The following is a 72,089-nucleotide window of genomic DNA, read 5'->3' as shown; positions in this document are numbered from 1 at the left end:
TAATGATGAAAGAAAGCATAAGTCTTAATTAAAAGATGTAAACACAGATTCCATATATGAGAGTTTCACAAGACTACATTGATTCCCCAACAAACATAAAGAGGTTAGTTCACCATATTCATGGTGAACCTAAATGAATTACAATGAAAGAATGAAAGAATAAACCCTAAAAAGGTGAAGCGGAAGCCTCAGCATCCAAGATCCTCCTTCAAAGGGGTGGTAGAGAGAGTGTTTGCCTCGTTCCAGCCAGAGATACCTAACCCTAGGAAACCCTAAAGCTTATGTATCATTCGTAAATTACAAAAAGTCAAGTCCAAGCCCATTAAAGTGCCGCTCAGCGGTAAACTACCGCTCAGCGGTGATTGCGTGACTTGTTTTCTCCCCTCAGCGGCCATTTTGCCCCTCAGCGGATCTCCCGTGACTTCCAGAGTACCGCTCAGCGGTAAAATACCGCTCAGCGGTGAGTGCGTGACTTGTTTTCTCCCCTCAGCGGCCAATTTGCCCCTCAGCGGACCTCCCGCAAACTCCTGAGTGCCGCTCAGCGGTAAACTGCCGCTGAGCGGTGACTTCGGCTTCTCCTTTTGCACTTTTTGTTGTCTTTTCTGATTTCATCTCTCTCCTTCTTCACTTCTTTTACCAAATTCACCTTAAAACCTGCACAAAAACACTGAAATCAAGCATAAACCTGTCCAACTCTCTTATTTCTAAAAATATACAGAAAAACATGATTTCAAGCTAATTTCTAAGTGTGAAGGTTGCTTTTAGTGTCAATTTTAATCATGAAAATAACAGTTTTTCAACTGTTATCAGTCTCCAAGAGAGCAAACTAGAGATTCCAAGGGTAGGGAGACTAGATGTTTTAAATGTGGGGCTAGAGGACACTATTCAACTGAGTGTCACTTCAAAAAGTTAACCTATATCCTTGAGCATGAAAATCATAGTGAAGTATCAACCTCCAGTGCGTCTGAGTTGTCCTCATCTGAAGAGGAACATGAAGCTCCACCTTGTGATGGAGATCTTCTTATGGTTAGGAGACTCCTTGAAGCAAAGCATGTGGAGTTACAACAATCTCAACGAGAAAACCTATTCCACACACGCTGCAAAGTTTTTGATAAAACTTGTTCTATGATTGTGGATAGTGGTTCTTATTGTAATTGTTGTAACTTTAGAATGGTGGAAAAGCTAGGCTTAACTCCTACTCCTCATCCTAACCCTTACAAACTTCAATGGATAAAAGAGGATGAAGGAATAGTTGTTAAGGAACAAGTAAGTGTACCAATTTCCATAGGCAAATATGAAGATCAAATCATTTGTGATATTGTTCCAATGGAAGCAGGTCACATCTTACTTGGGCGACCTTGGCAATATGACAAACAAGCTTTGCATGATGGGGTCACCAACAAGATCACCATCCAACACAAAGGCAAAAAGATTATCTTGAGCCCTCTTACACCATCACAAGTACGAGAGGATCAAATAATACTTAAAAAAAATTGGATGGTGAGAAAAAACTCAAAAATAAAACAGTTTCAAAAGAGAAGAATTTGAGTTTGTTAGAAAGTGCCTCAACCAATGTAGTTGTCCCAACAAAACAATCTAAAAATCTTTTTCTTGGACAACCTCACTTTCTTCTCTATTGCAAAGAGGCACTTGTTTCCATAAATCATCCACTTGATTCTCTTCCCAAAGGGTTACAAAAGCTTTTGAAAGAATTTGATGATTTATTTCCTAAAGAGGTTCCAAGTGGTTTACCACCTCTTAGAGGAATTGAACATCAGATTGATTTGATCCCTGGAGCTAGTCTTCCCAATAGACCAGCTTATAGGACTAACCCTACAGAAACCAAAGAGATAGAGAGTCAAGTCCATGATTTATTGGAAAAAGGGTGGATACAAAAAAGTCTTAGCCCTTGTGCCGTGCCAGTGTTGTTAGTCCCAAAGAAAGATGGTTCTTGGCAAATGTGTACAGATTGTAGGGCTATCAACAACATTACAGTCAAGTATAGGCACCCTATTCCTCGGTTGGACGATATGTTAGATGAGTTACATGGAGCAAACATGTTCACCAAGATTGATCTTAAAAGTGGATATCATCAAATAAGAATCAAAGACGGAGATGAATGGAAAACCACTTTTAAGACCAAATTTGGCCTCTATGAATGGTTAGTCATGCCTTTTGGCTTAACCAATGCTCCTAGTACATTCATGCGACTAATGAATCATGTCCTTCAGGAATACATCGGCAGCTTTGTTGTAGTCTACTTTGATGACATTCTAATCTATAGGAAAGGTCTTAAAGAACATCTTCACCATGTGAGGAAAGTTTTGATTTTACTTAGACAACATCACTTATTTGCCAACTTTGACAAATGTACCTTTTGTCAAGAAAGTGTCATTTTTCTGGGATTCAAAGTTGGGAAAGAAGGTGTACATGTTGATCCTAGCAAAATCAATGCTATCCAAGAGTGGCCTGTCTTGGAAACAGTGGGAGAAGTAAGAAGTTTTCTAGGTCTAGCAGGTTTCTATAGACGATTTGTAGAAAATTTCTCTACTATTGCTGCTCCCCTCAATGAACTTTTAAAGAAAGATGTGTCATTCAAGTGGGATGAAAAGCAAAGTCTAGCCTTTGAGACCTTGAAGCATAAGTTAACACATGCACCCATTCTACATTTACCTGATTTTTCTAAAGCTTTTCAAGTCGAATGTGATGCATCTGGGGTAGGAATAGGAGCTGTCCTTATATAAGAAGGTCACCCCATAGCTTATTTTAGTGAAAAACTCAGGGGACCTACATTGAATTATCCTACCTATGACAAAGAACTATATGCCCTTATTCGAGCATTGCAAACTTGGGAGCATTACTTGGTGTCTAGAGAATTTATTATCAATACTGACCATGAATCTCTCAAGTATATTAAAGGGCAAGGAAAGCTGAACAAAAGACATGCCAAGTGGATAGAATATCTCGAGCAGTTTCAATATGTCATCAAACACAAAAAGGGAAGTACTAATGTTGTTGTGGATGCTCTATCTAGACGTCATGCATTATTAGTTACTTTAGGATCACAAATACTAGGTTTTGATGACATTAAGCAACTTTATGAAACTGATCCTACATTTGCATCCACATATGCATCTTGTCTTAAGAAGCCATTCGACGGATTCTATATTTCTGAGGGGTATCTTTTTAATAAAGGAAAATTATGCATACCCCAAGGATCCATTCGAAAGCTTCTTATCAAGGAAATTCATGGAGGAGGACTCATGGGCCATCATGGAGTTGATAAAACTCTTCATACTTTAAAAAGCAAATTTTATTGGCCAAACATGAGAATAGATGTCCAAAAGCATTGTTCTAGTTGCATAGCTTGTTTACAAGCTAAATCTAAAGTCATGCCTCATGGACTCTATCTTCCTCTTCCAATAGCTAGCACCCCTTGGGAGGACATTAGTATGGATTTTGTCCTAGGTCTACCGAGAACTCAAAAGGGGTTTGATTCAATCTTTGTGGTAGTTGATAGATTTAGTAAAATGGCTCATTTCATACCCTGCCACAAAGTAGATGATGCTAGCTATATAGCAAGACTTTTCTTCAAAGAAGTAGTCAAATTACATGGCTTACCCAAAACTATAGTTTCTGATAGAGATGTTAAGTTCCTTAGCTACTTTTGGAAAACACTTTGGGCCAAGCTAGGAACTAAACTACTATTTTCTACTACATGTCACCCACAAACTGATGGGCAAACAGAAGTAGTAAATAGATCTCTATCAATTCTATTAAGGGTAATGTTAAAGGGCAATATTAAAAATTGGGATGATCATCTACCTCATATAGAGTTTGCTTATAATAGAGTAGTTCACAAGACTACTAAACTTTCTCCTTTTGAGGTTGTTTATGGTTTTAACCCTATCACACCGCTTGATTTACTTCCTCTTCCAAATTCATCTTCTTTTCTTCATAAAGAAGGTATTTCTAAAGCGGAGTTTATCAAAAAGTTACATGAAAAGGTTAAAACCCATATTGAAAAACAAACTCAAAAATATTCTAACTACAACAACAAAGGGAGAAAACAAGTAATCTTTAAAGAGGGAGACTTAGTTTGGCTTCACTTGAGAAAGGAAAGATTTCCTTCTCAACGTAAATCCAAATTAAGCCCAAGAGGTGATGGTCCTTTCAAAGTGGTCAAGAAAATAAATGATAATGCATATCAATTAGACCTTCCTGAAAGTTATGGCGTCAGTCCTACTTTTAACATTTATGATTTAATTCCTTTCACAGGAGATGCCCAACAGGATTCCCAAGATCTGAGGATAGATCTTTTTCAAGAGGGAGGGACTGATGGAGGACCATCTAAGCTTCACATAGGACCTTTAACAAGAGTTATGTCCAAGAGAATCCAAGAGGAAGAGGGAGCACTCACTACCTTACTCTTATGGAGTATTACTTACTAGGTTTAATAGGTTCGGAAGTCCCTATATTTGCGGGTTAGTTTCAATTGGGTCCTTCAATTTTGGAAGTGATCAATTGAGTCCTTGTTTTGGTAAAATTGAATCAATAACGTCCTTGCCGTTAATCTTAGTAAACGGTGTTAACTTTCTAGCGATGTGGCATGCTGAGATGGCTTTTAATTAGCACGTGGCAAACCTTCTCCTTCCCCTTCCCCTTCCCCTTCCCCTTCCCCTTTCTCGAAACCTTCTCCCCTTCCCCTTTTCATCTGAAATCTGAGCTTGATCATCCTTATTACTTCCGTCGTTTGGATCAACCGCACTACCCTCCTGAATAGGCAATGTCTCCTTAGTTGAGGGAATTTTCAAAGAGGATGAGATTTCATCTTCGGCATCACCATTTCTATTTCCATAAAAAAAATCATCATCTCCAGACACTCCAGAATCAACACCATCCAGATGAACAGTATCATTTCCCGGCTCATCCCATTTCGAATCCTGATTAGCAATTAAATCAGTTTCACCCAGGTTCCCATACTCAAAATCAGCCCCAATGGCCTCCTTAGAGGAATCAGGCTCCTGAACGACATCTGAACTTTGTTCATCCACCAATGCTGAAGTCAATGAACTACCAGCGTTGGTATCATCCAGTTTATCAACTACCGCCTCCTCCGGACGGAGTTCCGATCCTTGATCACGAACCTGCTCCCGTGGCTCCATTGCCTCCTGAAAATCCTCCTCTACATCTAAACTCTTCAAACTATCGGACCCCACCACAATCTCCTCAGAAACACCTTCACCCACTCTCTTGCTCTCTCCCTCGCCATTGGCACCATAACCATCAGCCTCATAATCCATTACAAATTCTCAACGTCACTCGAAAACCCTAATTCATCAAAAAATGGGGAATCAGAAAGCCACATAACCGACATAACCGGTACGAAAATATACAGGCGGCACAGACGAATGTACGCACCGAATCGTTAACATTTGTAATTCGTGTTAGAATTTACAGGTTTCAACAACAATAAAAAGGAATTAAAAGTAAAACCTTTAGAATAAAAAAAGAAGAATGTGGAGAATGGAGAGTGATAAGATAAGGGATCGAATGAAGAGAAGCATTGGATTAGGGAAGGGGAAGAGGAGGGGGAAGGGGAAGGGGAGAAGGTTTCGGGAAGGGGAAAGGGAGAAGGTTTTGGGAACGGGGAAGGGGGAGAAGGTTTCGGGAAAGGGGAAGGGGAAGAGGAAGGTTTGCCACGTGTTAATTAAAAACCACCTCAGCATGCCACATCGCTAAAAAGTTAACACCGTTTACTAAGATTAACGGCAAGGACGTTGTTGATTCAATTTTACCAAAATAGGGACTCAATTGATCACTTCCAAAATTGAAGGATCCAATTGAAATTAACCTGCAAATATAGGGACTTCCGAACCTATTAAACCTACTTACTAAGTCCTCTTTCTCTTTGCTAAATACTTTTACATTGCTTTTGTAGAATATTAATAAAAGGGAGGAACCATGTCTGTGCAACTTAAAAGAGCTGCCACGTAAGTAAAGCAAAGAAGCACAAATGGATGGTTGGTGCCTATGGCTTTTGCATTATGTTCAACACCAAAGACAACAACTCCATCTTCTTCAATTGCTTTGCTGAGTTGGCAATTATAGCTTGTTGCCCAAGCTTCCTCTATCTGCTTTATAGCATGTGCACATTTAAATAACTTGCACAATACGTTTTAGAAGCTCTCCTTCTTCTATAAATAGAGAGCTTCATCACTTGTAAATGTAACTTGATTTGTAGTAAAGAAATGCTGCCAATCTTCATCTTTCACTCTCAAGTTCAACCTTGTGCTTTGTTATCTTGCACCTCCTCTAGCTTCTTTCCCCTTTGGAAAGCTTGCTGAGCTAGAATTCTACCAAACACAACCACTCAAACACTTCCAGCATCTTATCAAACACCTTCCGTGCATCCAGAAATTCCACTGCATTCTCTCAATCCGCTGCCACTTCTCTGAGTTTTGGAGCTTCTTCTGCATATCCTGGAGTAGCTTCCATCAACAATGGTCGGACCCAATTTTTCTTCCATTGGTATTTCGGCCCTCTGTAAGACAATGGTCAAACCCAATAATCAAAATCATATCATTCATCCATAGGGTTTGTACACTCTCCACGAGGTTAGTACACCTCATATCATTCGTCCATAGGGTTTGTACACCCTCCACGAAGTTAGTACACCTCATATCATTTGTCCATAGGGTTTGTACACCCTCCACGAGGTTAGTACACCTCATATCATTCCTCCACAGGGTTTGTACACCCTCCACGAGGTTAGTACACCTCACATCATTCATCCACAGGGTTTGTACACCCTCCACGAGGTTAGTACACCTCACATCGTTCATCCATAGGGTTTGTACACCCTCCACGAGGTTAGTACACCTCACATTGTTCATCCATAGGGTTTGTACACCCTCCACGAGGTTAGTACACCTCACATCGTTCATCCACAGGGTTTGTACACCCTCCACAAGGTTAGTACACCTCACATCGTTCATCCATAGGGTTTGAACACCCTCCACGAGGTTAGTACACCTCACATCATTCATCCGCAGGGTTGGTACACCCTCCACGAGGTTAGTACACCTATCATTCATCCACAGGGTTAGTACACCCTCTACGAGGTTATTAGACCTCATTCACTTCCATAGGGTTGGTACACCCTCCACAATGTCTACACACCCCAATTCTCTTAGCCTTGTTCATCTTGTTTAGATTTCCCTGTTTGTTTCTCGCTCATTTTGAAATCCGGACGAAATTAGTGTCTTTTTTTTTACTTAGCTGTTACTATAATAATACGAAAATGTCAAATTTTCATATTATCTAGTAATATCTAAGTAAAGAGGGGCAGCTGTTGTAACATCCCAAAATTATACAGTCAGCAAACTATATAATAGAATATTAACATGTATTAATATGACAAAACAGTCTTACCATAAAATTAAAAGGGAAAAGATTCGCAAATGGCCGAACGTTCTACATCTATATACATAAGCGTACGAGCGTTCAAAAATAACAATTAGGACGAACGGTTTACAAAATAAATACCGAACGTCCCAATATTCAAAAATCAGCAAAAGGCGTTCGCTCTAAAGCGGCCGACTAACTTAACTAAACTACAAATATAACCGAACAACCTACTGTTCGGCCTTCACTTCAATTTCTACTAAGTTCTCTTCAGCCAGGATTCCCTCTGCAAGCGTTTCCTCCAAAGATGTATCTCCCTCTGTTCACATCCACACGGATGATCATTGCATTGACAAGACGGACATACATAAACAGACAACACAAAGGAAAGTGCAAGGGTAAGCTTATTGAATTTAATTCAAGTCAAAAATACATTTCATACATATCAATTACATCAAATAATTCACAACACATACATTCAATTCATCCATTAACTCAATCAAATTCCTGGTACTAGACCGACCGTCCGGCTGTATGAATCCTGTGTAGTTAAGGCGTCCGTGCACCCAGGTGGGATAACTGGAATGCTCATCAGTCTCCACCTGAGGTTAGTCTGTTCTGTCCAAGTTACAGTTATGGACTAGACCTCCTGCCATTCCCACACATGACATATTCCTCTGTACTTGAGAACGAGCACTCACGGAATATCAGGATGAACCACCATCTAAGCTTACCACGTTCATACTTTACAAATCTCAATTTCCATTCAAGAGTCATTCCTCCCTGGAACGCTCGTTCAAAAACCACAATCACAATTTCAGTTCTTATAATGTTCGCACATCTTAATTCTTCCTCTTAAATACATTTTCATTCTTTGTTTCACTTGCATAAAAAGACGAACGTTCAATCCTCTTCATAACGAGGACGAACGTCAAGAGCGAGACCGAAGGAACTTCTTTTCCGAAGGAATAAAGCTGAATCATCTTTCATGACGAACGTTATTAAAATTTGAATCAGTTAAATGAATTGATTCTAGAACAATTCAAATTATACTTAGAATAATTCACTTGACAAGATTTCAGATTCAATTCAACTGAATGAAGATAAAATGCGAGTACTAAGTACTAAGTACAATTTAGTTGGAATAACCGACTGCCAGTAAATGACCGAACGCGGTACGAGAATTTACTGAAATTTAGGACGAACGCTATTTAAACTTTCGGACGAACGCTTATTTAAGTTTTCGGACGAACGCTATGAGAATTCAGGACGAACGCTATTTCGGTTCGTTGGTAATTACGGGAAGAACGAACGTTCGGTATAGGACCGAGCGTTCCCTTATAACATACTCATTGGGATGAGCATTCGGTATAAGACCGAGCGCCACTTAGGACGTACGCTTTTGGGTCGAGACTCATTCGCTGATTCAAAAATCATAGAAATTTGTGATTTATATAAGATGAGATACTTAAAGTTTATGTTTTAACAATTGGACTAAGTGTCCAAAGGTAGATTTTCAAGCTTCTCAATTTCTCACACAACACTCATGATGTCTACGTTTGGCCGAACGCTCAAACGTAAAGTTATGTATAAAAGGGCGTTCGTCCTCACATAGAATCCTTTCCAAATGAAAGGGTTCAGCTATTTCAAAGATTTTACTGAGAATACCGAACGGTCAAAGACCGTTTCGATAACGAACGTTCATTTTCATAGACTTACATATTCAAACTCAACTTACAATATACACATTTTTCAGTATAAACTTTCATACATCAATTTACTCATATCATAGTACAAATCCATACATTTTCATTGTATCATCTCATCATACAGCTCATTTTCAATTTAAATCAAACCATAGAACATTTCATCATTTACATACATCATTTCAGGATCATATTTATATACCAAAAATCCAGTATCATAAATCATACTTTAAACAACCACATAAACGCACATGCAGTACAGTAAAATCATATGAATTAAATATAATAAGCTTCCCTTACCCGGATTAAGTAGTGTGCGTTCGTTCTTCAGAAAGAAAACCAGTTTCCAATAAAATCTCTTCTACCCTTAACGCTCAACCCAAAACTCCCTAAGTTAAAAATTACAGAAAACCAAGTTGGGTTCAGAGTTATGCATGAACGCTGATAAGGACGAACAACTAAGGACGAAGTACTTACCCGTTCAGAATCTAGAAACGTTTGGTTCAACTTGGAGCTTATAACGCCGGGACTACTTCCACGGTGCCTGATTGTTGATCGGAGAAGAAAGAAGTGAACTAAGGTAGAGAGAAGATGGAGGTTCTAGAGAGAAGGAGGAGAAGTGAAAATCTGAGATTTGGAAGGGGAGAAGGTGCACGCAGGAGAGTGGGAGATTTTCCAAAAAATCACTTTTGTTCAAAATCCCACTTTCAGACGAACGGACGTCCCCCTCGTGGACACCTGCACCTCACCATTCACTTCAGAAACTTCCACTTTGACAAGTGGCGTGCATGCAGGGCTCTGTGGGTGGATTTTAAATGCTCAGAACGCGTGGCACGGTGTATTTATGGAAGCAAAGAGGTGACTCAGCAGGGAAATTAATGAGATGTGACAATCCCCCTAACTACAAAAATTTTCGTCCTCGAAAATTAAATCTTACCAGGAAATAGATGAGGGTATAAGTCCTTCATGGCATCTTCCACTTCCCAGGTAGAGTCGCCCGTCTTTTCGTCCCACACCACTTTCACTAATCGAACGTCTTTTCCTTTGTATAACTTGGTACGGACGTCTCCCACACGGACTGGCTTCATCTCGAGCGTTCGGTCTTGACGAAGACGAACGTCCTCTAGCTCCAATATGTGCGAGGGATCCGCTATGTATTTCTGGAGTTGAGAAACGTGAAACACCGGGTGAAGGTTGGACAATTGTGGAGGCAATGCTAGCTCGTATGCAACTGGTCCAATCTTCCTTAGTATTTGATAAGGCCCCACGAACTTTGGAGATAACTTCTTCGATCGCATAGCTCTGCCTACTCCAGTGGTTGGATTTAATCTAAGAAAAACATGGTCGCCAGCTTTGAACTCTAAGGGTCGTCTCCTCTTATCTGCATATGACTTCTGTCTGCTTCTAGACGTCTTCAACCTCTCTTGAATTAACTTCACCTTTTCAGTCGTTTGTTGAATGAGCTCCGGTCCCATCAGTACGTTTTCTCCTTCTTGAAACCAGCAAAGTGGTGTGCGGCATTTACGTCCGTATAAAGCTTCAAAGGGGGCCATTCCAATACTGGACTGGAAGCTGTTGTTGTAGGTGAACTCCACTAACGGCAAGACTTCATCCCAAACGCCCATATGATCTAGCACGCACGTCCTTAATAAGTCTTCGAGCGTCTGGATGGTTCTCTCGGATTGATCGTCCGTCTGAGGATGGTACGCTGAACTCATTTGGAGTTTGCTGCCCAATTCACTTTGCAACGACTGCCAAAACCGAGAGGTGAATCTTGTGTCTCAGTCAGAGATGATGCTGGACGGCACTTCATGCAGACGAACGATCTCCTTGATGTAGAGCTTTGCCAAGTTGGTCATGGACATCTTCAGGTTGACCGCTAGGAAGTGAGCACTCTTAGTTAGACGATCCACTATCACCCAAATGGAATCGTGATTCTTGACCGTGCGAGGCAAATGAGTCACGAAGTCCATTGAAATGCTTTCCCACTTCCATTCGGGAATTTCCAGAGGTTGTAGTAGGCCGCCCGGTCTTTGATACTCAGATTTGGCACGTTGACAAGTTAGACATGATGCCACAAAACGTGCGACATCATTCTTCATCCCTGGCCACCAAAACGATTGCTTGAGGTCGTGATACATCTTAGTCATGCCAGGATGCATGCTAAGACGGCTGTGATGCCCTTCTTCTAATATTATTCGCTTCAGATCTCCATCATTGGGAATGCACGTCCTACCCATGTAACGTAGTAGGCCGTCCATCCCAGTGTTGAATTCCTTTGCTTGATTTGGCCTAGGGCCTCTACCTTTAAATTATTCCCGAAATATTCACGAGCGTCAGTTCCTTAAACTGATTCTCAAGGTAAATAACGTTCGTCCTATGAACAGTATATCACTCGGCTATTCCCGTACGTAATTGAAGTTCTGACGTTCGTTTTCTGATTCTTAACGAACGTTCCTTTTGTCCCAGTTTGCATGGTTCGTCCTTGTTCTCTCTGTAACTCTACCGTTCGTCCTTGACCCTGATTCGAACGAACGTCTTTGGGTCTCGTTCACAGCGTTCATCCTCGGCCTTTATGGGGACAGAACGTTCGGTTTTTTATGATTTCCTATTAATGATGAAAACGGTTATGAAATGATGAAAAATAAATGATGACTGTTATTTGAGGATGAAATGAAATTTTGAATGTTGAACTAGCATTCCGGGGAGGAACGACTCATGGATGATTATGAGAAGTTGTAAAGTATGACTGTGGATAGTTAATGCTGGCTGTTCGATCCTGATGTTCCGTGAGTGCTCATCCTTACATAGAGGGGGTACGTCATGCGTGGGAACGGCAGGAGGTCCTCATCACATAAACGTAATTTGGACGGAACGGACTAACCTCGGGTGGCAGCTGATGAGGATGCCAGTTACCACACCACCCGGGTGCGTGAACGCCTGTAACTACGCAAAATTCATACAGTCCGGACGGTCAGTCGTGGATTGAGTTTTATGTTAAGCGTGCGTTGAAATGAGCATGTATGTTGAATTGTTTACTTGAATTTGGTATGTTGATGCATGAGTTAAATTACATAAGCTTACCCTTTCGTTTTTCCTTGTGTTGTCTCGTTTTGTACGTCCGTTCTGTCGTTGCAATGATCATCCGTGTGGATGTGAGCAGGGGGAGACGAGCGTTTGGAAGAGGCATTAAACGAAGAGAATCTGGTTGAAGTTGAAGTGAAGACCGAGCAGTGAGACGCTCGACTAGTAGTGTAGGTTTGTGGCAGAGTGGTCGTTCGACCAACCTATGCTTTTATTTTGGTTAAGTTCGACCGTTCGGTCAGTTTCCGCTTATGTTCGACCTTAATTTGTAACTCTTATTTAAGGACGTGCGGCTTTGCGCGTTCGTTTCTTTAAAGTTGTAATACTGTACTCAAGGACGTTCGTCTTTGAGCGTTCGTTCGATTTTAAATTTTTAGTTAGAAAACTGTTTTGAATCATTATTAAAAGTGATTTTCTAATTATATGGTTTATGACTGTATTTTTGGGATGTCACATCGAGTAACTCTTAGGCGTTCGATCCTGTTTTGTTTTGGTAACTCTTAAGCGTTCGACCTGGATCAGAACTTTTACCTTGTGAACGTTCGGTCTGAACGTTCGTTCATTTTATGTGAACGGTCGTTCACTTTCGCTTGCGTTTCCCGTATCGACCGAGCGTCCAAAAGCAGTGGTGGTTGCGTTTTTTAATTTGGTCTGAGCATTACACCAAGGATTCCCACCTTGACCACTAACGAGAATTTGCAGCATGGGTTTCTGCAAGAGAATATTTTTGGCAGGCTTTCACTTTTGGATTTTAATTTGGAGAAAGGTGGATGCATGCTTGGAAATAGACACACGAGCAACACGTTGGCAGCATGGGCAGCTCCATATTCAAGGCCTGGCTGGAAGAGGAGCACACCACATCACAGTAATTGCTGGGAGCACATGATCAAGCACACCACGCGGCCAAAGTGAAAGCCACTCGCAGTATGGGTTTCACAAATTAAAAAGGGAAGAAGGGAATCATTTTTCTGACACTTTCACGTTGTCTTCCACGAAGCCCATCTTTGCAACTCTGTAAAGTTGCCTTTTACACCGTTAAGACTGGGGTTTCTCATGAGACAGAGGTTGACGAAAAAAGGGGAGAGGGGCTACGAGAAAGAAGTAGAGGAGAGGACATTTTACTGGAAGAAAGAAGAATTAGTAGAGACTCATTGGGGACACGAGGTCAGCAATAGCAAACGAAGCTTCAAAAGGTAAGTAATGCCTTGCACTCCCTGTCTTACTGAATTGGTTACTTGTCCTTGAATATGTCTCTGTTACGTTGCCCTTAAGCATGTCTCTGTTAAGTTGCCTTTGAACATGCCTCTGTAATGTTGTTGCTAAGTTTGCATGTGTTAAGCTTACGTGTATTAAGTTTGCATGTGTTGTTGTTTAATAAATGGCTAATGTTGTAAATATTTGTACATGTCTGTTGTTACCGAACATCAATCTTCATCCCTTCATGACACTGAACGTCCAACACCAATCATCCATATTCACCCACTGCCACAAGCCATATTGACACCCGCGGCCTGCACCTATCATTTTCATCACATTCTCTTTCTCCATTATCTCCTATACCCAAACCACGACCAACTTCATCATCTTCATCCTTACCGTTCGGCCAATATCATCATTTTCATCTACTACACTGTTCCAATACTGGACCTCTAATCCTTACACATATCGACGTCATCACCTCCAACCTACCGCACGGCCAATTCCCATCTCGTCTTCCCCACGAACGTTCGTCTTCTCCATGAGCGTTCGTCTCCAACACTGCACCTCCAACCTACCGCACGGCCAATACCTATCTCATCTTCCAAACGAGCGTTCGTCTTCCTCACGAGCGTTCGTATCCAACAACTCACGGCCCGCGCCTAACATCTTCATCTTCTTCAATCATCTCCAATACCCGTGATTTCCCTTCCATCGTTCCCATCCAAATATCACCTCCAGTATCATCTCTTCATCCTTATCCCTTATGCACAGCCAACATCACAATCATCAACCAGCATCCAGTTCAGCCTCATCCATCAACCAAATTTCCCTATCACTCCCAGCTCCTCACCTCCAGCAACAATCATTATCCATCCGCCAACCACCAAGAATTCCAGGGAACCAAACCATATACTAGGACTAGGCCATCAAGCTTCTTTTCATCTCCAATCACCACCAAAGGAGTTGAATCTTTGAACAGGAAACACACGCACACTACAGAAACCTACCATTTCCAACAACCCAAGCACAAAAACAGAAAATAGATGAAGACGAATGGGAGAGCCCATCGGCGGCGGCTTCCAAGGCTGACGGCATCGCGGTTGGGAACGGATCCGGTGGTATTTGGGGTTAGCTGGCGACGCAAGAGGTGGTGGCACGGGTGGCTGGGTCGCGATGGTGAGCGGCGGCCAGTTTGGCAAACGCGACGCAAAGGCAGATTGACGGTGGCCGGTCTGACGGAGGTGGCAGTGTGCGGAGATGACACCCCTCGTCGGGTTTTCTTAGCTGGGAGAAGAAAGATTTGATTGTGTTTGTGTGAGATGGAAGAATGAAGAGAAGGGAAATGAACCCTAATGCGCTGAAGAGATTTTGGGCCAAGTAAAAATGAAACCAAAAAGATAAAAAAATAAAAATAAAAAATAAAAATAAAATAAAAACATTTTTCTCCTTCGCGCACCCCGATTTTCATTCGTGCACCTCCTTTTCGTTTGTGCTTAAGTTTTTCTACTAGTAAAAAGAAAAGAATTGGACCCCACACACATTTCAGATTGCACCTCCATTTTCATTCTTATACCCCTGACAGATCCAGAGGGTTTCGGCCAAAACTAAAGGAGCCCCAATCTTACTCCGCACGCACCCCTGGTTTTTATCTATGTACCCCTACTCCTATTGGGCTTTTCTCTTATTTTCATTCTTTTGTTTTTATTAGTTGGTTTTTATTGCATGTAACCCCTTGTATGATAACCCCCACCCCTTTTGCTTTATTTATATCTATTAGACTTGTTTTTTTTTTGTTTTTACATAAAAATTACAAAAAATAAGAAAAAGATAAAACTTTAAAAATTATAAATATTTTATAATAAAAATATACAAAATTACAAAAAATGTGTTTTAAAGGTTTAGGCACATGTGTGATCGCACGCATCGTCCTTGTACTAAAACCTTTTCCCTTTCTTAAGTAAAATTACAAAAAATATGTTTTAAAGGTTTAGGCACATGTGTGATCGCACGCATCGTCCTTGTGCTAAAAACCTTTTCTCTTTCTTAAAAAAAAATTATTACAAAATATGTTTTAAAGGTTTAGGCACATGTGTGATCGCACACATCGTCCTTGTGCTAAAACCTTTTCCCTTTCTTAAGTAAAATTACAAAAAATATGTTTTAAAGGTTTAGGCACATGTGTGATCGCACGCATCGTCCTTGTGCTGAAAACCTTTTCTCTTTCTTAAATAAAATTACAAAATATGTTTTAAAGGTTTAGGCACATGTGTGATCGCACGCATCGTCCTTGTGCTAAAAACCTTTTCTCTTTCTTAAATAAAATTACAAAATATGTTTTAAAGGTTTAGGCACATGTGTGATCACACGCATCGTCCTTATGCTAAAAACCTTTTCTCTTTCTTAAATAAAATTACAAAAATATATTTTAAAGGTTTAGGCACATGTGTGATCGCATGCATCGTCCTTGTGCTAAAAAACTTTTTTCTCTTTCTATTATCAAAAAATACCAAAAATTATAAGAATCTTCAAAAACCAAAACCATCAACATTTTCAAAACAACAAACAATATGGCTAGCCAGAACTACGTGATCCTTGATTCTCCATCAAAAGTGGAGATATGTAGGAGCAAGGCCAATCCTTGTCAGGTTCACTTTCTCAAAAATCCAAATTTATCCATAATCATTTTCTAAACAAATTTTCTCAACAATTTTCAAACAAATTTTCAAGCAGTTTTCTAAAAGAACTACGGAACCCTGATTTCTCATTCTTAATGAGAATACGTAGGAGCAAGGTCAATCCTTGTTGGGCCCAAAAAACTAAAAAATATATTTTGTTTATTTTAAGGGATAGTTAAACATTTTGAAAACCATATTCATATTTGCGTATTTAGTTAAAGGTACTGCCTTAGGGCGGGCGTTGTAGGGTGTTAATACCTTCCCTACACATAACCGACTCCCGAACCAAGAATCTCAGTTTCGCAGACCATGCCTTATCATTTTATGGTTTTTCCGTAGTTTTCCAGAATAAACTATGGTGGCGACTCCAAATCTCTTTTTCAAAACGGTTTTATTTTTCAGATCGTCGTCCTGTCGCGATCCCGGTTGCGACAAGAAGTATAATGGAAGTTTGTGATTACTAGAAAGTGAACTTGATTGCGGACATAAGATAAAACAACCAAAAGGAATAATAATAGTTTCAATTCTTGTGGTCGTTTTGTAACATTAGATTTTAATGCAAATTATATATTAAATTAATTAAGGAATTAATGGTTTAACATATATATTCAGAACTTACTTTAAGAAAATTAAACCAAGTATATATTAATGAGAATGTTTGAAAACATGATATATTGTCTAGAATTTTACTTTAACATACCAGTTCTGTAACATCCCAAAATACAGTAATTACCATAATTCAGAATTAATTACGATTAAGAGTAAAACGATGCAGTCTTTTCATTAATAAAACGAAATTTAAAAGCTGAACGGCTTAAGTACAGGATTACAAGAGTTTAGGACGAATGGTTTTACAAAAAGAAATAACCGAACGTCTAATTCAAAAACGAACGACTAAAACTAAAAGAAAAGACGGACGTCCTACTGCTCCGCCTTCACCTCGACTTCCACTAAATTTTCTTCCTCGATCACGTCCTCTAAGGTTGCCTCGCCTTCTGCTCACATCCACACGGATGATCATTGCAAGACAGGACGAACGTACAGATACAATGGACAACACAAGGAAAACGAAAGGGTAAGCTTAGGTAATTTAATTTATACAACAACACATATAATAAACATTTCATTCCACACAAGCACATAATTTAACATTTATAACATCATCCAAAATCTATATATATATATATATATATATATATATTAGACCGACCGTCCGGACTGTATGAATCTGTGTAGTTACAAGCGTCCTTGTACCCGAGTGATGTAGTAACTGGGATACACTCAACAGCTGCCACTCGAGGTTAATCCGTTCTTACGTCGCCCATGTTAACTTATGGACTAAGGACCTCCTGCCGTTCTCACACATGACATACTCCCTCTACATGAGGATGAGTACTCACGGAATATCAGGATGGACAGCAAGTCTTAACTTATCCACAGTCATACTTTACCAAATTTAATACTCAATATATGTAAGAGTCGTTCCTCCCTGGAACGCTCGTTCAAATTCCACAATCATAAATTCAGTTCTTATAGTGTTCGCACATCATAATACTTCCTCTTAAATACATTTTCATTCTTTGTTCCACTCTCATAAAAAGACGAGCGTTCAACCCTCTGAAGGACGAGGACGAACGTGAACAGCGAGATCGAGTAGAACTGGTCACTAATTAGAATAAAACGACACATGATTATTTGTACGAACGCTATTTACGTCCGTTAAGAAATCAAAGGTAAGGACGAGCGTTCGGTATAAGACCGAACACTACATTAAAGCGAACGCTAGGTAGATGATCGAGCACCAATCATGACGAACGCTTGGTATAAACCCGAGCGCTATTTAGAACGAACGCTTGGTATAAGACCGAGCGCTATTTAGGACGAACGCTTGGTATAAGACCGAGCGTTACTTGTTTTGAAGTTTTAAAGGTTTAATTTAATATTAAGGTATACAACATCACTATTTTGAGCCGAACGCTCGTTCTCAAATCGAATCTTTCCAAATGAAAGAATTCCATTCTAAGTCTTTTTCAGGAAAACCGAACGGTATAAGACCGTACGATAACGAGCGTAATTCATCATAGGGAGTAATTCACGTTTCAGATTTTTCTTCTATCTTAACTCAATATTTCTCATACAATTCATACTTTAGAATTTCATATCAATATAAATTTCCAAACTTTATACGATTCACATTAATCATTCATATTCATACGTATCAAACATAATCATACATCACAGCCAACATATACTCCATTCATTCAGTTCAACAGTGCTCGTTCATGCATACTCAATCAGCATACTTCTCATACATACAGTTCATATCATGCGTTCATACATCATACAAGTATAAATTAAATTAATAAGCTTCCCTTACCTGGATAGCAGTGTACGTTTAACAGTATAACTTGGACTTGCCCAACTATGGCTTTCTACCCTTCACGATCTTTCTTACGCTCTTCAACTAAATTTAACCAAAGAAAACTCAGAGAACTCAGTTTATACCCTTGCATGCAACTGAATTTCAGTTTGCATGTAACACAGAAACGAACGTCCAGAGTCGAGTGACTTACCGGTTACAGAACTTGGATCTGTTCGGTTCAGATTGAAGCTCATGGCACGGGGAACGTTCCTACGGTTCTGAACGTTGAACGGAGAAGAAACGGGTGAGTAATAGTATAGAGAAGTTGCAGGATTTCTAGAGAGAAGTTGGAGAAGAAGAAGGCCAGAGTTTCGTGAGGAAGAAGGTGAATGCAGAGAGTGAGAAGAAGTGTTTTTTCAGAGAAATCATTTTTCTTCCCCACGTCAAACGGACGTGCACTCTCATACTGACACCTGTTTTCCACTACAGATTTCCGAAGGTTCTAAAATGACACTTGGCAGACGTGCGTCAGTGTGTGTGGGTGCGTTTTTAATGAGACTGAATGTGTGTCGCAATGCATTAATGAGAGCAGGCAGGTGACTCAGCAGTGCATTTAATTGGATTAGACAGATGACTTACGGTTAATTTTCCAAGGCCTCACAAGTTCCAACGAAACTTCTTTTAACTTTAAATTTTAATCTTTAAATTCTTGTTATTTCAATTCAATTTCATCAATGTGACTTCAATTATTATCATTTCTAAATTGATTTTGGTAAATGCTTCCAATGAAGCAACAAAACACAAGTTACTTGGAAAAACAATACTTTGAACTTACATTTATTTATTATATGAAGTAATTTGATTCACTTGCCAAAAAGTTATCGTCAACCTTGGCTAATAAGAGCATTGTCCCAAATGGGTTAGACTAAAAAAAAGCCTATTTATATTTAGGTCACTATTTTCGATGTTTGGCTTGACTTTTGCTAATTCTTATTTCTTTAATCTACTATTCCAATTTATTTTATTTATTCCGCCTGGTCGTAATAAGCTCCTGTAAATGACAACTGCACGTTCCCCATATCATTGTGGCTTGGTAATGTAATACGCAATATGCGCCTCCAATACTCTTTCTCCAATATTTTCTCATCTCGAACTTCAGTTTCCATCTTCTGTCTAGCATTTCAATATAATCCTGATAACTGGTGATATGCCACGATAATCTTTGTCTTATTATGCACTTTTTGTAGTGTTTAGCAATTAAATTTCTACACTATACAAAGATTATCAATTAAATTTATAATCTGTCCCGCCCACTCAAGCTATTTTCATTGGAATTTGGTTAGGATACCATCAATCCTCGTAAATAAAAGGGAAAACAAATTCTCTCCGTTTATTCAATTACTATGCTTTGAAAAATAAATGATGTTCTCATCAATATAAATAGCGTCCCCCATCTTATTTATATCTGTATGGTCTAAAGAACAAAACTCGGGATACAACCAACTTCGAAAAACCTTCTATCTAAAATCATAAAACATGAAAGAATTACTCACCCATATACAGATGATAAATTAAATGTGGCTAAAACAATTTAAATGAAGAATGTAACATGCAAAATAAATGTGGAAATCAAGCCGGTCTGATCTTCCAGGTGGAGTTGCCACAGACTAAGTTTGTGAGAAATTCTAACAAAAGTTAAGCATTCAATTTGAATAACATTTTGTAGTGCTCAACAAGGGGCCACCAAAAATATTCTGCAAGGATAGTTTAGCACCAATGGTGACTATACTATATGTTGGTATCAACCACGTAGTTTTAAGGAGCTCTGTCAAAGGGTAGTGTATCATTGTAACAAACATCCCATACAGCTTCCAAGGAATCCTCGGCGGCAAAACCAGAGCAATTAGGGTTTGCAGACAAAGATTTCAAAACTTTTCTTCTCACACAATCCTTCAAGTACCATTACATTGATTCAGTATTGAACAAATAAAAGCCAACAAAATAGTCTAAAATATCAAATTAAATATACTAAAGAAAAGAGAGAAATGCATGACAGCGGCAACAAAATACCAACAGATGTAATTTGAAGGAGAATAGAAAGTTGTACTTGACACAAGTTAAATGGATTTATAAACATATAAACTCTTTTTCGTCCCTTTAGACGCCAATCATGTTAAAGTCTTTTAATATGCTTGTGAAGAGGACAGCCTGTCCCCAACCAAAGAATGAGATGCGGGTACTAACAAGTAAAAGGGAGAAGCAGTAGAATTCAGGCGACTGTTGGCACTAATCCATTTCTAATTAGCCAATAACTAAGAAACCCTCTTCAACTATATGTCATTGTGTGAATTACCCTTGTTCTGGATCAGGCTCGTCGTCCAATTCATATAACAAGGCATCTTGGCCCAAATGAAGGATTATCCCACTTGTTGGGTGTCGGCCGAAGTTAATGTCATTATTTGGGAGCAACATTACTATAATACACTTAAGCGCATTATATAGTATGTCGACCTAGAATAAAGTAACAGTACCTCATGTTAATTTTAAAATTATTTATAGTTCAAAAATCACAATGGTTTTGAACCCAATGTTGAGATATAGCAAGCTTGTTATAGGGTCCTTTTTGAACAAACTACTCCTTAATGACTTCTATAACAGAAAAATAAGAAAAAAATGAAAGGAGCTCGTAGGTAAGTTAAAACTAGCTTATGGCCAAGTTAAAAATTAAAAATTTAGAAAAACCATATGAATGCTTCCACAAATCAGCTTATGCTTATGCAAAAACTTATTATGACTTATGGAGAAGTTCATTTTAATTTTTCCACTTATTTGTTTCTTCTAGAAGTACTTACGAACAAAATTGTCCAAATAGACCCATAGAATAAAGCAGCATATAAACAAAGTGATTATTTGATGTAATATTCACATAATCATAGTAGATGAAAACATTAAAAAAGAACAAAAAAAAAGAGAGTAGACCAATCCACAATTCAACTTTAATCCTGAATTTGACTTACTACACAATAATATGGACAACAGAAAATTATGCATCAGTTTGTACTGAGGAATGTAATACAAAACGTCTGACGTTTGATTTTCTACATATGAATGAAAACTCAGGAGGATGGGAATTAGAGATTTAGTAACATGCTGGAATCCAACAAAATTGGAAATACCACCACATCATTATGTGGCATGGAAAAGAGAAAAAGTCGTAAGTTTTTCTTCACCAATGCTTAATGTACGCCATTAGACAATATAAGAACAATTAAACTATGATAAAGCACAGTAACAACATAAACCACCATCTCATAATTTTACAACTCTGAATCGTCAAACTTATCTTTGATCCAAATTGAAGTAAAATCCATCTTTCAAGTACCTAAGGCTACTACTAGAAACTATATGTTCTTTCTCAAGTTTAATGTTAAACCAGGCCCCCTAGTGATTAACACCCTCTACCTTAAATGACTGTGGTTATGCTAATGCTGGCAGTCCATCCTGATGTTCCGTGAGTACTCATCCTCACGTAGAGGGGGTAGGTCATGTGTGGGAACGGCAGGAGGTCCTAGTCCTTAGGGGTACTTTGGATAGGGCTAACCTCGAGTGGCAGCTGTTGAGTGTATCCCAGTTACTACATCACTCGGGTGCAAGGACGCCTGTAGCTACACAGATTCATACAGTCCGGACGGTCTGTCTAGTACTATATATTTCTTATGATGTTATATGCTAAGTTACATGTTGTGTGAATTGAAATGTTAATTGTATATGTTGAGGTATGAATTAAATTACATAAGCTTACCCTTTTGTTTTCCTTGTGTTGTCTATTGTCTATGTACGTTCGTCCTGTCTTTGCAATGATCATCCGTGTGGATGTGAGCAGAAGGCGAGGCCACTTTGGAGGACGTGATTGAAGAAGAAAACCTGATTGAAGTGGAAGTTAAAGCCGAGCCTTAGAACGCTCGTTAGCGCTTAGATGTTAGTTTTATATTCTGATGTTCGGTTATTTAATTTTGTAAAAACTGTTCGTCCTAACTTCTTGTAGTTCTGACTTTCGATACTGCTGTAATTGCATTTAGCTCTGTACTTTAAGCCGTTCGGTTTTTGAACCTCGTTATCTTAGTGTAAAGACTGCATTGTTTTACTGTTAAATGTAATTAAATTCTGATTTATGGTTATTACTGTATTTTGGAATGTTACAGATACTATGCATAAACGAATATGGGAATGTAACTTTAGAATCAACTATTCTATTAAAAGATATTTTATGTCCCACAATTGACCAATAGCCTTGTTTCTATACAAAAACCTACAAAATATTTGAACTGTTTAGTAAATTCTTTCTCTTCTTATTGTGTATTTCAGGACTTCGCCACTGGTTAGACAATTTGAATTGCTAAGGAGCAAGGTGGGTTGCATCTATTGAAATTGACTGACACTTCGTTAAAGATAATCTTGATAGGGACATAGTGGCTACAACTCATGTCCCTACAAGATTTTCATACAGCAGATTTATCAGGACAGATTCTAGAATCTTGTAGGTAAGTTGGAAAGTGTTGATATTCATTTACTAATTTGAGGCAAAGTGTTGTGAATAACAAATTATTTGGATAAAAAATATTCTCAATATCTCAACAATATTAGGAAAAAACATCTTCAAAATCTTCTTATTCATTTCAACATGTTTTTAATTCGTTTTTTAAAGAATTTTATTATTACTAATAGAGATGATGGGAATGTAATTGCTGTGATTGTTACAAATAAAATAATTCTTTATTTTTTTATATAGTTCAACTGATACTTGCTAACATTAATCTAGGAAAAGATTCAACTAAAATAAATGGGCTGTCTTATTGAATGAGGGAAATTGAAAGTTTACCTGTTCATGCCCTCGTAGTTTCAAGAAACCTCGTAGTAGTTCTCGCTTATAATGACAATCGCCACTTAGATGACTAGTTCGTATCTGTTTTACAATGCCATAAAAAATATCAATTAAAGGGGTTTGACAAACCAACATAATCCTGGTAGGGAAAGAATGTAAGATACGAACCTCAGTACAAGCATGGTGAGCACAATCCGACCAATCCAAGTTAGCAGCACGACAATCATCAAATGCATGAATTAATTCACGAACTACCACCTGGTTGACATCATCTTGAATTCGTACATAATTACTGCACACTTTTATCTGGGAGAATGGAAAACATTACCATTCAGCCAAAGTAAAAGCATTGATCACAACACTAATTCAACCAACAAAACCATGATAGTCAAAATTGAGCTTTTACCCTAGATTGGAAAGGAAAATATGAAGCATAAATTAGAAGATAATCACACTTTAAGGAATATAAATTCATACACACAAAATCATCATTTCTCACTCTGCTTTTAAAGAAATAAATGGTCTTCGAAAGAAAAAATGAGCTTTGAAAAGAAAAAAAATAGGCATCTTTCATCCTGCACCCCAAAAATGTTGTAATTTCCAAACTACCATAAAAAGAAGGAAGGTCAAGCTTGGGTTTCATATGATGTTCTCTATGATTGTGGTGTCTCCTAGGAGGGGGTTGATAGTAGGAAGGTCTATGTAATTTCCATGCTAGAAAAGCTCCAAGTCGCAAAATGAGGCAACGGAATGAAATGATACACGAAAAATTGGTGCATGCCAGGTGTTTGATGGATGGTTCAGTGAGTGTATGATGAGTGTTTGAGGTCTCTAAGCTCAAAAGGCCTTCCAACAGGGAAAGAAGCTAAAGGAGAGTGTGATGAATTGTCACACAAGTTATCCAAGAGTATAAAAGTCTGGAGTAAACTCAACAACAATTCATTTATACTTCAAAGATGATTTTACAAAAGAGAGGTCCTTCTATTTATAGGTGAAGAAGGCCCTCCATTTCTGACTTGCAATGCATCTAAAAATAAAAAATGAAGTGTGTTGGAGAAGCTAAGAAGCTTGGAGCGCACGTTTCTTTAAGTGCATATTCAAAACATGCCAATTTAAAATTCTAATTCGCAATGGTTGGGCGTCTGAAGGTCTTGGCTTAGGGCGGTAGTTGGTCCGGAAAGCAACTCTCCTTGTATTTTGAATCCGGACGCTATGCTGCCAATTCTGGAAATAACACATTTTCCTCCTTTTGATTCCTTTGCTTCCTTTAGCTTACCAAGCTTCCTATGTTGATTATGCATGGTCTCCAACCTTTATTTAGGTCCTACAAAATAGTACAAATGTATTTAGCAAAGAGAAGAAGGATTTTAATAAGTGATTCTCCATAGGAGTAATGTGTTGGGTGATCCTTCTTCTTGAATCTTCTTTGACATGGCTCTTGTGAGAGGACCTATGTGAATGAAGCTTAGATGGTCCACCATCATACCTGATAGGTTTCCGAACAAGAAACCTGATCAAGAACTCCCTCTCAACCTCTCACAACAAAGATACAGAGAAGAATGGAAAGAATCTGGTATTATTCACAAAGGAATAGTTTGTACAGTCAAGATACAGGGGCATAATCCCCTTCACAGGTCTAAGGCCTGTCAACAATCAAAGTCTCAAAAAGTCCCTTCTAACTATACAATCAATATATTATACAATTCCTCTGCCTTCTATCCTAATCCCATTTCCCATTATATCCAAATACCCTATATCCTAACATTACACCCCGCTGCAGAACAACCTTGTCCTCAAGGTTGGAATCGGGAAGCTTGATTTCATGGCTCCTCTTCCTCGTCAGGTTACCATATGAAGGTTGCGTGTTCGTTTCACGTCGGGTTCACCATATGAAGGGAATCCACTGGCTATAACCTCCAATTCAAGTTAGGAGGCTTGGGTGGTGACAAATCCTCCTCTTCTTCTTCGGCCAATGTCAACATTCACAATCCCTTCTCTGGGCATTGATGGCCTGGACTAAACGGCCCTCCGCACCTAAAACACCTTCCCTCCTCCCTTCTCTTCACGAACTCCGAGTAAGGTAAGTTTCGGATATTTCTCCCCATACCATCGAAACTGGGTTTCGCTATTCCGCTTCCCTGGGTCGCCTCCTTATCCATTGATCCTACACTCTCCGCTACCCCTCCTCGGCCCTGCGCATCGCGACTGTGTTCGACTCGCGCTACCACCCCGGTCGTCCTCCCCCACGAACTCTGATTCTTGGTCGTCAGTCCGCCTCCGATCTTCGAAAGGTTACACATCTTCTCCACATCACGCGCGATTTGCATGGCTGTCATCAAATCTTGTGTATCATGCGGTCTCACGTGATCGCACACCTCTTCTTGGAGACCCGCCATGAAGTAATCCAGAAGTTGTTCTTCAGGAATCTTGGTTGTCTGTCCCACAAAAACTTCAAAATCCCGAATGTAATTGTCCACTAGTCCCGCTTGTTTAATGGCCGCCATCCTCTCATAAATCGACCCTCGAGTTCCCCCTCCGAACCTAATCACCATCGCTCTCTTCAAGCCTTCCCAAGAGTTGTTCTTGGTTTTCTCCCTCCAAAAGCGAAACCAATACCCCCGTGTATCCCTCCATGCCGATGAAGGCCAATTGCAATTTTTCTTCTTTGGCCACTCTTTGCACTTCAAAATTTTTTTCTGCCCTATCGATTCAAATCAATGGATCCCCACCTTCAAACACGGGTAACTCCACCCTTTTCCTCCAGTTAGACTGTCCTTCTTGGTTCCCTTCCCCACATCTTTCTCTCTCTCCGTCGTGTCTACCCTCGTTCTCATTCACTGACGATTGACTTCCATCTTGGTGCCGATCGTTCCGGTGGTGATTACGATCTACCATCATTCTCAAAATCGCCTGAATGTCTTGGCGCATCGCCGCGGACTCCTGTCTCAGAGCCACCATGTTCACCTTCGTCTTCGCTATCGCAATTTCTACAGCCTCTAACTGACCTTCTACCGCCACCACTCTCCGCTCCATCACTCCTGATTCTTCCCTCACCCAATCAGATCCAGCAGGTTGGACCAATTTTATAGGTTTCCGAACAAGAAGCCTGATCAAGAACTCCCTCTCAACCTCTCACTACAAAGATACAGAGAAGAATGGAAAGAATCTAGTATTATTTACAAAGGAATAGTCTGTACAATCAAGATACAGGTGCATAATCCCCTTCACAGGTCTAAGGTCTGTCAACAATCAAAGTCTCAAATACCCTATATCCTAACAATACCCCTTATTAAAATCCTTACAAATTATTTTTTATAATTTACAGATTGGATATACTGGAAGGTATTTCCGAATCCAAAACATTCCAACTGGAACATTTGTAACATCCCAAAATTATACAGTCAACAACTATATAGAATATTCACATGTATTAATATGTCAAAACAGTCTTAAAATTTAAGGGAAAAAAAAATTCACCAGTGGCCGAACGGCCTTACGTATATACATATAAGCGTGCGAGCGTTCAGTAAATAATAAGGACGAACGGTTTACAAAATAAATACCGAACGTCCCAATTTTTCAACATACACCAAAAGAGCGCTCGTTCTAGAACGGCCCGCTAACCTAACTAATCTAACAGATCACCGAACGACCTACTGTTCGGCCTTCACTTCAATTTCTACTAAGTTCTCTTCAGCAAAGACTTCCTTTTCAAGCGCTTCCTCCAGAGAGGCATCTCCCTCTGCTCACATCCACATGGATGATCATTGCATTGAAAAGACGGATACACATATACGGACAACACAATGGAAAATGCAAGGGTAAGCTTATTACATTTAATTCAAGTAAAACATACATTTCATAACATATCAAATACACATCAAGTAAGTCACAATACATACTTCAATTCATTCATTAATTCAATCAAATCCCTGATACTAGACCGACCGTCCGGACTGTATGAATCCTGTGTAGCTAAGGCGTCCGTGCACCCAGGTGGAATTACTGGAATTCTCATCAGCTGCCACCTGAGGTTAGTCCGTTCTGTCCAAGTTACAGTTATGGACTAGGACCTCCTGCCATTCCCACGCATGACATACTCCTCTCTACTTGAGAACGAGTACTCACGGAATATCAGGATGAACCATCATCTAAGCTTACCACGTTCATACTTTACCAATCTCAATTTCCATTCAAGAGTCGTTCCTCCCTGGAACGCTCGTTCAAAAGTCACAATCATAATTTCAGTTCTTAAACCGTTCGCACATCATAATACTTCCTCTTATTAACATTTTCATTCTTTGTTCCACTTCCAAAAAAAGACGAGCGTTCAATCCTCTTCATAACGAGGACGGACGTCAAGAGCTAGACCGAAAGATCTTCTTTTCCGAAGGGATAAGCTGACACTTTTTACATGACGAACGTTATTACAATTTGAATCAGTTAAATGAACTGACTCTAGAACAATTCAACTTATACTTAGAATAAACCGACTGCCAGTAAATGACCGAACGCGGTACGCGGATTTACTGAAATTTAGGACGAACGCGGTACGCGGATCAAGGCATCCTCCACTTCCCATGTAGAGTCGCCAGTCTTCTCATCCCATACGACCTTCGCCAATCGGATTGCCTTCCTTTAGTAATATTTGGTGCGGCTATCTTCTACACGGACAGGTTGCATTTCGAACGCTTGGTCTTGAGGAAGACGAACGTCTTCTAACTCCAGTATGTGAGAAGGGTCGGCTATGTACTTCCGGAGTTGAGAATACGCGGAAGACTGGATGCAGGTTGGATAGTTGAGGAGGCAAAGCTATCTCGTACGCGACTGACTTGATTCTCCTTAAGATTTGTTAAGACCAATGAATTTGGGAAGTAGTTTCTTAGGACGAACGGCTCTGCCTACACGCACGTCCTTAGAAATTTTTCAACGTTAAATGGTTCCAACTATAATGAACAGTTATATTTGAGTAATGGCTGAATGGTTATGAGCAGAGAGTAACTACAGGAGAACTCTAAAGTGAGGAAACGGTTGATAACATTTAAATAAAGAGATAATGGTTGTGAAAGGTTAACCAATCGGTAACATAAATACCGAACGAGAAATTTTCTATTAGGAAAGTCACAGGTCTTCCAAGAGGAGAAGAATTAATATGGGAGTTTGTTACTATTGGATTTGAGTGTGAAACAGAAGAAACCAGAGAAATAGAGGAGAGAAAATATAAAAGAATAATCTTAATATCCCGGAATAAAATTATTATAGAAAACCAAGACAGTTACAATATATCTATAGACAATCCAAGTAAAGGACAAAATAACGAACGTTAAAGTAAGAACGAAACCGAGCAGTCAAAAGACTCGAATGTTCGTTCATAACCGAACGTTTAGAAGGAAGAAATTTTTTGGCCACAAATGATTAAACGAAAACCGAACGATTACTCACAAGAAACAAAATGAATAAAATCAAAAGCTGATTCTAACGGACAGTTACTGTTTGAAGAAGTGATTATAGATAATTCCCGAGTGAATGAAAGAGAGTATCAACATCTTAGGTTTAGGCAGAGAATGGATTTCTTGGAGAAAATGAGACTTCACCCCTGACCCCAAATCGACTCAAATCTCACGTACGTCCTAGAGGAAGAATTACGGTTCGCCTGACTCCAATCCCTTCTATCCCTACGCTCAACGATTCAGTTTCAGAATCTGAAACTGTTCGATTCACAATGTGCGTACGTCCAGATCTTCATGTTTTTGGATTGTCTTATCCGTCTGACCGTTCGTCTGGAGTAATAAACTGAACAAATCTTCAACTGGTTGCCCAACTTACTCTTAGATTATTGCCCAGAACCGAGAGACAAATGAAAATCTCTACTTATCTTGCTACTAGATTGCGTTCTAAGCAATCCGACTACTCCCCTGCTGCTTCTAAACTGATTATCATAACGCACATACCCTCGGTCAACCCGTCTCTTAACTACTATAATATTATGGCCTTATGACTGATCGATAAAGGTAATTGGCTTAAGTTCTTGGTAATCCTATCTCGTTGTCGTGTGATCTCAAAGGTTCTACCTTTAACTTTTGACATGCTACCCATAACCCGAACGATGTCCGCTTTCGTAACCGACTATCAAAAAATGATTTTCCGACTGCTTAACTCAGATCCTTGACGAACAGTTCACATACTATCTCCAACTGAAACGTCTGATGCCGTCCGATTCTAATCCTCACATGAAATCTTACGTTTCATAAGCTCTCCCTCAACCCTACTCATGTATCATCATAGCCGACAGAAGTCCTAGAGTTTTCACTTCACTCATCCAGAATACTCACTTGACAAATCTTACATACCGCTCCCATTTCCATAAGAAGCCAAGGGCTACCCTCAGACATTCCTCAATCTTTACTGAACAAACTGGTACACTTTATAGTAATAAACTGTTATCTCGTGTTCCATCTACTCTGCTGAAGCTATTCTGTAAGAAACTATTAACGCTGATTCCGCACTGGCTACCAGGTCACAGTAAAGTTCAACTTCACGTTGAGGGAATAGCCTAGGCTCCTCATCAAGAAAACTCAACAATCCAAACGTTTCTTATTAATCGTTCGGCTACCTCTCTTGTTACCGAACGGTCCACATCACTTAATAACCGAGCGATTTACACACTACTTACTTGGAAGGACTTCTAAGTGAAGTAACGTCAGCAAGTAACATGCTCACTAAACTATTACTGAGCATCTAACTCATGGACAGTTGAACACTGTAAGGATTAACGAAGAGTAAGAATTTGAGATTAATTGAGCTTACTTATTGGAATAGAAAAAAAAAATGAGGGTTTAGTATTTATATAAAAATTATAACTAACAACGATAGTTAAACAGAAACTGTTTGGGTCATCCAAAATAATTAACGCTCGGCTTAACTCTAACATAACTACCTATGATTTTGACATTATTGACCCGGCTATTTAACCTAAGATCTACCATCTCCTTTTTTTTGTAGAAACTAGCTTTCTTGCCTATATAGTGTAAGTGATCAGAGAAACGAGAAAGAGAAAACCAGAAAGAATAAACTGAAAATTGATTGTATTGAAAAGTTACAGAATAAACAACAAAACAAAGTATTTATACAGAAAATAGAGAAACAACTAAGACAAGTGGAACGCAGACCGAGCAGCTTCCCAGACCGATCGTCAGCTTCCTAGATCGATCGTCCTAGAGAGAAGACTATCAGTAGTGAGAAGACAACAGAACCAGTAACGAGAAGTAACAAAAACCTGACCAACGGTACAGCCGATCGTCTGAGAGTCCTTACCGATCAGTGGTGACGATCGTTAAGGACGATCGGTAATGAAAAAGACCTCTACTAACGTTCATATCCTCACCTATACTATTAAGTCCCTGAAACTCTCAACTAAAACTCGACTCTCGTTTTATCCCGATTTACACACGCCCTAGCAATGCTCCCATATGTTCCACTCCGGTTGGTAAATAAGAGAAGAAGTAGACGACCCAGTTTTTGTACCATCCTTCCACACCGAATCCATATACTGCTGCTGAGTCGCCTCTGCTAAAACTTGAACGCTCTTCAAATGTTGAAAAATCGGAACTAACGTGATGTTCTGTTGCTGCCTATATGTGATTATTCATCCTATCAATGTCGTGGGTTAACCGTATCCATAACCGTAGATGAGAGGAGAAGACCTAATTGTTCCCTACTGAAAATACAAGGAGAAAACACTCCTCAATCCAACTCAGAGACCCTATTTAAATCGAACGCTGACTACGGTCAAAAGCCAAATCAGCTTAAATCAGCTTAGTCAACAAGACTGTGCATGACCAGACGGAAATTAATAAAACGTTAGGTCACAAGAAAACCAGCAAGAGACCGAACGATCAGCAAGAAACCGAACGGTCGAGTTCGATAATTAGAAGGGTCAAATCACAATCAGAATTGAGAAAGAAAAATATCTCTGGCACAAGTCATAGTGTACATCCTCGTTACTTCTATCCTGACATTCTCTGTTCTCAAAGCTTTTATTTGAGTACATCAATTTGGAATCTAAATTTTGGGGAAAATGGTAGAACATACCATTTAATCTCAACTTCCTATAGGAAAACATGACAAACCCGAAATTCACAGGTCGTTTTAGGAACTAACTGCTCTGATACCAATAATGTAACATCCCAAAATTATACAGTCAGCAACTATATAATAGAATATTCACATGTATTAATATGTCAAAATAGTCTTAAAATTTAAGGGGAAAAAAAAATTCACCACTGGCCGAACGACCTTACGTATATACATATAAGCGTGTGAGCGTTCAGTAAATAATAAGGACGAACGGTTTACAAAATAAATACCGAACGTCCCAATTTTTCAACATATACCAAAAGAGCGCTCGTTCTAGAACGGCCCGCTAACCTAACTAATCTAACAGATCACCGAACGACCTACTGTTCGGCCTTCACTTCAATTTCTACTAAGTTCTCTTCAGCAAAGACTTTCTCTTCAAGCGCTTCCTCCAGAGAGGCATCTCCCTCTGCTCACATCCACATGGATGATCATTGCATTGACAAGACGGATACACATATACGGACAACACAATGGAAAATGCAAGGGTAAGCTTATTACATTTAATTCAAGTAAAACATACATTTCATAACATATCAAATACACATCAAGTAAGTCACAATACATACTTCAATTCATTCATTAATTCAATCAAATCCCTGATACTAGACCGACCGTCCGGACTGTATGAATCCTGTGTAGCTAAGGCGTCCGTGCACCCAGGTGGAATTACTGGAATTCTCATCAGCTGCCACCTGAGGTTAGTCCGTTCTGTCCAAGTTACAGTTATGGACTAGGACCTCCTGCCATTCCCACGCATGACATACTCCTCTCTACTTGAGAACGAGTACTCACGGAATATCAGGATGAACCATCATCTAAGCTTACCACGTTCATACTTTACCAATCTCAATTTCCATTCAAGAGTCGTTCCTCCCTGGAACGCTCGTTCAAAAGTCACAATCATAATTTCAGTTCTTAAACCGTTCGCACATCATAATACTTCCTCTTATTAACATTTTCATTCTTTGTTCCACTTCCAAAAAAAGACGAGCGTTCAATCCTCTTCATAACGAGGACGGACGTCAAGAGCTAGACCGAAAGATCTTCTTTTCCGAAGGGATAAGCTGACACTTTTTACATGACGAACGTTATTACAATTTGAATTAGTTAAATGAACTGACTCTAGAACAATTCAACTTATACTTAGAATAATTCAATGATCAAGATTCAGAGTCATTCCAACTGAATGAATATACAAAAGACGAGTGCTAAATGTACTAAGTACAATTTAGTTAGAATAAACCGACTGCCAGTAAATGACCGAACGCGGTACGCGGATTTACTGAAATTTAGGACGAACGCTATTTTAAGTTTATGACGAACGCTATGAGAATTCAGGACGAACGCTATTTCGGCTCGTTGGTAATTACAGAAAGAACGAGCGTTCGGTATAGAACCGAGCGCTACTTATCACTCACGCTTTGGAACGAGCGTTCGGTATATGACCGAGCGCCACTTAGGACGTACGTTTTTAAAGTTTATGTTTTAACAATTTGACTAAGTGTCCGAAGATAGATTTTCAAGCTTCTCAATTTCTCACACAACACTCATGATGTCTACGTTTGGCCGAACGCTCAAACGTAAAGTTATGTATAAGAGGGCGTTCGTCCTCAAATAGAATCCTTTCCAAATGAAAGGGTTCAGCTATTTCAAAGATTTTTCTGAGAGTACCGAACGGTCAAAGACCATTTCGATAACGAACGTTAATTAACATAGAATTTCATATTCAAAATCATCTTACAGTAAACACATTTTTCAGTATAAACTTTCATACATTAAATTACTCATATCATAGTACAAATTCATACTTTTTCATGCATCATTTCATCATACAGCTCATTTTTCAATTTAATCAAACAATAGAACACTTCCTCGTTCACATACATCATTTCAGGATCATATTCATATACCAAAAATCCAATATCATAAATCATACTTCAAACAACCCATAAACGCACATGCAGTACAGAAAAATCATATGAATTAAATCTAATAAGCTTCCCTTACCCGGATCAGTGGTGAACGTCCTAAGAGAATGATTTTGACTCGTCCAACTACAGTTTTCTACTCTCAACGATTTTCTTAAGTTCTCCAACTAAGTCAGCTTCAGATTCTGAAACTGTTCGGTCCAACTGCTGCTTACGGTGCCGGGAGCACTTCTATGATGTCTGAACGGAGAAAGGAGAAGGGAAAGGATGAGTTTCAGTAGAAAGAAGGAAGAGTTTTCTAGAGAGAAGGAGGAGAAAAGGATTTCTCAGAAACGTGAAAGCGGTGCGCGCAGAGAAAGAGTGGGCGTTTTTCTGAGAAATTTCAGTTTTACTTGCCAGCGCTTAACGAACGTCCTCTCTTCGACGGACACGTGCTTTCCACTATCGATTCGCGACTCCCCTCGGCCTGACACATGGCGTTCGTTAATGAAGTGTCGCGCTCTCAGAGTGACACGCAAACTGCACTGCGCTTCCCACTCCAGACTCCATGCAGCGTGACACCTGGCGTCTGATGGTGAAGTATCTCGCTCTGCAGTTGCCACATACGTTGTTGAGGTGTCTCGTTCTCTATGCCACGCGTACTCCAGCGTACGTTATTTTCCAGGGTCTTACAACACTCAATCCAGAAAACATGAAATAATACATTCTGGATTGAGGGTTCTGAAAGGTGTTTCCGAATCCAAAAATATATTTTGAAACAGTCAATCCCAAGTACAAAAAAAAATGTGTTCCAAAAGTTTTTTTAGGGATCCGAAAATATATTACAAAACATTCGTTCTGAAATTTTTATTTTATATTTCAGAATAACAGTTCAGAAGGTATTTCATCTGGAATACAAAAAAAAAAACAGAATGGATGTTTCGAAATGTATTTCCAAAACATCTGTTTTGAAAATGTTTTTTTTATTCCGGAATTTATTTTTGAGTTCATAACATATTTCTAGACCTAGAAATACCTTCCCAAACAGTATTCCAAAATACAAAAAAGTGAAAGAGGAGAGATGCAGGCATACAGGGCGGTGATGGAAGAAGGAGAAAGACAATGGTGATAGAGAGCTTGTCAAACTCGAATGGTAATGGAAGGAGAAGAAGAATAGTGATAGAAGAAGGAGAAGGATAATGACGAGGGAGAAGGAGAATGATGAAGGAAAATGGTGATGGAAGAAGGAGAAGGAGGATTGTGAGGGAGAATGGTGAGGAGCTAGTGGGGGAGGTGTGGTGTTGTGCTTAAGGAAGAGAAAAGAGGAAGAATGGTGGAAATTAGGCAATTCGGGATTTAATATAATTTAATTGAAAGATAGAATAGGGATATAAGATTTTATGGGGGTACAAGCAGAAAAACAGGAAGGTGCAGGAAGAAGAACCCAAAAAAATACGTCGTGCTAGTTTTTCACTTACCAGAAGACAAATGCAATTGGGTTTTGAAGAAAAAAAAAGACAAAGATGGGCTTAAGTTTTGATAGTCATGGTTGTTGTAGTAATGCAATGGGATTTTGAGAAAACAAAAAGGGGCAATTACTTCTTGCAACACATCATTTCCGGAATTTATTTTCCTAAACACAATAAACAATTCCGGAATTTTTTTCCAGAAGGTTTTGATGGGGTGGAAGAATAAATTTGATGAGATGGAGGAATCAATTGCCCAAAAAAGTTGTCAATAGGATTTGAAAATAAAGAGATGGGTTTTAGTTTTGTCAACCCATCAAAAACCCTAAAAATTTATCTGACCTAAGAGCTACCATGGCATGTGTAACATACTCTGAGAAGCACCACCGTGAGGTATGCCAACTTCTTCTCGCTCGCCACTGGGAGAGACTGTATCACGAGTATACGGGTTGCAATTTTGAATGTTGATTCAAAGCAATCCACCAAAATGGCAACTTCCAGGAAAGATCACTCTTTATATCTCACATGATTTTGACTACCATGAACAAAACAACGAAGCAGTAATAGAACTGAGAGAGGAAATAGGTACCCCTTCACCACGAACATAAGAACCAGCCACTTCTTGATTGCAAGTAATAGCTTTGAAAAAATTGTCTTCAACTATACACCCAGCTTTCTCCAAACGTTCCCTCAAAAACCTCACCATTGGAGCTGTCAAAGAAAATTGACATGATAAACATACCGATAAGTAAGAAAGAAAATGTTGAAGAAAATGTGACATACTTCGAAAACTCTTCTGAATCATGATTTGACATTCTTCCTCAGATTTCTTCGCCATCAGTTTTTCAGTTGCACAAAGTTGGTTCCCGGAGGATGCAAGGCTAAGTCTTCCAAAGACAAGCTCTAATTTTCCTTCAAAAATTGAAATTATATAAATATTATTTTACTATAAAAAAGTGAATATTTAGCATGTATACAAAACCATAAAAAGGGGAAGACAGAAAGGATTTGATTCCCACCTATATTAAAAAGAATAAGCAGATGACACTTAACCAAACAAATTAACTTGTCCTAAAATAAAGCGTGAGATAAAAATTGTCTTGAGAAAGTAATGTCGACTAAGTAAAACTTATAATTTGCCTCTAGAGAGAAGTTTTATAATGTGGAATTGAACTAGCAATCACAGTCATAGCAAGCTTCCTATGATTAATAATGCTATCATAAAATATATGAAATCTGCCAGCACGCCAAATTTAATAAGATTGAAAATGTCAGTTAAGAAATGCACCAATCATGCACCAACCAACAGAGGAAGAAACACAAGCGGTTGAAAGAGAGAAGTTTTATAAAAGGAATGGTGTCGACTAAGTAAAACTTATAATATGCCTCTAGAGAGAAGTTTTATAATGTGGAATTGAACTAGCAATCACAAGTCATAGCAAGCTTCCTATGATTAATAATGCTATCATAAAATATATGAAATCTGCCAGCATGCCAAATTTAATAAGATTGAAAATGTCAGTTAAGAAATGCACCAATCATGCACCAACCAACAGAGGAAGAAACACAAGCGGTTGAAAGAGAATGACAAGACAATTGAAAAAAGGCAACAAAGGAACATCACAACATATCAAATGCGAATAACATTTAAGAAATAAGGCTTACTTTATGTTGATATCAATAGGTCAATTATATCCACAGATTTAAATTTGCCAACAAATTGAGCTGTCAAAAATAGAAGTCAAACCAGAATGCCAAAATTTACAGCTAGTTAATGTGAGACATTGGCAGTTTACACATTTAAACATGTATATAATAATAAGTCGGCAGTTATACATTCACAAAATATAACAACTTGGTTTCCCCATTCACAATCTTCCACTTTGAGAAACTAAATAAGTCAACATAATAGAATTTAATAGAGGTGACACTTCAACACACGTCATGCAGAGAAACCTTTAAACTGAGGCAATTTATAGTCTGTGGAGTCCACCTCCAACACAGAAACTATGTTTGACAACCTATTTAAGAAGAAATTTTGATTTGCTCCAAAAAGGTTTCCACCATCATTAGTTTGGTACATGATCCCAACTAAAATAATCACATTTCTCAGCATTTAAACATATTCAAGCTGGAACAATGAACTCACGTTCCTAAGCCATGAGCAAATTAACATCAGTTAGGAAGAGCTTATTCAATGTCTATTTGCACTCATCTTCACATCTGTTAGTGTTGGGAAAAACTTATGAAAATAGCTTATGATACATCCATCAGATGTTTTCAACTTATTTCACAAGCTTTCTAGGATAACTAATAAAAACAGCTTATATCTTATGTGAAAATAGTTCAAACTGATTTCTACAATAATAAAAAATAAAACTAAGATTCAAGTGCATATTATGACTAGCTCATATAGAACAAGTGTTTAATTAAGTTATTTATCAAAATTTGCCTTTAGTGACAGACATTAATATTTAGCTTTATATAGTACAACCTATGATCAAAAAACAATAATCATACTAACAAAGCTACAAGAAGGAAAAACTTGAAAATGATTGATCACAACCATTAAATTTCTACTAGAGATCGTATATATTTGCAATTAAGAGTGTTTTTCACAACTATATTTCATTCCTATAAAAGACTAAAATATAGAAAAAGACATCAGGCATACTAGATTGAGTTGAAATAAGTTATTTCTCTCTCTTCCAATTCTTTTTCTTTCTTTTCAATAGTTATGGAGAAAAAAGAAATTAAGATGTCCAAGTCAGTGTGTGGTCCATTCTATTACTATGTACTTATATGACTTTACAGTTTATACTTCGATTTTTACTCAATCTGTTTTTCAATTAAGCGGCACAAATGGTTATGGCAAGGTGAGGCCGAATCAACATGTATGTCATTGATAATGGTGTCATGTACTGCTAGCCAGATATCACCATCAGTTAATAGTAATTAACTAAAGCTAGTGATGCTAATTACATATACTTAATCAAAGGGACAACTAGAAAATATTGAGAGATCTTATTTAGGGGATGTCTTCACAAAAATGAAAGAGGTGCAGTAGTCTTTGGTTCCAAAAGGGTTTCTTAAAGAACAAAACAGAAAAGCCATTGGCAGCGAACAACCCATCTGGAGTTGTTGCCCTGCTTTTGTTATGTTCACCTTAAGTGATTAAGCTCTCCCCTCTCCTACATTTCCCCCTCTATACCCATACAGGCAGTATCATTTTTGTTCCAGTTGGTTCAATTGTAGCTTCATATATTCTACTGTTATACCAGTCCCAGGTTGTGTGGCACCTTAGTTATTGTTAGGATATTTATCCTATTTTATCATTATTATAGTGTGTCAAGGGTTACCCTATTTATCATGATTATATTATGTCTAGGATTATCCTATTTATCATGATTATATTGTGTCTAGGGTTACATTATTTATCATGTACTTGTGTATCAATTTATTCTTATAAATAAAAGATTGTGAGAGGGATCAATTAAGCCCTCTAGAATTATTTTACACTTTCAATCTTAAGTTGGTATCAGAGCGGGTCGATCCTGCTCTGGTTTCTGTCTCGTAATATATATTTGTCCAGCGCCACAGTTCTTCGTCGTCCGCCACCGTCCGCCGCTGCCCGCCGCCGGCCACCGTCCACCGTCGTCCATTGCCAGGCACCGTCCGGCCACCGTCGCTGCCAGCTGCCAGCTGCCAGCTGCCAGCCGCCAGCCACCGCCCGCCGTTGCCGGCCACCATCGTCCATCACTGTCACAGTTTCCTTCGTCTAAACCCTTAGGGTTTTCTTGTTTCTTGCTAGTACTATTCGTCTTCTTCAGAAATGGCGTCTGGTAGTACTCTTTCCTTCTCTGGAAGTCCATCAATTACTTCCGAGAAGCTAAATGGAAAAAATTATCTATCATGGTCTGCTGCCGTTGAAATGTGGTTCCTTGGCCAAGGGCATTATGACCACCTTGAGCGAGATGGAAGCCATGTGCCTACTGAAAAAGCTGATCATTGGAAACAAGCAGATTTCCAGTTGTGTGCCCTGTTATGGCAATCAGTGGAACCTAAACTTCTTATATCTTTGAGGGCTTTCAAAACTACTCCTTTTGGAAGAAAGCCCAAAGCATTTATGCCAACGATATTCAACGTCTCTATGACACTACGAATAAGCTTGCATCTCTTAAAATGGCAGACCATGATATGGTGTCCTTCATGGCTGAAGCCCAATCTGTTGTCGAAGAACTTAGGATGTTTTTGGAAATAGATCCATTAGAGGATATCAAAAAGAAACTAGACAAATTTTACATGGTGTTGATCCTTCGTGCCCTACATCCCGATTTTGATCATCTCAGAGATCAACTTCTAAGTAGTCATGAGGTCCCCTCTATGGAAACATTGACCACTTGCCTTCTGCGTGTCCCGGTACCTCAAACTCAAGAAACGCATGAACTAGTGGAACCATCTGTCATGGTTGCCACACGAGGAAGAGGAGGACGTGGCACTAGAGGAGGAGGACGAGGAGGTCCGGAACGTCCTCAATGCACATACTGCAAAAGGATGGGTCATACTCAAGAAAATTGCTACTCCTTACATGGTTTCCCTTCCAAAACCGCCAATATTTCGAAAACTGAAACTTTCACTTCTATGTTTTTTGAGGATGAATATCAAGAGTATTTAAGGTTAAAGTCCAACAGCTTGGCACAACCATCTCAATCTCCCAATACATCAACAGCCTGCGTTTCTCAATCTATGGAAGGTCAAAATTCATGGGTAATTGACTCAGGTGCTTCTGATCACATTTTTGGTAATACCTCTTTGTTCTCATCTATTTCCTTTCGAGAAAAACCTCATTTCATAACCCTTGCAAATGGATCTAAAACTTCTTCCAAAGGAGTCGGTCATGTTTCTTTGTCTCCCTCCCTCAATCTCAACTCAGTCCTTTTTGTCCATAATTGTCCTTTTAATTTAATTTCCTTAAGCCAGTTGACTAAAATGTTAAATTGTTCAATAACCTTTGATCATAAATCTTTTGTTATACAGGAGCGTGGTTCGGGGAGACAGATTGGAGAAGGATATGAAGCTAGTGGATTATACCATTTTGGATCTTGTCCAAGGGTGTCCTATGTTGCTGCTCCTAATCCTAAAGTGCTACATGATCGACTTGGTCATCCTCATTTGTCCAAATTAAAAAAGATGTGTTCTGGACTTAGTGGTCTCCAAACCTTAGAATGTGAGTCATGTCAATTAGGAAAACATGTTAGATCTTCCTTTCCTAAAAGGTCTCAATCAATATGTAATTCTAGTTTTTCCATCATCCATTCTGATATATGGGGACCTAGTCGTATCTCCCCCTTTGGTTTTAGATATTTTGTTACCTTTATTGATGAATATTCAAGATGTACTTGGGTTTATCTTATGAAAAATCGTTCTGAATTGTTAGCTATCTTTACATCCTTTTTGAATGAAATCAAGAATCAATTTGGTCAAGTAATCAAAATATTAAGAAGTGATAATGCAAAAGAGTATTTTTCATCCTCCTTTTCTCCCATCTTGAGTTCCCCTGGTATCTTACATCAGTCTACTTGTCCTCATACACCACAACAAAATGGTGTAGCAGAACGAAAAAATAGACACTTGGTTGAAACTGCTCGTACCCTTTTGCTTGGTGCCCATATTCATGTCCATCACTGGGGGATGTCATCTTAACTGCATGTTATCTTATTAATAGGATGCCCTCCTCCTCTCTTGATAATAAAGTCCCTTTCTCCATTTTGTTTCCTAATGATCCTCTCTTTCATACATCTCCCTGAGTGTTTTGCTATGTATGTTTTGATCATGACATGTCTCCAGGTCTAGACAAACTCTCCGCTCGCGCTCTCAAATGTGTCTTCTTAGGCTATTCTCGACTTCAAAAAGGATATCGGTGTTACTCTACTGAAACTAAGAAGTATTACATGTCTGCCAATGTCACATTCTTTGAACAGACTCCTTACTTCTCTTCATCTGTTCAGGATGTTTCTATCCTCCAGCAGGTCCTTCCTATTCCAATGGCTGAGTCAAATAGCTCCACTGTCTCTGTCATTCCAAGTCTTGATCACAATCCTTCTACACCTGTTTCTCCACATACTGAGATCATCCCACACAGGGCCCCAATGGATAGTCCACCTCCCCAAGACAATGGTGAATCTCCTACTTCAGATTCTTCTCCCTCACCACCTCCTCCCACGCCTCCTGGTGCAAATGATTCAGCATTGCCTATTGCCCTCAGAAAAGGTACTCCTTCCACTCGAAACCTTCATCCCATTTATAATTTTCTAAGCTATCATCGATTGTCGCCCTCCTACTTTTCTCTTTTATCCTCAGTGCCCTCTGTTGTTATACCCAAGAATGTGAAAGAAGCACTTGATCATCCTGGATGGTGACAAGCTATGATTGCAGAAATGCAGGCTCTTGACCAAAGTAATACTTAGGAGCTGGTGCCCCTTACCCCAGGAAAAAAGGCGGTTGGTTGTCGATGGGTGTATGCAGTTAAAGTTGGTCCTGATGGTGAAATTGATCGGCTCAGAGCTCGGCTTGTTGCAAAAGGTTACACTCAGGTTTATGGTCTTGATTATTGTGACACTTTCTCTCTGTAGCCAAGATGACTACTATTCGTCTCTTCTTTGCCATGGCAGCAGCCATTCGTCACTGGCCACTTCATCAATTGGATATCAAGAATGCCATACTACAAGGTGATCTTGAGGAAGAAGTTTATATGGAGCAACCTCCTGGGTTTGTTGCTCAGGGGGAGTCTAGTATGGTATGCAAATTACATCGATCTCTATATGGTCTCAAGCAATCGCCACGTGCTTGGTTTGGAAAGTTTAGCTCCATTGTTCAAAAATTTGGGCTAAAACGCAGTGAAACAGACCATTCAATTTTTTATTGTCATTCTTCTCTCGGGAAATGTGTTTACTTAGTATATATTGATGATATTGTCATTACAGGAAATGATGTTGGAATATCTCAACTAAAAGAGTATTTGTGTAGACATTTTCAAACCAAGGATCTTGGAAGTCTCAAATACGTCTTAGGCATTGAAGTAGCACAATCAAAAGATGGAGTTGTAATCTCCCAAAGGAAGAATGCTCTTGATATATTACAAGAAACATGTATGATTGATTGTAGACCGGTAGACAGTCCCATGGACCCAAACCAGAAATTAAGGACAGAACAAGGTGAATTATTCTCCGATCCAAAGAGGTATTGGAGGCTGGTTGGAAAACTGATTTATCTCACTATTACAAGGCCATATCTATCCTTTGGAGTTGGAGTGGTTAGTCAGTTCATGCAGGCTCCATGTGTTGACCATTGGAATGCTGTCATTCGCATTCTAAGGTATGTAAAGAAGGCTCCCGGGCAAGGATTGTTATATGAAGATAAAGGAAGCATTCAGGTCTCTGTGTATTGTGATGCAGATTGGACATGTTCACCTATTGATAGACGGTCTACTACAGGATATTGTGTTTTTCTGGGAGGAAACATTATTTCATGGAAAAGTAAGAAACAGAATGTAGTAGCTTGATCAACTGTAGAAGCCGAGTATAGGGCAATGGCATCACTAACATGTGAACTTATATGGGTGAAACAATTCCTTCAAGAGGTTAAATTTTGTGACATCCATACTATGAAGATGTATTGCGACAATCAAGCTGCTCTTCACATTGCATCAAATCCAGTGTTTCACGAGAGGACTAAACATATAGAAATTGATTGTCATTTTGTTCGTGAAAAGTTGTTGACCAAAGAAATATGTACTGACTATCAAGCTTGGTACATACAATTTGTTCCAAGCTTGGTACATACAGCTTGAGGGGGAGTGTTAGGATATTTATCCTATTTTATCATCATTATAGTGTGTCAAGGGTTACCCTATTTATCATGATTATATTGTGTCTAGGATTATCCTATTTATCATGATTATATTGTGTCTAAGGTTACCCTATTTATCATGTACTTGTGTATCAATTTATGCTTATAAATAGAAGATTGTGAGAGGATCGATTAAGCCCTCTAGAATTATTTTACAGTTTCAATCTTAAGTGTTATGAAATCCCTCTCTTTTCATTTCTATTTCAGCATCACCCCATTTAGGTGTAGTTTGCTTCCATCATTATTTTAATGTTTAAGTTCAACCAAACATGTTTTGGATCATTCACCCTTTTCCTTTTGTTTCTCTCTCTAGTACATACGACTAATGCATTACCTCTAACCTCGCAACAAAAGTTCATAAGCAAAGCTCAAAAACAAGGCAACAAGTGTCCGGTTATAACTTTCCCAACACCAAATTATGAGTATAACCATATTATATTTGTCCACATTACAAAATCTAAACTCTAATTTTTACATCACACACCCCTTTGCCACTTCTCTCTCCTTTCCAACTTTGCTCAACATCATAAAATACAATTTCCAGTCCTTTAAAACACCCAAAAACTCAAACATTTAAACTTTTAATTTCAAGTTTACTATAGGGCATAGAAAATACCTTGCATCAGTGCCTTTTATAATTGATCTCATCACGTAATTACAAAGTGTCCAGACTATAAACCATCCATGCTTTCAGACAAATTAAAATTGACCCTACCAATGTCTAACTTATAAAACTAGATGGTCATCACATCAAAGGAAGTGAGGCATGTACTGTTTTAGTGTAAGTGTGTTGCCAGCTAAAAGCGGATTATGCTAAAATACATTGTTAATTACAATCTCAAGCACAAAAACAATTTTAAGGTGCTCAATACAGATAGATATGCCAAAAGAAATGTAACCAATTGCTAGCAGTCAGTTTCAAAACAACAGTTACAACCAACACGGAAACTAATAACCAAACCTTGACCAATATGCGCGTCACAATCTGGGAACTCATTTCCTCTGGTTCAAGCTGCAGCAATTGATAATCAAACTATCACTAGAAACTCACAACTAATCAATTAACAAGTTCCATTGAGATGAAAAGAATAAAAATGCCTGGTAAAGGCAAAGAAGGCAGAGATTAGTATTCATGCTGTATGCTTGTGATGAACCCTAGAAAGAGAAAGAAAATGCTATTCGGCATTGATATAGACGTGCATGGTTGGAAACTCTGGTCTTGCTTGGATTAGGAAAAAGTGGAACATGAAGCAAATTGGACATAGGGAAAAATGAGGGAGAAGGATGTTAGGATATTTATCCTATTTTATCATCATTATAGTGTGTCAAGGGTTACCCTGTTTATCATGATTATATTATGTCTAGGATTACCCTATTTATCATGATTATATTGTGTCTAGGGTTACCCTATTTATCATGTACTTGTGTATCAATTTATTCTTATAAATAGAAGATTGTGAGAGGGATCAAAAAAGTCCTCTAGAATTATTTTGCAGTTTCAATCTTAAGTTGGTATCAGAGCGGGTCGATCCCGCTCTGGTTTCTATCTCGTAATATATATCTGTCCGGCGCCACAGTTCTATCTCGTAATATATATCATGTAGCACTTTAGGATTAGGAGCAGCAACACAAGACACCCTTGGACGAGATCCTAAATGGTATAATCCACCAGCTTCATATCCTTCTCCAATTTGTCTCCCCGAACCACGCTCCTGTATAACAAAAGATTTATGATCAAAGGTTATTGAATAATTTAACATTTTAGTCAACTGGCTTAAGGAAATTAAATTAAAAGGACAATTAGGGACAAAAAGGACTGAGTTGAGATTGAAGAAGGGAGACAAAAGAAACACGACCGACTCCTTTGGAAGAAGTTTTAGATCCATTTGCAAGGGTTATGAAACGAGGTTTTTCTCGAAAGGAAATAGATGAGAACAAAGAGATATTACTAGAAATGTGACCAGAAGCACCTGAGTCAATTACCCATGAATTTTGACATTCCATAGATTGAGAAACGCAGGCTGTTGATGTATTGGGAGATTGAGATGGTTGTGCCAAGCTATTAGACTTTAACCTTAAATACTCTTGATATTCATCCTCAGAAAACATAGAAGTGGAGGTTTCAGTTTTCGAAGTGGAAGTTTCAGTCTTCGAAATATTGGCGGTTTTGGAAGGGAAACCATGTAAGGAGTAGCAATTCTCTTGAGTATGACCCATCCTTTTACAATATGTGCATTGAGTACATCCCCGACCTCCTCGTCCTCCTCCTCTAGTGCCACGTCCTCCTCTTCCTCGTGTGGCAACCATAACAGATGGTTCCACTAGTTTATGCGCTTCTTGAGTTTGAGATATCGGGACACGCAGAAGGCGAGTGGTCAATGTTTCCAAAGAGGGGACCTCATGACTAGTTAGAAGTTGATCTCTGAGATGATCAAAATCGGGATGTAGGGCACGAAGGATCAACACCATGTAAAATTTGTCTAGTTTCTTTTTGATATCCTCTAATGGATCTACTTCCAAAAACATCCTAAGTTCTTCGATAGCAGATTGGGCTTCAGCCATGAAGGACACCATATCATGGTCTGCCATTTTAAGAGATGCAAGCTTGTTTGTAGTGTCATAGAGACGTTGAATATCGTTGGCATAAATGCTTTGGGCTTTCTTCCAAAAGGAGTGACAAGTTTTGAAAGCCCTCAAAAATACAAGAAGTTTGGGTTCCACTGATTGCCATAACAAGGCACACAACTGGAAATATGCTTGTTTCCATTGATCAGCTTTTTCAGTTGGCATCATGAAATTTAGACTTCTGGAATCTAAAGAAACAGGACAGCAATTGTAACGCACAGACAAAACGTGCAAGTGATCAAGAGTAACAAAGAGAAAAGAAAATAACATACCCTCCTTTAAACCCTCCTCGTTTTGGTCTATTTTTGAAGTTTTTGCTGGGTGATCCATTCCAGTTGGTATTTGGAACATTAGTTTTAATATTGCCATAAGGATTCTCCTACAGCAATTATTGGGATTTTCACTAAATATATTACCACAACATCATTTACAATAGTATTTACAAGTAGTAGAACAATAAATTCCGCTAAAACATTGAAAAGACAGAAAACACTCAAGTTTTAAATACCTGCGAGTGTGACTTCAAAAACGCAGGAGGTTGAGAGTTACTTGTATGAGCCAAATTAGAATTAAGTGACCCAGAAGTATTCCCTTGTAACTGCTGAGATGAAAAAGGCAACCGTGATACCAAAGCATTTGCATTCACGTTTGGTGGTGCAAGGTTTTTCTCGTTCGGATCAATCTGCAGCCGGACCTGCCCTCCAGGCTCAAAGCTTAACTGTGGACTTGCTGAAAATAAAGAATTATGAGGGACCATAGCCTGAGGCCGTTGGTTTGGAAACCCAAACATGGGGCAGGAACCAGGATGCATGCCATGAGGAATCCCTTGAGAAGGGCTTGGCATTTGTGTAGGTAACTGTTGATTCATATTCTGAACAGGATAGGGGCCACAAAATTGGCCGTTTGGCATACTAATGTTCATATGAGACGGCTGAAGCATATTCAAAATACTCTGTGCCAACATTTGTCTCTGTAATTGAGACAAATTGAGTTGAGCTGCATTCTGCATGACTTGTCCCTGAACAGGATACATTGAATTGCTGTAATTGGGATTGCCACCACTATTTTGGGGACCTAAACCTCCCACAAGGGGTTGACCCTGTTGATGACCAGGCATACCCATTTGAGGCAGATGCATCTGATTATTTTGCAAGGGAAAATGATTGTGATTTGCAGCATTCATAAAAGGTGCTGCATTCATGAGTATTGGCTGCATAAGAGGGGGCAACAAGCTTTGGCTTTGGTGGTTGCCAGAACAAAACTGGGGCTGGGGTGTCATGCCCACACCATTGTTTTGTAAGAAATTTTGATGGTTAGGACTAGGAGCATAAGGGGGTTGGGTTTTGGAGGAGGAGTTGCAATTGTTAGCCATGATGTTAACATAAACACAAGAAATTTATACACTTCAAAGTTTCAATTAAACACAGTTTTGGAATCTGAAGTGTAGGAAAGGAACCCAATAACTCTGAACGTGATCAAAGCAACAAGGACAACAACCTCCATTAAACACAGTTGCGATCATTAAATATATGGAATCTGCCTGCATGCCAAATTTAACAAGATTGGAAATACCTGTTAAGAAATGAGCCAAGCAACAGAGGAAGAACAACAACCGATTGAGAGAGAATGACAAGAAAAATAAAAAAGAGGTGACAAAGGAACATCAGAATATATCAGAGGCAAATAACTTTTAAGAAAGAAGGCTTACCATGTGTTGATATCAATAAGGCAATTACATGCACAGCCTTATATTTACCAACAAATTGACCCGCCAAAAACGGAGTCAAACCAAAATGTCAAAATTTACAGCTAGTTCATGTGAGAACTTTGCAAGTTACACATTTAAACATAAGTATAATAAGCCAGTAACTATACATTCACAAAATATAACAACTCGGTTTCCCCCTCCCCCTACCTTCCTCTTCTAGGAACTAAACAGGCCGACATCAAGTTTAAGAACTTCTCAAAAACAGCAGACTAGTAATCAATGATTTATTTTGCAGCAACATTCAAGTAAAAAAAATATAAGGTGATGCTCCAATCACATTATCAACTCAATAAGATAACTTTGCATATATCCTGGTTCGCGCAGGTGAAAATGAAATATTTCATATCTCTGTTTATGTTTGGTTATGGTGACTGATTCAGATAAATTTTCCTCTTTATTTATTGATTGATTTCAAACACAGTGCTTGATTCTGTTGCTGCTGGTATTGGTGTTTGTTGGTAATAGGAAAGATACGAAGTCATCTCTAGGCACTTCCAAAGATATTCTAGAAATTGCCAAGTTTGGTGTGTACGTGACAGCCAATCATTCTCATGTACACTTTTGCCAACAATTCCAGCAACCTCCGCAAGTTCATGGGACATGTATTATCCTTAATCATCTTCTCATATCTCATATATAATCATTTTGGGGTTTATGTACTTCAACCTATGGTCACCAATTTCTTTTTATTTATATTAAATATTGCTATAATTGAAAAATGGAGTATTATGAATAGAGTTCATTTGTCATAAATGGTGAATAAGCTTAGCCTATAAAGGTATATCTATCAGTTTTGCACATCCAAACATCCTGAAATCAGATTATGTAATTTCAGATACAACTATCCAATCAGTTTAAAAGTACAATAAGCAATTTAAATCACAAAATTTGTGCACGAATTGCATGAAGTAAACAATGGGTGGAAAAACAATTACACAGGCTTGTCAATAACCAAAACCAAAAAGACAAGAGAAAAAGGTAAACCTGGTCTAGAGGGAACAAGTGGCATACACCAACGAAAACAGGCTTCAGGTAGCACAACTAATTGCAAGTGACCGGGAGATAGAAGATTTTCTTTTACTGCTTGGAGATCAAATTGTGAACCGGAGCTCTAGGTTGATGATAGATATCTAGAAATTGATGTTAGGTTTTGTGAATGTGAAAGTATAGGGTTCTTAGGAGTGATATGAAAGTATAGGTTCCTTCGCCTTCTGGGGTGACAATTGGTAATTGTCAAAAGGACCGCGATATTCCAACAACAGATTTTTAACACTCTTTTGACAACGCCACGTGTCGCCACCTCATTGGTTTGTTTAAAATTTTTTTTTTTTTAAAACCTATGACCGTAACCCTTATTTTGAGTGCAAATCCTAAAATACCCCTTTCCCTTTCTCTGTTCCATTGCCTTTCCCTTTCTCTGTTCCATTGCCTTTCCCTTTCTCTGTTCCATTGCAAAAGGTCCGTTCTCTTGAGAGGACGAAGGTCGCGTTTCGTCTCGCTTCGTCTCGCTTCGTTCCATTTGCATCCTGTTGTCTCCGGCGAGTTTGGTCTCCTGTTATCGTGCGTAATGGGAAGTTCCGGTGACGATTGTCCGACGACTAAGGTAAGTGGTTTTCCATTCGATGTCGTAGCTTGGTTATTCGGTTTGGGCATCACGTAGCATGGTTATTTGATTTGGGTTAATGTTTGGGGTTCGTATCGTTGTGTTGTGGTGCTTGGGTTATTGGGTTTCGTTGTTTTGATGATTTGATTTTGGTTTATGCAGTTGAGTGTTCGTCACTGTTTTTCGACAAAGTATATATGTACTTTGAACGAACGCTTAACAAAGGAGCATCGATCATTGATTGCGACAACTCCATTTGCTTGGTTTTTAGATGTGAATGTCAATGTTAAAGTAGGTAGAAATATAGTGAGTGAGTTATTGGGTAAGTGGGACGACTGTAGTAGTGGTTTTATAGTTGGGAATAAAGTATTGAATATAAATGAAAATGATATTTATTTAGGGTTGGGACTGAGCACAGATGGTGCAAACATTAACTTAAAGGAAGAGCTGGGCAATAGTGAATGTGTGAAATACATAGGCAAAGGAACAAAGGAATTGAATTCAATATACAAAATTCTAATGCGAAAACAAAAGAAGAAGATTCCTTGTTCTCATTTTTGTAGCCTTTACCTCCTGGTAGGGATAAGTGAGATTTTATTTCCAAAACGTAGCGGGAAAGTGTTTCCCGTAATGTTTAATGTTGTTGACAACTTAAGTGCTTTGGGTAGTTATTGTTGGGGTACTCTAGTTTATCGTTTTCTGTTACATAGTTTGTGCAAAGCTTCTCAAGGCTTGAAGAAAGGAAAAGGTATTTCAAACGTTTACGTCAACGGTTGTGTGTACATGCTGCAGGTAATTAATAGTATTTGATGTACGTCAATCTCCATTAAACTTTCATTGGGCTCATCAACATTGTCATTATAGTCATTCCCTTCATCCCCATCCATTGTGTGCGTTGACATTAAACCCACCTTTAGAGATAAAACAAATTATATTCACTCTTCACACTTACCACTATGACCACTGGCAACTACAAAAATAATGAAAATAAAAACTTTTCGAAGAACTTATTTAAACGTACCGTGGTGAAAAATGGTGTGCCCTTTAATGAAGCTCAGTGGTCCTAACCAACCTCATCTTCTACATTTAAGTCCACCATAAATGATTCTTATGTGCTTCTCACCAACCCTCCGAACTTCGTTTTGTCCCTTCTCTTTAATGAACACCCTGGTACGTTGTCTGTAAGTGCTTGGTCAATGGAAATAAGTGTGAACGTTGGATTGTAACGTTGGTTGTTGACGCAGCTGTGTATTCCCGCCAAAGGTCCAATTTTTTGCTTGTGAAACACGTATTTGGTTATCCTGTGAAAGCATGCATTGATGGTTGTCAGCATAAAGTTTCTCTCTCCTAACCCCAAATCAATGCTTTTCACTTTTAAAGGCTACCCATCAAGTCAGACTATCTCCCCACAATTAATGTAACTTGATTTCAATAAGTTAACTTAATGGAAATAGATATAATATGAATATTTTTTTGGGTAGATTGATTTCATATAATTTCATCGTTCACGTACTTGTATTTCAATTTCGGGGAGAGAAACCAATTGTGTAGGCTTCAATCAGGTGACAGTAACCCCATTACCATTGTTTAGTTTTGAGTGACTTCTTTAATCATCCTAGTCATGTATCGTCCTTAACCTACAATTTTTATGTGGACAGGAAATTTCTGCATAATCATGGATGCATGGGAAGACCTTGTTTATGATGATGATGTCCTTGAATCGTTTTTGAAAAAATGTGATGCTTCCGCAACGCTTATTCCTGGTCCTGCAGGTAACATCCAAGCAGCTTTCATGAATAGGACGGGAACAGAACAACCGAAATCGACACAAGAATTTGCTCGTGATGTTGCTGACGCAACCTATGAACGAGATTTCAACTCCAATGCTTGGAAATGGGCACAGATGTTTATTGAACACCACGGTACACTGAATCTCATACACGCTTCCAAGAACATTATTACCTTGAATACTTGTAATTTGTTTTAATATTTTTTAATCATAGGTCTCGTAAAGGATGGAAAATTCGAGAACGTTAACTCCCTACAAGAGGCAAAATCAGGTGAGGTCCTTCCATTGGTGGTTTGCATATTGAAAGAGTGCAAGCCCAATGGGTTGGGAGATATGCAGTTGACTCTTAAGGACCCAACTGCCACGATGAAGGCTTCGTTGCATAAGAAAGCTCTTGATGATCCTGAAATTGCAGAAAATATCGCAGTTGGTTCCGTTATCATACTCAATCTTGTAAGCCATCAAATTTTTACTTAACTACCATAATTATTTTATTGGTATTTAAGTGTTATTCTTCTTACAAATTCCGTTTGTACATTTAGGTCCACCCCTTCACTGCATTTAGGCAAAACCACTACCTCAATATTACGCATCGCTCTATAGTGAAGGTATTTCCAGCTGAAGTTTCTCCTCCTACAATTGACCTTGTTAAGGAGACAACAAAACCTGTCATTCGACTTCCTATGTGGGCAGAGAAGGAACTCAATGTGGATGACATCCTCCGCAAATTTGTCCGTCCATCTGACCAACCATCGACGTCCAATCAAGCAGACAACCAATAGTGGGTTTAGGATAACTGTAATTTGATATGAACATCATTATAAGTATTTCATGGATGACTGTAATATTTGAAACGTACAATGTATCATTTTGTTGTGTATGTTGTGTAACTGAATCTCTATTAATGGTGTGTTATCATGAATTTATTTATGTCAAACAAAATGGTGCCTAAAAGTAAGTTTATTTTCAAATGGTGACCCCTGTTCGCCTGCTTCAGTAGCTGTGTTATACTTTATGTACAAATTCCAAATTTCTCTCGGGTAATCGTTTACAAGGGTCCTGTAAACGATTACCAGCCCCTTTTTCAGCACTGTCACTCATTCCTTGCACAGCTTGCTCCGCCAACTCATGGGGTGTCTCCCCACCCTCCTTGGACTCACATCACATCACCATCCACCCTCTCCCACCACTGGAACACCTGCACAAGCCTCAGACAGGTGCAGATTACCATAAAAGTCAGTTTTTTTTCGAATGGTGACCTGTGTTCAACTGACTGATGTCCTGTGTTGGACTTTCTGTACAAATTCCCAATTTCTCTCGGGTAATCGTTTACCGGGGTCCTGTAAACGATTACCAGAGCCCTTTTTGAACACTCTCACTCATTCCTTGCACAGCTTGCTCCACCAACTCATGGGGGGTCACCCCACACTCCTTGGCCTCACATCACATCACCATCCACCCTCTCCCACCACTGGAACACCTCCACAGGCCTCAGACACTTGCAGAAGTGCCTAAAAGTCACTTTTTTTGCCAATGGTGACCTGTGTTCACCTCACTGAGTACCTGTGTTGGACTTTCTGTACAAATTCCAAAATTCTCTCGGGTAATCGTTTACAGGGGTGCTGTAAACGATTACCAGAGCCCTTTTTCAACACTCTCACTCATTCCTTGCACAGGTTGCTCCACCAACTCATGGGGGGTCTCCCCACCCTCCTTGGCCTCACATCACATCACCATCCACCCTCTCCCACCACTGGAACACCTGCACAGGCCTCAGACACTTGCAGAAGTGCCTAAAAGTCACTTTTTTTGCCAATGGTGACCTGTGTTCATCTGACTGAGTACCTGTGTTGGACTTTCTGTACAAGTTGGCAATTTCTCTCGGGTAATCGTTTACAGGGGTGCTGTAAACGATTACCAGACCCCATTTTGAACACTCTCACTAATTCCTTGCACAGGTTGCTCCACCAACTCATGGGGGGTCTCCCCAGCCTCCTTGGACTCACATCACATCACCACCCACCCTCTCCCACCACTGCAACACCTGCACAGGCCTCAGAGAGGTGCAGAAGTGCCTAAAAGTGACTTTTTCTTCCAATGGTGACCTGTGTTCACCTGACTGAGTACCTGTGTTGGACTTTCTGTGCAAATTCCAAATTTCTCTCGGGTAATCGTTTACAGGGGTGCTGTAAACGATTACCAGAGCCCTTTTTGAACACTCTCACTCATTCCTTGCACAGCTTGCTCCACCAACTCATGGGGGGTCTCCCCACCCTCCTTGGCCTCACATCACATCACCATCCACCCTCTCCCACCACTGGAACACCTGCACAGGCCTCAGACACTTGCAGAAGTGCCTAAAAGTCACTTTTTTTGCCAATGGTGACCTGTGTTCATCTGACTGAGTACCTGTGTTGGACTTTCTGTACAAATTGGCAATTTCTCTCGGGTAATCGTTTACAGGGGTGCTGTAAACGATTACCAGACCCCATTTTGAACACTCTCACTAATTCCTTGCACAGGTTGCTCCACCAACTCATGGGGGGTCTCCCCAGCCTCCTTGGACTCACATCACATCACCACCCACCCTCTCCCACCACTGCAACACCTGCACAGGCCTCAGACACTTGCAGAAGTGCCTAAAAGTCACTTTTTCTTCCAATGGTGACCTGTGTTCACCTGACTGAGTACCTGTGTTGGACTTTCTGTACAAATGCCAAATTTCTCTCGGGTAATCGTTTACAGGGGTCCTGTAAACGATTACCAGAGCCCTTTTTGAACACTCTCACTCATTCCTTGCACAGCTTGCTCCACCAACTCATGGGGGGTCTCCCCACCCTCCTTGGCCTCACATCACATCACCATCCACCCTCTCCCACCACTGGAACACCTGCACAGGCCTCAGACACTTGCAGAAGTGCCTAAAAGTCACTTTTTTTGCCAATGGTGACCTGTGTTCATCTGACTGAGTACCTGTGTTGGACTTTCTGTACAAATTCCAAATTTCTCTCGGGTAATCGTTTACAGGGGTGCTGTAAACGATTACCAGAGCCCTTTTTGAACACTCTCACTCATTCCTTGCACAGCTTGCTCCACCAACTCATGGGGGGTCTCCCCACCCTCCTTGGCCTCACATCACATCACCATCCACCCTCTCCCACCACTGGAACACCTGCACAGGCCTCAGACACTTGCAGAAGTGCCTAAAAGTCACTTTTTTTGCCAATGGTGACCTGTGTTCATCTGACTGAGTACCTGTGTTGGACTTTCTGTACAAATTCCAAATTTCTCTCGGGTAATCGTTTACAGGGGTGCTGTAAACGATTACCAGACCCCATTTTGAACACTCTCACTAATTCCTTGCACAGGTTGCTCCACCAACTCATGGGGGGTCTCCCCAGCCTCCTTGGCCTCACATCACATCACCATCCACCCTCTCCCACCACTGGAACACCTGCACAGGCCTCAGACACTGCCAGAAGTGCCTAAAAGTCACTTTTTCTTCCAATGGTGACCTGTGTTCATCTGACTGAGTACCTGTGTTGGACTTTCTGTACAAATTGGCAATTTCTCTCGGGTAATCGTTTACAGGGGTGCTGTAAACGATTACCAGACCCCTTTTTGAACACTCTCACTAATTCCTTGCACAGGTTGGTCCACCAACTCATGGGGGGTCTCCCCAGCCTCCTTGGACTCACATCACATCACCACCCACCCTCTCCCACCACTGGAACACCTGCACAGGCCTCAGAGAGGTGCAGAAGTGCCTAAAAGTGACTTTTTCTTCCAATGGTGACCTGTGTTCATCTGACTGAGTACCTGTGTTGGACTTTCTGTACAAATGGGCAATTTCTCTCGGGTAATCGTTTACAGGGGTCCTGTAAACGATTACCAGAGCTTTTTTTCAGCAGTCTCACTCATTCCTTGCACTACTTAGTCCCCCTACTCATCACGGGTAACTCCAACCTTCTTGCGTTCACATGAATCACCAACACCCATCTCCCATCTCCCCACTCGGAAATTGATCAAATCCTTCGCATTAATTACGATTAATTTTAGTGAAAATGCTCTCGTACTTTTCAAATTTTTATTATAATGCTGCGTTCATTTTTCAATCACTAATTTTGTCATTATAACAAACACAAACGCACAGTAAAAACAATTCATTTCAGAATCCAACCACTATTCTTATTACAAACACATACTGTACATTGTCAAATAACATTAGGTACATATTTCCACATCTTATACATGTCAAAATTGTCAAATAACATTAGGTACATATTTGAACATCTTATACATGTCAAAATTTGATAATTTCTTAGCAATCCTAGACAATGCCGTATAGATGTAGGGCTTCCATTCTGCTAGTGTTCTCGTTGTCCAGGATCCAGTCACACACATATTGCTTTCTAATCCCAAGCAGCTCCGCCTGAAACCAACATTTTCCACATTACAAACCAGGACATACAACAATATTATCAAACACACAGTTCCAACTTACAGTTGTATATTCAGGCATGCTTTTCCCGTTGTATTTTTCATCTCCATCCCAGATTTCCATTGCTTTCAACATTATTACTCCACAATCATGTCTGAAATAATATACCCACAACATCAGATTACTTTTGCCCATATACATCACAATATCGTCCGGCACTACAGTTCAAGAAACTTACAAGTTTGGTTGGGATGGGATATTTGCTTGTTTAACTGTCAAAGGAGCAATACTACCTTCCGGTATATTCATCAGGATGCAAAAAAACCGTGCCATATTTTCAGCCTACCAGTTAACAAAAACAATAAATACTTAAACAATGCAGGGTTATGTCATAATCACACGGTAATCAACAATGAAAGATGTCGAATCTTACAACGGCTGTGTCTATCCTTTTGCGGTCTCTGATCCCCTTCCCCAATGAATCGATCACAAAAATCTCCATTGACCTCAACTTCACTGAATAACACCACCAGTGATCATCGTGGACAAATGGCAGAAACAACTACAAAAAATATAAACAATTTCAGTAACACATTTACAACCAAAAGTCGACAAGATTTGGAAATTCAAGGTTACTCACAAAGTCCGCCGTGGGTAATTCTTCAAGTCCAAAATGATCGGAACGAAAATAAGTGTTATAGTTATGAAGCGTGAATACATGGCGATTCTGTGGACGTTTCCTATAATCTGTAAGAATATGGTGCTGTGGACAATTTCAAAATCATCAATAAAAATTCGATCAAAAATACTTTCTTCAATCATAAATATGACACAATATCAAATTTTATTTACCGAGTATAACGGACTAAAATGAAACCTCTTAACAACACCGGACAACCTTTTCTCAAAGTACATAAAGACCGTACAAGCAAATAACACCACCTACACAAAAAAAAATTTTCACATTACTAAAATATACTATAACATGAAACACAACCAAATGTGACAATACTAACCATGTTATCAACGTATTTGAGTGGGGCCAAAGTGTAAATTGAAGTCGTGCTCAAGCTTTGGCCAATTATCTCGCTTACAACCCTAAACATACAAATATTACTCAATCACAAACAATACATATTCCTCAACCACAACTACAATTCATACCACATACCTGTGTACGTTCATCTCTCTGATGCTGACTGCTGTATACAATTGGTTTGCATCAACACTAGTGCTTGGATCACCAACAAAACTCCGCAATGGGGGTATAGCCAATGGCACCACCTCTGGTTCTCCTTCATCAGCATCGTCTTCTATTTCAATAAAATTAATGTTACCAACAGTTTCATCATCCCCTCTTACTTCAGCATGTGCACCTAGGGGGTCATCAACTTCATTTCCATAACCTTCTTCTTCTCCCCCAACTTCAGCATTCTCCTCACCTCCAACTCCATGTCCATCACCTTCTTCTTCTCCCCCAACTTCAGCATTATCCTCACCTCCAACTCCACCCCCAACCTCTTCATCAGTGGCACATGCATCTTCTTCAAAAAAGTTTGGAGTTTGATAAATTTCAAATAGCTCCCTAGTCAAAACTCCAATCTTGGCATTCAATGCTCTTATATGTTCGTTATTTTTCCTCAATCTCTCCTCCGCACCTGCTTCCCATGCCCCGTCATCAGAGCTTTCTTCTTCATCATCGTCTTTGTCAACCTTGGATCCTTCACCCAAGGATCCTTCGTCATCCAAGTTGAAAGCTGCACTGATTTCCGGCCTATGACGATCTTCATTTCGTATATACCACTCCATATTTAACTGCACCAATAGCACACAACAAATTCAGACAAAATACACAATCCATTTTAACATACAAAATAACGAAAAACAAAACACTTACATCTCCGGTCATAAAAATATTTTCAATTTTTTCGGTCCTTGATTTAAACGGGAACCATCTCATTATGCGCGGGAAAAACCGGTGCGAAGGATGACCATGCAAAGAGAGTCTCTCAACCGCCCAAGCCTAAAATATCATAAAATTATTTCATCAAACATAATTCACAATGTTCTGCACTACATCAAAATAGTGAACTACATATCATATTACCTGCAAGACTGCCACATTGCCACTGAGAGTGACTGACTGGGGGATACCTGCTCCCATAATTTTCTTCTTACATTTATTTAAATTCTCTACAATGTGTTTATGTACACCGGTGCACCAATCATATAGACACAAACGGTCTAAGTCATCTAACACTCCAAAAGGCATGTTACAAACATGCCTTGATTTCCTAGGGAAATAGAAAACAACCAAACAAACTAATATATATAACCTACACACTACATCGACTTCAATGTTTTTATCATGAACAATGACATTAAACATGTCTGTCAAGTCCTTCAAACTGATGGTTTTTGATTGGAACATTTCACCAACCAATCCACCAACTACTTCATCAAAGGGTATCTCTAAACCACCTATTTCTAAACCTAAGCTCATCAACACATCAACAACTCTAAAGGGCACCAACTTTTGACTAACTCTAAAACTGTTATCATTTCCAACCCACCTGCTAACCATAACCTTCAATAATTTTAAATTCACCTCCACAGGGTTATTAATATTCACACACCACATAAATGGTGTCATCCTAATCCGATCCACATGACACTGTCGGAGTAAACGATTCATTTCAATTATGATCGATGAATCCATCGAAATAAGAAGTCGCCACTACAAAAAAAATCATAAAAATTTATTACTAACTACAATCCGTAAGATAATTAAATAATATATAAACAAAAAATTTAATTTTTTTCTTACACTTGCTTTTTTCCCTTCCATTGCAACGGCCCTAACAAGACAACATTCCACACTCAGTTATATCATTCAACTTAACGAAACGCCAAAAACACAATGTCAAACACAATGCCAGGACTCGCCCATTTTTACTTACACCAATAAACGTCCGTACTACAGTAAAGATTGAACGACTGAGAGAGCGACAGACCGTGAGAGCGAGAGACCGAGAGACCGTGAGAGCGAGAGAGCCAGACACCAGGACACCGAGAGAGCGAGAGACCGTGAGAGCGAGAGAGCGAGAGAGCGAGAGACCGTGAGAGCGAGAGACCGTGAGAGCCAGAGAGCGAGAGAGTGAGAGAGCGAGAGAGCGTCAGAGCGAGAGAGCGAGAGAGCCAGAGAACGAACGTCTTCCCACCCTAAACCGCCAAACCCAATTCTTAAAATTTTCACCTGCAAATCCCAAACTACCCCTCGCCCCGTAACCCTTTCTCTGTTTTAATTTGAAATTACTGAGCCAATTAGGTGCTGACACCTGGCGTTGTCAAAACAGTGTCAAAAAAACGTTGTCGAAATAACATTTTCCTTGTCAAAATGGGTCACCCCAAAATCACGTCTCATTTTATTGATGATCAGGTCCATGATATACCCATTTTTTCTCTTTCCAATTGCCACAAAATTATTATCATCTTAAAACTAACTTATCCAGTGTACTTAAGTTTATATTTTTCTAATAACATATGTCATATGTCCTTGTTCACTTTTTTTTTTCTTATGACAAAAAATAAAAAAGTATTACTACAATAATTATTAAAATAAAAAAGCATAAAAAAATTAAAAAATTACAGTTTTGCATTTGTGGTTTATGATTTGGGGTCTCGGGTTACAGTCTAGAATCTAGGATTTAAGGTTATGATTTCTACAAACGTCATCTAACAAGCTCAACTAAAGATTTTTTAGAAGTCCAACATATGATTTCTTTTATAATCCACAACTAAGACAAGGTTTGAAGCCCAAAACAAGGATGAAATTGAGACTAGAGGAGCCCATGAGACCACTGGAAGAAATGTAGCGGTTTTGTGGTCATCCTAGTATGGTGTGTGGACCTCACACACATGACTGAGCTGTGTAGAAGGGTAGCATGTGGTGGCTGTGTGGAATTTGTAGCCTCAATGCCCACTATGTTTGTTGCTGAACGAGGTGCACCAAATCTAGAGGTCAGCGGTGGCAGGGGGCAACCAGAAGCGATAATGGAGAATGGATAGCCGTTACCTCAATGACCACCACAGTTGCTTCTTGTTGGATGAGGTGCACCAGCTATGGAGGTCGGCAGCTGCAGAGGGCAGCCAGAAGTGATAGTGGACAATGTATGGATTAAGAATAAACCTTGAGAGAGATCTCTCAGCCGATAGAAATACAAAAGCTTGTCTTCATTATTTACTGGTAATGTCAGCCATACTACAATTACTAATTACACAAATCACAGAGATTTCACCAAACAAATCACTTATACAAGCAATGGACCCCATTTCACTCCATATCTCTAGAACTCTTTCACTCTTCATCTTCATCTTCACCCCATTTTTCTCAAGAGTAGATGCAAAACATAAACATCCAAAAATTTTGAGATTTAAATAAGTAGGAGGTGAGCTATAGAGCAGATCATGGGGGGTTTTGTTATTAAGAGTGGGAGTAGGTAACCTATTTACAAGATAGACTGCATGACTAACCGCGTAGGACCAATATGCATTGGGTACATTAGACTGAAAAAGTAGGCCACGGATAACGTTTAAAATGTGTTGGTGTTTCCTTTCAATAACAGAGTTTTGCTCAGGAGTCTCAACACAACTTCTGTGGTGATTAATGCCATGTAATTTGTAGAAATCCACACACTTAAATTCAGGACCATTATCAGACATAATAGTCTTAATCCCTTTGTTGAACTGATTTTTAATTTTAATAACAAAGCTCTGCAATAAATCTCTAGTTTGACCTTTATTATTCATAAAAAAAATCCATGTGTGTCTACTATAGTCATCAACTATGGTGAGAAAATATTTATGCCCATGAACAGAGATAGTGTTAAAAGGACCCCATATATTACAGTGCACAATATCAAAGCATTCAGCAGTAGTAGAAGTACTCTTTTGAAAGGACAATTTTCGTTGTTTAACATAGTGACAGGTATCACAAACAGTATTATAACCTAAACTAACATAGGGAAAGTTCTCGCATATTTGTTTCATGACCCTGTCCCCTGGATGGCCTAACCTATAGTGCCACAGGTTTACATCAGTTTTCTTAAAAGAAAAAGCATTCCTGGAAATATTTCTTTGATCGGGTTTAGGGAAAGCCTGCAGATAATAGAGCCCTCTCCAAGAATTAGCATATCCAATCATCTTCGAAGTATGGTTCTCCTTTATTTGGCAAGTCTTAGATGAGAAAGTTAGATTACAATTCAAGTCTTTAATAAGACTTTGAACTGAGATCAAATTGAAATAAAAATCAGGAATATGTAAAACATTAAAAATGATGAGGTCCTCAGAGAATTTCACAGTACCAGCATGTCTAGCAGTGAGGGTAGTATTGTTGGGCAATCTTATAGAAATAGGTTTAATTTCATGGTATGTTATAAAATTCATTTTATCATGTGTCACATGGTCTGTGGCACCAGTATCTATTATCCAGGAAGAATTACCTTGCTTGTTTTCAATATCATTCCTCTGAACTTGATTAACTTTGTGAGTGGGCTCATCTTCTTTGTCTATCATTCGGAGGAGCTTCTGCATCTGTTCTACAGTGATGGAGCCAAAAATGGTTCTTATTTGTAGTCTGCGTTTTCTGAACTCCTTCGGGTTAAGTGGTGTTCTGGCAAGAATTGGCAGAGCTCCATTCGTTCTTTCTGTCTTGACTCCCCTCTCCTTTCTTGTACCAAGGTGGATACCCATGTTTAGAGTAGCACTCATCCACAGTGTGGTTCATCTTGTTGCAATAGGAACACTGTTTGCCATAGTTGGGATTTCTACCTCTTCCTCTTCCTTGGCCACGGGACCCATAGCCCCTTCCTTGTCCTTTCCATTGATTGTTTTTGTCAGCAGTGCTGGCCAAAACTTTAACATCAGCAGACCCAAGCTTCTCCTGTCTCTCTTGCTGTATAATAAGGGAAAAGACCCGATTGATGTTTGGGAGGGGATCCATTAACAGAATATGTGTCCTAACTGTATTGTAGGATTCATTCAATCCCTTTAGAAAGCATATCACGTGCTCCATCTCTTTGTATTTCAAGAAGGTTCTTGAAAGATCACAACTGCAAGGTATCTTACAAGTACAGGTGGGTATGGGTCTCAAGAACTCCAACTCTTCCCAGAGAATCTTTAAATCAGTGAAAAACTGACTCACTCCTCTTTCTCCCTGTCTAATGGAATGTATGTCTTGAAGTAAGTCCAACATCTTGAAATGATCACCCTTGGAAAATCTTTCTTTTAACTCATCCCATAATTCTTTTGCGTCTTCCACATATATAACACTCTCAGCTATTTGTGGAGAAAGAGTCTTTGTTACCCAAGACAATATCATCATGTTGCACCTTTCCCATGCATCATATAGGATGTCATCCTTTTGGGGTTTCTTTATTGACCCATCAATGAATTTAACTTTGTTCTTGGATAGCAAAGCTCTTCTCATGCTTATGCTCCAGGATGAATAGTTATTCTCACTTAAAGTTTGAGTGATGAGAGTGAGACCCGGGTTCTCTCCCGAGTGTAGGTAGTAAGGGCTGGATGGGTTGTTGAACTCTGCCAGTTCCATGGAGGTTAAAGACACAGAAAAAAAAAACCCAGAAATATAACAAGAATATCAGCAGGGGTAGTGGAAGAGCAGGTACTAGACCTGCTCTGATACCATATTAAACTGTGGCCCAAATGGTATGAACAGTGGGACGGCCCAACGACCCATGGCCCACAACGTGGATAAAGCCATCAGAGTGAAAAGTAACTATGTAAACGTGGCAAATGGCTCTGTGAGAAAAGAAGAGAGAGAACGGAGAATCCAGTGGCTTCTTCCCTGGAGGCTGAAGAAGATGATGACGGCACGGTGGTCCGGCGGCTTCAGACGGCTAGAGTGCAAAAGAGAAAAATGGAGAGAATGAAGAGACAAGTAAGTAAAACTAAACCTTTCTTGCTTTCAATATTATTGCTTGTTATCACTGTGTTTCATGTTCTGTGTTACAAAGACGTAAAGAAGAGCTCTATTTATAGAGCTCTTGAAAACAGAAAACAGTTAGGATAATAACAGAAACTAAACCTAAAGTTGTAATGGACTTCGGTCCATATTACAGTAAAAGGATCAATTAATTTGATTCTCAACAATTTGGCACTAAAAATATTTAGTTTATTGACTAACTTCTATAAAATTACTTACATAAAATTGTTTGCTGTGAAACCCTGATAAATTAATATATACAAATCCATTCTCTGATCACTTTTAAATGCGCTGTGCCACGTCAAATTCCACTCTCTTCCTCTCTGCATGCACTAATGCCATCTGTCACGGTGGAAGCTTCCAAAAGCTGTAGTGGAAATCAGGTGGCAGTATGTGAGTGCACCATTGTTTGACGAGGAAGAGAAAAACAATTTCTCTGAAAACACTTCTCTTCCTTCCATGCAATCTTCTTCTTCCTCAAGAAATTCTGGCCTTCCATCTTCTCTGTATTCTCCCTGAACTCTTTCATATTCTCTCTAATATAACTCACCTTCATCTCCTCCAATCTCATTTCAGACACCGTAGGAAACCTCTCTGCACCGTGAGCATTCTTCTGAACCAAACAGAACTGAGAACTGAACTGGTAAGTTCTTGTCTCTGCACCTTCATCTATTTAGTTCATGCGAACCAATTTCTGGTTGCATGCATGAGTTATAGGTCTGAACCTTATGTCATTTTGGTTTATTAGATTTAGTGAGAATCTTGGAGTGACTCGTTGGGTAGAAAGCCGTGAGAGCACTAGAGAAACCATAAGCATTTTGGGAGTTCACTACTAGACCAGGTAAGGGAAGCTTTAGTAATTTAATTTAATACTGGTTTGATGTTCATGACAGTAATGAAGTGTACTAGATGTCTGAAATGCATGAAATATTTGATGTTTGAGTATGTATGAAAGAGCCTGTGGCACTGGTTGTATATGAATGATAATGTGTGAAACTGTATGTTGATGCTGATATGTCTGCACTTGAAAATGGATAATTCGGGTTGATGAGATGATGAATATTGTTGGATTTTATGCAGAATGTGTAATATATGATTTGGAATATGATTGGAGTCTGGATTTATGAGATGACAATATGAATTCTGTAATGTATGAGATTTATGGTGAAGATGAAATTTTAAAGTTCTAATCATATGAAAACTGTGAAATTATCTGTTTGAAAAATCTGGAAATTTTTATCTTCTCTGATTGATCTTGTACGCTCGTTATCGAACGGTCTTATACCGTTCGGTTTCCCTGGAACATCACTTAGCATGAGGATTCTTTCATTTGGAAAGGACTCTGATTAAGAACGAGCGTTATTGGTAGTTAGGCGTGAGCGTTCGGCTTAGCCTAGCGTGTCCAATTATTGAAAATAAAGTGAAGTATAGTTAGGACGCTCGGTTTTGGTTACCAGCGTTCGTCATAAGTGGCGCTTAGTATTATACTGAGCGTTCGTCCAAATGAACTCTTGGTCTTAGATTGAGCGTTCGTCCTAGATAGCGTTTGGTCTGATACCGAACGTTCTTTCAAATGAGCGTTCGTTCTATTTGGTGCTCGGTCATTGACCTGGCGTTCGTCCTAAGCAGTGTTCAGTTTCTACTGAACGCTCGTCCTTATCATTGCTTGTAAGCGAACTTCACAGCGTTCGTTCAATTTATTAATTAACGTTCGGTCTTTGACTGGCAGTGTTTGTTTCCGAATTTACTAATGCTCTGATTAATTATTTGAAATCATTTAAACTGTAATGGTCCTTTTCATTTAACCTCAAGTCTTTATACTTAGAATTTTCCTAAGTATTATTTGGATCTTTTAGACTCAATTTCAATTAAATTAGTCAATTGTCTCAACGTCTGTGAATGAATAATGGTGCATTTCTTTTGTTCAGAAACGTGATAGCAGTGTACTGTAATACAATCCTCTGAATCTATTAAATGATAAACTTTGTTTAAATTAAGAGAGTGGAACATAGAATGAAAATGTGAATAAGAGAACTGGTTAATATGTGAGAATGGTATTTGAATGAATTTTATGGGATTGGATTGTGAATGAGCGTTCCAAGGAGGAACGTCTCCATGATGTGAATATGAGAAGTAGTGTAGTATGACCATGGTAAAGCTGCTGATGGCTGTTCATCCTGATATTCCGTGAGTGCTCATCCTCATGTAGAGGGGAGTAGGTCATGCGTGGGAATGGCAGGAGGCCCTAGTCCTACTGAGTACTTTGGACTGATAGGGTTAACCTTGGGTGGCAGCTGATGGACGGTTCCAGTTACCACACCACCCGGGTGCAAGAACGCCTGTAGATACATGGCTTCATACAGTTCGGACAGTTGTCATTTATGAGAATTTGGATGAGTTATATTATGCTTTGTGTATGTACTGTTATTGGTTTGTACGATTGATTTTATATGTTAAAGTTTATGTTGGTGATATGAATTAAATTACCTAAGCTTACCCTTGCATTTTTCCTTGTGTTGTCTACTGTTTCTGTATGTCCGTCTTGTCAATGCAATGATCATCCGTTGTGGATGTGAGCAGATGGTGAGGCTCCTCTGGAAACAATGCTGGAAGAAGAAAATTTGGAGGATGCCAACTTGGTAGAAGTTGAAGTTAAAGCTGAGCAGTAGAGTGCTCGTTCCGTAGTAGCTGATAGGTTTTCTGTACTGTATTTTGGAAGTCCTGTATGTAGTTTTGCAGTACTGTTCATCCAGAATTTGTTATAGTTTTGATAGATCCTGAACGCTGTAATTATAGTACGTTCGGTTTTTAATTTTGAGCAGCTGTTGTAAATATTAAGACTGCACTGTAATTTCTGTAAATGTGATTAGTTCTGATTAATGGTAATTACTATTTATTGGGATGTTACATTTATTGGTATCAGAGCAGTTTTGTTCTTTCAAGGACATGTAGGGTTATGAGTACACTATACTTTCGTTGTGTGCTTATTGTGTGTTGATGAGTTATTATTTTTAACTCTTGAACATAACTAACTTACGTTTTCTCTGATCCAGAAAACGAATGGCGCCTAGACTTCCTCCCCCACCTCAGCCAAACGAGGCTGACACTTCTAGCAACACCAGAATGTTGGAGACAGTCATCGATAGGCTGCAACAGCAGAACACAACCTTAATTGAGCAAAATGCTGCCTTAATGAGGCAAAACCAGGAAGCACTGAATAGTTTGGAGGCCTCACGTATCAGCTCTGAAGCAACTCAGAGGCAGTTGATGGACCTGCTGACCTCTACTAGAGGCACACCAGGAGCCTCTTCTTCTAATGCTGCACCTAATGCCGAATGGAGTTTGGAAAGCTTCTTGCAGCACCACCCTGCAAAGTTCAATGGAAAAGGACTTCCTGATGAAGCGGATCAGTGGCTTAGAGATATGGAGCGGATCTATGATGCGAAGAGGTGTCCAGATGACAATCGGTTGGCCTTTACAGAATACTTATTGACTGGTGAAGCTAGTCACTGGTGGACAAGCATGAAAGCCATCCTGACTGACGCGCAGAATCCTATTAATTGGGAGGTTTTTAGAGCAAAATTTTACGAAGAGTATTTCCCAGACAGTGTGCGTTTTGCTAAGGAGGTGGAGTTCCTTCAATTGGTGCAAGGCAGTATGTCCGTCTCAGAATACACCAACAAATTCAAACATCTTGTCCGTTTCAATACCATGGCTACCAGTGAAGAATGGCAATGCAGGAAGTTTGAGAACGGGTTGAGGAGTGATATGAAAGTATTAATATCCTGCCTGTGTATCAGATCTTTCCCTGCTATGGTTGAGAGGGCAAAGGTGCTTGAGAAGAACATTGCTGAGGCCGAAAAACATAAGAAACAACAAGTGAGTAGGGGTCCGGTTTTGTCCAGAGGTGCATCAAATGTGAGAGGGTCCCCATATACTCGTCCCACTCAATCCTCTGGCGGATCACAAGCTTTGGTCACTGTTGGCCAATCTGGACAGCCGAGAAGCTTAACCTGTTATCAGTGTGGAGGACCACACTATCGGTGGGCTTGTCCACAGTTGCCAGGAGGAAAATATTGTACTCGTTGCAGACAGAATGGCCACTTGGAGAACGAGTGCAATATGGGAGGACGTGCGGCAATGAGGCCGCCGAACACTGGGAGAACCCAACAAGGGAGAGGTGGACGTGCGCAAGCCACAGGAAGGGTGTACGCAATCACTGGTGCTGAAGCTGCTCGATCAGGTACACTCGTCACCAGTACTTGCATGTTGTATGGAAAGCCTTGCTGTGTACTGTATGACTCGGGGGCAACTCATTCCTTCATCTCGAAGGCGTGTGTTGAGAAACTGGGAATAGTGGAGAGTGAATTACAGTTTGATCTGGTGGTGTCAACCCCAGCGGCTGGTGGGATCAAGACGTCTACAGTTTGTGTAAGATGTCCTATAGAAGTTGAGGGGCGTAGATATAAGGTTAATCTCATTTGCTTACCCCTTCAAGACTTAGAAGTAATTTTGGGGATGGATTGGTTGGCTACCAATCGGATCCTCATTGATTGTGGGAAAAAGGAGTTAGTCTTTCCAGATGAAGAAGAGGAAGAATTGTCACTAACTCTCGGTCAGTTGAAGGAGGACATCATGGAGGGAGCAAGCTGTTTCTTGATCATGACGTATGAAGACAACGAGGTAGAGTATTCGTCCAACAATGAGAGCAGTAGAGGACGAATGGTAGTAGATGAATTCCCGGACGTCTTTCCGGATGAAGTCCCTGGTCTACCTCCCATTCGTGAGGTTGAATTCACGATTGATCTTGTAACTACTGCTGCACCAATCTCAGTTCAACCTTACAGAATGGCACCAGCTGAATTATTGGAACTCAAGAAGCAGATTGAAGAATTGATGGACAAGAGGTTCATCCGTCCAAGTGCTTCACCTTGGGGAGCACCTGTATTATTGGTAAAGAAGAAGGATGGCAGCTCCCGTCTTTGTATTGATTATAGACAACTTAATAAGCTGACCATCAAGAACAAGTATCCTCTTCCAAGGATAGACGACCTGCTGGATCAGTTGCATGGTGCGTGTGTGTTTTCTAAGATTGATTTACGTTCGGGCTATCATCAAATTAGAGTGAAAGAGGAGGACATTCAGAAGACTGCATTTCGGTCTCGCTATGGCCATTACGAGTACGTGGTGATGCCCTTTGGAGTGACAAACGCACCTGCAATCTTCATGGATTACATGAACAGAATTTTCAGGCCGTACCTTGATAAATTTGTGGTGGTATTTATTGATGACATCCTCATTTACTCCAAGAGCGTTGACGAACATGAGGAACATTTGAGGATCGTCTTGAGCGTGTTGAGGGAGAAAGAGTTGTATGCCAAACGTTCAAAGTGTGAATTTTGGATGAAGGAGATCCAATTCTTGGGGCATGTTGTTTCTGCTGGTGGTATTGCAGTGGATCCAGCCAAGGTGAAAGCAGTGCTGGATTGGGAGAGCCCACGTTCAGTCACGGAGGTTAGAAGCTTTGTGGGGCTCGCGGGTTACTATAGGAGATTCATTGAGGGATTTTCTAAGATAGTAGCCCCTCTGACTTACCTCACTAGGAAGGACCAGCCTTTTGCTTGGACGGATCGTTGTGAAGAGAGCTTCCAGGAATTGAAGAGGAAATTAACGAGTGCTCCTGTGTTGGTCATTCCAGACACGGCCAAACCTTTTGAAGTGTATTGTGATGCATCGTATCAAGGTTTGGGCTGTGTACTGATGCAGGAAAAGAGGGCAGTGGCTTACGCTTCCAGACAGTTGAAAATCCATGAGAAGAATTACCCCACACACGATTTGGAGCTGGCAGCAGTGGTGTTTGCTTTGAAAATATGGAGACATTACCTGTATGGAGCAACGTTTCAAGTGTTTAGTGATCACAAGAGTCTCAAGTACCTCTTTGATCAAAAGGAATTGAATATGAGGCAAAGGAGGTGGCTTGAATTCTTGAAGGATTATGAATTCGAACTGCTGTATCATCCTGGGAAAGCCAATGTGGTTGCGGATGCATTGAGTAGGAAGGCAGTAAGGGTCTCGGCAATGATGGTTAAGGAGCTGAACTTGGTGGAGAGTTTTAGAGATCTAAGGTTACAGTTCGACTTAGGAACGAACGTTATCAGGTGCTGTAACCTTAGAATTTCCAGTGATGTGTTTGACCGAATTTGGAAGAAGCAACGTGAGGATGAAGAACTGGTGAAAATTTTGAGCGTGCTTGGTACAGATCAGGCCAAGGAGTTTAATGCTGGGACGGACGGTATGCTACGTTACCTTGGTAGGACGTGTGTTCCCAATGATGGCGAACTGAAACGGATCATCCTGGAGGAAGCTCATCATAGTCGTCTTAGCATACACCCTGGTATGACTAAGATGTATCAAGACCTTCGTTTATCCTTCTGGTGGCCTGGTATGAAGAGTGACATTGCACGTTTTGTGTCCTCTTGCTTAACTTGTCAAAGAGCCAAAGCTGAACATCAAAGACCAGGAGGATTACTGCAGCCATTGGAAATCCCAGAATGGAAGTGGGACAGCATCTCCATGGATTTTGTGACTCATCTGCCACGTACAGTCCGAAACCATGATTCAATTTGGGTGATTGTAGATAGATTGACTAAGAGCGCCCATTTCCTGGCTGTTAATTTAAAGATGTCCGTGACAAACTTGGCCAAATTATACGTTAAGGAGATTGTTAGATTGCATGGAGTTCCTTCAAGTATTATATCAGATCGGGACACGAGATTCACATCTCGTTTTTGGCAGTCATTGCAAGGAGAATTGGGAAGCAAACTGCAAATGAGTTCTGCTTATCACCCTCAGACGGATGGCCAATCTGAACGAACCATCCAGACTCTTGAAGACTTGTTGAGGACGTGTGTTATAGATCATATGGGAGTATGGGATGAAGTTCTGCCGCTTGTTGAATTCACATACAATAACAGCTTTCAAGCAAGCATAGGAATGGCACCGTTTGAAGCTCTTTATGGAAGAAAGTGTAGAACTCCTTTGTGTTGGTTCCAAGAAGGTGAGACTGCATTAACCGGACCTGAATTAATCCAACAAACAACCGAGAAGGTGAAATTAATTCAAGAACGATTGAAGACGTCTCAAAGCAGGCAGAAATCGTATGCTGATAAGAGAAGAAGACCCTTAGAGTTTGCTGCTGGAGATCACGTGTTCCTCAGGCTGAATCCAATCACTGGAGTGGGGAGAGTTCTTCGTCCAAAGAAGCTATCACCTAAGTACGTTGGACCTTATCAAATTCTGAAGAAGATTGGATCAGTTGCGTATGAACTGGCTTTACCACCTCAACTGTCCAACCTTCATCCAGTCTTTCATGTTTCACAACTCCGGAAATATATAGCTGATCCATCACATGTACTGGAGTTAGAAGACATCCAAATTCTCCCAGACAGGACACTGGAGATGCAACCTGTTTGTGTGGAAGACAGCCGCACCAGACTCTACAAAGGCAAAGAAGTTCGTCTAGTAAAAGTGGTGTGGAATGCAAAGACTGGTGACTCAACATGGGAGGTTGAAGAGGCTGTGAGAGAATTATACCCGCACCTATTTCCTGGTAAGCCTTAGAATTTTCGAGGACGAAAATTTTTTTTTAGTTAGGGGGAATGTGAAACCCTGATAAATTAATATATACAAATCCATTCTCTGATCACTTTTAAATGCGCTGTGCCACGTCAAATTCCACTCTCTTCCTCTCTGCATGCACTAATGCCATCTGTCACGGTGGAAGCTTCCAAAAGCTGTAGTGGAAATCAGGTGGCAGTATGTGAGTGCACCATTGTTTGACGAGGAAGAGAAAAACAATTTCTCTGAAAACACTTCTCTTCCTTCCATGCAATCTTCTTCTTCCTCAAGAAATTCTGGCCTTCCATCTTCTCTGTATTCTCCCTGAACTCTTTCATATTCTCTCTAATATAACTCACCTTCATCTCCTCCAATCTCATTTCAGACACCGTAGGAAACCTCTCTGCACCGTGAGCATTCTTCTGAACCAAACAGAACTGAGAACTGAACTGGTAAGTTCTTGTCTCTGCACCTTCATCTATTTAGTTCATGCGAACCAATTTCTGGTTGCATGCATGAGTTATAGGTCTGAACCTTATGTCATTTTGGTTTATTAGATTTAGTGAGAATCTTGGAGTGACTCGTTGGGTAGAAAGCCGTGAGAGCACTAGAGAAACCATAAGCATTTTGGGAGTTCACTACTAGACCAGGTAAGGGAAGCTTTAGTAATTTAATTTAATACTGGTTTGATGTTCATGACAGTAATGAAGTGTACTAGATGTCTGAAATGCATGAAATATTTGATGTTTGAGTATGTATGAAAGAGCCTGTGGCACTGGTTGTATATGAATGATAATGTGTGAAACTGTATGTTGATGCTGATATGTCTGCACTTGAAAATGGATAATTCGGGTTGATGAGATGATGAATATTGTTGGATTTTATGCAGAATGTGTAATATATGATTTGGAATATGATTGGAGTCTGGATTTATGAGATGACAATATGAATTCTGTAATGTATGAGATTTATGGTGAAGATGAAATTTTAAAGTTCTAATCATATGAAAACTGTGAAATTATCTGTTTGAAAAATCTGGAAATTTTTATCTTCTCTGATTGATCTTGTACGCTCGTTATCGAACGGTCTTATACCGTTCGGTTTCCCTGGAACATCACTTAGCATGAGGATTCTTTCATTTGGAAAGGACTCTGATTAAGAACGAGCGTTATTGGTAGTTAGGCGTGAGCGTTCGGCTTAGCCTAGCGTGTCCAATTATTGAAAATAAAGTGAAGTATAGTTAGGACGCTCGGTTTTGGTTACCAGCGTTCGTCATAAGTGGCGCTTAGTATTATACTGAGCGTTCGTCCAAATGAACTCTTGGTCTTAGATTGAGCGTTCGTCCTAGATAGCGTTTGGTCTGATACCGAACGTTCTTTCAAATGAGCGTTCGTTCTATTTGGTGCTCGGTCATTGACCTGGCGTTCGTCCTAAGCAGTGTTCAGTTTCTACTGAACGCTCGTCCTTATCATTGCTTGTAAGCGAACTTCACAGCGTTCGTTCAATTTATTAATTAACGTTCGATCTTTGACTGGCAGTGTTTGTTTCCGAATTTACTAATGCTCTGATTAATTATTTGAAATCATTTAAACTGTAATGGTCCTTTTCATTTAACCTCAAGTCTTTATACTTAGAATTTTCCTAAGTATTATTTGGATCTTTTAGACTCAATTTCAATTAAATTAGTCAATTGTCTCAACGTCTGTGAATGAATAATGGTGCATTTCTTTTGTTCAGAAACGTGATAGCAGTGTACTGTAATACAATCCTCTGAATCTATTAAATGATAAACTTTGTTTAAATTAAGAGAGTGGAACATAGAATGAAAATGTGAATAAGAGAACTGGTTAATATGTGAGAATGGTATTTGAATGAATTTTATGGGATTGGATTGTGAATGAGCGTTCCAAGGAGGAACGTCTCCATGATGTGAATATGAGAAGTAGTGTAGTATGACCATGGTAAAGCTGCTGATGGCTGTTCATCCTGATATTCCGTGAGTGCTCATCCTCATGTAGAGGGGAGTAGGTCATGCGTGGGAATGGCAGGAGGCCCTAGTCCTACTGAGTACTTTGGACTGATAGGGTTAACATTGGGTGGCAGCTGATGGACGGTTCCAGTTACCACACCACCCGGGTGCAAGAACGCCTGTAGATACATGGCTTCATACAGTCCGGACAGTTGTCATTTATGAGAATTTGGATGAGTTATATTATGCTTTGTGTATGTACTGTTATTGGTTTGTACGATTGATTTTATATGTTAAAGTTTATGTTGGTGATATGAATTAAATTACCTAAGCTTACCCTTGCATTTTTCCTTGTGTTGTCTACTGTTTCTGTATGTCCGTCTTGTCAATGCAATGATCATCCGTTGTGGATGTGAGCAGATGGTGAGGCTCCTCTGGAAACAATGCTGGAAGAAGAAAATTTGGAGGATGCCAACTTGGTAGAAGTTGAAGTTAAAGCTGAGCAGTAGAGTGCTCGTTCCGTAGTAGCTGATAGGTT

At 39.6% G+C, this 72,089-nt stretch overlaps 3 protein-coding genes across 12 annotated transcripts; all 3 read right to left on the bottom strand.

Moving 5' to 3' along the window:
- Positions 1–19,865: 19,865 nt before the first annotated feature.
- LOC148195366 (mitochondrial inner membrane protease ATP23-like) lies at positions 19,866–48,368 on the bottom strand. 10 transcript variants are annotated; one of them, XM_088093945.1, is made up of 9 exons: positions 48,114–48,359; positions 43,698–43,748; positions 36,494–36,553; positions 35,612–35,740; positions 35,418–35,539; positions 35,201–35,257; positions 23,485–23,622; positions 23,314–23,397; positions 19,866–20,384 (listed from the first exon to the last, which is right to left on the bottom strand). In XM_088093945.1, the coding sequence occupies exons 4-9, from the start codon at positions 35,664–35,666 to the stop codon at positions 20,250–20,252; spliced, it is 591 nt and encodes a 196-aa protein (XP_087950071.1). In that variant the 5' UTR covers positions 35,667–35,740; positions 36,494–36,553; positions 43,698–43,748; positions 48,114–48,359; the 3' UTR covers positions 19,866–20,249. The 10 variants fall into 10 exon arrangements, 8 of the variants coding, with proteins under 8 accessions (XP_087950071.1, XP_087950070.1, XP_087950068.1 ...); XM_088093944.1 differs by lacking the exon at positions 36,494–36,553; XR_015780608.1 differs by lacking the exons at positions 36,494–36,553; positions 43,698–43,748 and adding an exon at positions 22,237–22,358 and having other exon boundaries at positions 20,246–20,384; positions 48,114–48,368.
- Positions 48,369–54,775: 6,407 nt separating this feature from the next.
- On the bottom strand, positions 54,776–57,351 carry LOC148195365 (uncharacterized). Its single transcript, XM_088095516.1, has 10 exons — positions 57,070–57,351; positions 56,860–56,985; positions 56,134–56,777; positions 55,979–56,060; positions 55,815–55,904; positions 55,603–55,725; positions 55,396–55,524; positions 55,201–55,304; positions 55,026–55,116; positions 54,776–54,953 (listed from the first exon to the last, which is right to left on the bottom strand). Exons 1-10 carry the CDS (start codon positions 57,349–57,351, stop codon positions 54,852–54,854), a joined length of 1,773 nt encoding a protein of 590 aa, XP_087951642.1. The 3' UTR covers positions 54,776–54,851.
- Positions 57,352–60,621: 3,270 nt separating this feature from the next.
- On the bottom strand, positions 60,622–61,572 carry LOC148195364 (uncharacterized). The gene has a single exon (XM_088095173.1). It carries the CDS (start codon positions 61,570–61,572, stop codon positions 60,622–60,624), a length of 951 nt encoding a protein of 316 aa, XP_087951299.1.
- Between the last annotated feature and the right edge of the window lie 10,517 nt (positions 61,573–72,089).

This window comes from Vigna umbellata, chromosome 7, assembly GCF_029865625.1.
Source record: "Vigna umbellata cultivar VRB3 chromosome 7, Vumbellata_1.0, whole genome shotgun sequence".
NCBI classification, from domain to species: Eukaryota; Viridiplantae; Streptophyta; class Magnoliopsida; order Fabales; family Fabaceae; genus Vigna; species Vigna umbellata.
Note: the sequence above shows the minus strand (reverse complement) of the source record. Positions and strands in the feature narration are given on the sequence as shown.

Bases quoted from the DNA above. Each gene is read 5' to 3' on its own strand.
- LOC148195366 (XM_088093937.1), bottom strand. From the start codon at position 46,733: ATGGCTAACAATTGCAACTCCTCCTCCAAAACCCAACCCCCTTATGCT. The intron at 45,741-45,869 runs GTATTTAAAACT...TAATTGCTGTAG, and splicing joins TTTTGAAGTCACACTCGCAG to GAGAATCCTTATGGCAATAT. The intron at 45,550-45,633 runs GTATGTTATTTT...CTGTTTCTTTAG, and splicing joins CGAGGAGGGTTTAAAGGAGG to ATTCCAGAAGTCTAAATTTC.
- LOC148195365 (XM_088095516.1), bottom strand. From the start codon at position 57,351: ATGTTTAATGTCATTGTTCATGATAAAAACATTGAAGTCGATGTAGTG. The intron at 56,986-57,069 runs GTAATATGATAT...ATGATATTTTAG, and splicing joins GCAATGTGGCAGTCTTGCAG to GCTTGGGCGGTTGAGAGACT. The intron at 55,305-55,395 runs GTAAGATTCGAC...GTTAACTGGTAG, and splicing joins AAAGGATAGACACAGCCGTT to GCTGAAAATATGGCACGGTT.
- LOC148195364 (XM_088095173.1), bottom strand. From the start codon at position 61,572: ATGGAACTGGCAGAGTTCAACAACCCATCCAGCCCTTACTACCTACAC.